The following is a 61,341-nucleotide window of genomic DNA, read 5'->3' on the forward strand; positions in this document are numbered from 1 at the left end:
TCGGTATTTCATATGCATTCATACATCCGTATTGTTGCACTTCATTTAGGTACGCTAGCTGTACAACGTGGTGGCGTGCAGCACGCGGTGTTAGAGAAGAACTACAAGACGGTGTTCGGTGGACATCTCCAGAAGATGGAAGAACTGCTGAAGCAACCGAAGACCCGGCCCAATGGTCGGAAGGGCCCAAGGCCCGAAATAATATTAGCACTGACTTAGTGTTACCCCCAGGCAAGCCCCGGTGCACATCCTATTATTTTAAATTATGACACCTATATACGTAACTATTAATTGTGCATTAGGTTTAGGAATTGTTTGGAATCCTAGTTGCATGATCCATAGGATTCCCTGAGTTATACTAGTATGTATAGGACGGTAAAAGTGCTATGTTTAATGGTTTTTCGGTAGAAGACGAGTGATCTCTTGCACTCACGAGATATATGATGTTTAGAAGTCGAGTAATTTCTGGTTACTCACGAGATATAAGATATAGTTATATTCCAGTATATGAGATGTTGAGTTCGATATGGAATAAATGGAGAATTGAGACCGGATGGGAAATGATGAGGATACATAGGAATGACAGCAGGACAGGGTTCCTGGGTGTCTTAGTCCCGTCTGTGTCGATTAAGGACCGGTCGTTGTCGGCAGTGCTGATCGGGGATTGAATTGTACTAACCGCATGCCGGGAGTAGGAGGTAGTCGAAACCGGTAAGCCGAGTACTGCCTTGTTTCGAAAGTACAGGAACCCGCACCCAACTCCTGGGGTAGTCGAGTAGTCACGGAGAAATGGGGATGCATATGTTTACTTTTGGTGGTCTCATGTTGAGCTCGGCTGACCATATGTCGTTGAGCTTGTTCCTGTAGTTCAAGGCGGGGAGGAGAAAGGTCGGTGCGTGGGGTCCGACGGGGCTTTTGCGTGCCGTGTTGGTTAAGTCCACCTTGCAAGGTTAAATCGAATTGATTCGCTGTGTCTCGCGGATATGAGGACCTTGATCTCTTTGCTGCATCGTAGCAAAATGTTAGATGGTGAATTATATATATATATATAATGTTGAAAACCTTGAATTATTATGATTGCTTCACCTTGTGTGCAATAGTTGAATTGTGCAAATATTAGATTGAGGTTAATCTATATAGAACCTGGAGCTAAAATATTGAAAATAAGCATACACTTTTAGATGCTTTTCTGCAAAATAAACCACCAGCCAAATGCCTTGCATGTTTAGATATGTGGGCTAAGTTATACCCACTGGTCGGGTAAGTCTTGCTGAGTATTAGTTGCTCAGGATTTGTTGTTTACCCTATTTTAGGTTTAGGAGCTAACTAGGTTTCACATCGGTGGGCTCGATGTGGCGCCTTGTCTTCACGTCTCGGTAGTCCTCGACTTATTTCATTTGTTTTATTTATTCTCTAGTAAAAATACTCTGTAAGTTAGTTTCTTTCCCGCTGCTATCTTTTCTTTTGTATATTTTAAATTTACAGCTGTTTTGTAAAAGTCTTAATTTTATTTACTATTTTTGTAAGATTGTATCATGTTGGTACCTTCTGCGCTCGCCTTCGTGCGAGACTTTTTGTGTGTTTCGATCGGCCTGTGGGTTGGAAACAGTCTGTCAAGTTACAATTAATTAAGCTAATACGCCTGATGTGTTCAAATGATGGCGGTTACGTTTAATTAAGCGTTTTAACTCGGCAGGTCTGTTACAGTTTTCTTCAAAATTTTGATTGATTTTGGATGCAAAAGTTTTTTATACAAATTCTTTTAGTTTTTCTTAAAACTTTCACTTCTAAATTTTTTTCATTAAATTTTTTCCCTTTTCTCTCCAAAATATTTGTCTTGAAATATTTCCCTAAAATTTTTATCACAAAATGACAAAAAGAATACTAAAACGGAAAAAAGACGGTCGGAAATCGACCTTACGGTCGCCTGTAAATTTGAATCCTCCAACAGGGTGTCCAATGCTCAGTAAATAGTAACAGCTAAATATTACAACCTGATCACATTCATACAGCATTGATACTCTCCTAGCAACAGAGAAATCTGGATTAGTTGTGTGTGTGTGTGTGTGTTCATTTTGATACTCAGCTTGTCGATTGTTAATTTTCTGTCCATCCAAAACTTGATAGCTCAAAATTTGACTAGTATTTGTTGAGTAGAAAATAACTCATCAGAGGTGACTTAGGCTCTTTTTGACTAAGATACAAATCATGGACAATAATGATACCACGCTAGTATTTACGAGTCAATGCCAATATTAAAAGTTAAGCTACAATTTCAACCCGATCACATTCACATAGTATACAAAATAACATCCTATAAATATATGCTATATATCTTTTAGTCGAGAAATCTATGCTCACCATGAGGTTTGTCCCTTTCATTTTGGCTTCAAATATGCTGGTGGTTATTAATTTAGTCTCCATGCATATTTGTCAGATCTAAATTTGATTACTATCTATTGAGTAGAAACTAGAAAATAACTTGTTGGATGAAACTAAGGCTCTCTTTTGACTGGATGTATATCTTGGGCAGCAGTGATACAGCACTACCATTTACTTTCGAAGTCTATAGAGCACCAACATTTAGTATAAATTAAATTGTTGCAGCTAAAGTTTCGACCTGATCACATTCATATAACATACAAAATGTAATCCTATAAATATATATGTGACATTACATCTCAAGAAAATATTCGGTGCAAACCACATTCTCGGTAGAAATGTGAAAACCCCTTAAAAATATACTTGCAAGTATTAAAAAAATTGAAACAATGCACAGTCACAGTACATCATTATGTGTACTTTGTGATAAAAGTTGGGATGCAAAATTATTTTGCAAAAAATTCATATAAAAATGTGAAATTCCACGTGCATGTACACATTAAATTTGTTGTTTTCGTTTAATTTTTTTTATATTGAGTTTGCATCCTAACTTTTGTTACAAAGTGCATCAATGCATTCACTATGGATGTGCATCATTTTAATTTTTGTGAATACTTGTAGATACAATTTTTAATGGGTTTTTATATTTCCACCAAGAAGATGGTTTGCACCAAATGTTTTCTCATCTCTCTCTCTCTCTCTCTTGGTCGAGAAATCAATGACCACTATGAGCTGTGTTATGTGTTCAATGATAACACTTGAGATATGCAGGTGACATTCAATTTTGTCACCATGTATATTTAGTACCTCTAAAGTTGACTACTATTTATTGAGTAGAAAACCAAGAAAACTGGCATGGACTCTCTTTTGACTCTGAATGCAAATCATGAAGTTCAACTCATCCGCAAAATAGGGGGATAAAGTACTTAAACTTGGAGGTGCACGTGCATGTATGTACATATGCAGTACAATTATTCCCGCTCCTACCATTTCTTTTAGAAAAATAATTTTACAAGTTTACCTACACAGGTGGCGATTGAGGAACAAGACAATAGTAAAAATCATGATACCGGAGAACTTGTGTCAAGAATTTTAGTGTGCTCTAGTATATAGTTGGAGCTGATATACGTACGTAATACATTCTTATGGGTCCAATTGTTTTCGACTGTTTAAAAGTGTCTTTTTTTAAAAAAAAATCATTCCAGGATAAAAATGCGGTTCATCATGGTTCATCACAATTGAAAAAAAAAAATCATTCCAGCATACAGATAGATGTAAATCTATAAAATTTACTATTACACCTTCTTCAGCAGAACTTGAAGGCGTGTTGTTTTCATCTCATTCTTCATGTGTCCATTTTACATTATTGCCTTGCTGGGCTGCTGGTCCAAACAGTGTTGATAGGTTCTCATGCAGCATGGGATGGGGTCATGGGGAGCCTTGCAAGTTGCAACGCAGAGCTGTGCTGGAGACTGAGGCTCTGTTTGGGAGGGCTTCACCGGCGGCTTCACGAGCGGCTTCAGGTGAAGCCCTCCCAAACGTTTGTTTCAGGACCGGCTTCACGTGTGAAGTCGGTTCTGAAGCCGTCGGCGGCTTACACAGGCAAGGTGAAGCCATGAAATCGTGGCTTCACGCGGCTTACACATCAATCTAACAAGTGAAGCTGTTTTGCCAAACATTTTCTAAAATGGCTCCAACTCCACCAGAAAAGCCGCTCCATCTGAGGAGTCAGAGCCGGAGCTGTTTTTGGAAGAGCCGAAGCCCTACCAAACGGGGCCTGAGTCCCCCCTGCAGCATTCAGCTCTGGTCAGCAGAGCCATTTCAGCATCAATACTAGGGCTGGAAAAAAAAGCTCGTTAAGCTGGCTCGGTGGCTCGTTTCAAAATTGCTCCGATTACGTTCGTTCTTTTTTAAAAATAAAGATTAGTTGATTTGGAACAAAAGTCAATTTTGGCAGACTCGGCTCGGCTCGGCTCGTTATGCTCGATTTGAAGTTGCATATCAAACAACGCGGGAGACTATAATAAATACAAATATATTGATTTCGAAAAAAGCTCAAAAAAAGTGGAGGCTCGGTTTGATTCCACCCCTAGTCAATACTCCATCTGTATACAGGAAAGGTCAAACCATGCTTCACACTCGGAACTCTCTGATTTTGCACGACCTCTAGTCCTATGTTCCAACTTCCAACCTTTGTTGTGACAGAGTTGCCCCTTTTTTTGGGTCTGGAGCCGGGCCTATTCTCTGGAACTAGGTGCGGCCTAGCCCAAAGAAAAAGAAAACTGAAATGTACAATTGTGTCCATATAATGCCTAATACTTCCACCTTCTCTTTTTGTAAGGCGTGTATGCGTATCAAAGATTCAAGCTTTTAAATCTGTAGCCAACAGTAAGCTAAATATTTGTAGGTGTTATACATATAAATTTGATATGAATTTTGAAATGGAGGTAGCAATAATTTTACGAGTCATTCTGGAGATACTTTAAAATAAAATACCCAATAAACCGCTGTCACAAGAAAAACGTGCTGTGTTAAAAAAAAGTGTGCTGCCAAAAGTGAAATGGATGTATCATGAAAAATATGTATAATTACTTCCTTGTGTTGGAAATATGAGTCCGTCACAAGTTGAACTTTTTTACCTTTCACCATGAGAATATTTTCTTTTATAAATTGACAATGTGAACAATATTTTCATAATATATAATCCTTCCTAGTTTTATACTAATTTTTGCCAACCATATACTACATTTTTATATACTCCCTCCATTCTCTTTTGATAACTATATTTTAAAAACTCAAATGTTCATAAATGATATATATATATATATATATATATATATATATATATATATATATATATATATTTGCTACTGTCATAGGCTGTGACAATAAATAACACTAGTAACGAGGAGTCCCCAATTAAAATATTGAAGAACCAACAAAAAAAGTCTATGTTACATTTATTATATAATAAATAATGTTATTTTCTTTAGTCATTGTGTCAAGGTGAAATATAGCTATCAAAATAGAATGGAGGGAGTACATAATACTCACTCCATCCCAAACTATGCATCTAGAAAAGCGAAGATGACTAATAATTTGAAATGGAGGGAGTACTCAACAAAGTAAAAACAATGTCGATGTCCTAATTAACTTATTCATTCAATAATCCGTATGAATTTGTTAAAAACACACAAAGTGGAAACAACATGTGTAATTAAGTTGCCACACAAACTAAGCAATCCTCAATGAATGATTGATTTGTCACAGGACTAATCCAATTGATACACGCATGGCTGCCTCTTCTTGTACTCACGCACGTGCGATGTGATGTGACGCAGCAGGTGCAGAGGCGGAAGCCCGGCGCGCGCGTGTGATCTGATCACCGCGGGACGCCGGCGCTCGAGTCATCTCCAGGACTGTTGGAGGAAGCTGCCGTCGTGCGTCGTTCTCAGACGCCAATGGCCATCCCTTCTTGTCTCCAGGTCGATTCAGCTCACAAATTTGAAGGCCCAAGGCGTCTCTCCTTTGCTTGCCTGTCTAGGGCAGACATGGCACGTCTAGCTATGGTAGCGACCTGCGTGTACCTTTCTGATGGCACGTATTTTATTCGTTCTCTGAATTTCTAGCTATAGACTAGTAGTAGTATGTAGTGGGTGCATTGCATTGCACACCGTCTAATTGATTGGTTTTCTGGTAACGTTGTGACCTGGCAACTAATTTGCTTACCTGATATGGTTGTTAGGTTATCTTATTCTGATTGTCAATTTATTAAAAATGTGATCGTAGGAGGAGAGAGAGAGACGTCCACTCCTCCAAGTCTTTAAGCAGAAGCTTGTCATTTCGATGTTAAGGGAGGAGTTGAACCTGTTTATTAGTTTTTGATTTACCTATTACAATTTTAGAATTTGAGGTTCGTTTTCTAGCCGCTGGGTAATTCAAATCATTATAATAAGGTCTATTTACTACCCCGAGCAATCCATTATTTTGTCCACTTAGACTCTGTTTGGATCCAAGTGCCAATAATGGGTAAAAGTGCTAAACTTTAGCACTACTTCTCCAAACAGGAGTGCTAATGGGGTGGGCTAAATGCTCAAAAATTTTAGCATGTGTATGAGTGCTAATACATGCTAAAGTTTAGCACTCAACTTTAGCTCCTCCAAATAGCCCCTTAGTGATATTAACAAAGCATGGCTCAAATTGTAGTCCCCTGAATTTTTTAGGGTTACAGAGGACACAATAACTGGAGTTAGAAAAAATAAATTAGTATTTTTCATGATCATTATTGCTAGGTTAGGTGCATATAAGTCTAAGTTAATCCTAGATACACAAAAGTGCATGAAAAATGATAAAGTATCCTGAAGTACCTTTTCTAAACATATATAGTATATCATGCATGTCCTAGGTTGTCGGTACCTCTAGACTAGGGTACCCCCTCTTGCTATGTCAAGACTCGCGTAGTTATCTGTAACTACGCCCAAAGGAGCTAAACAACCGGACCCCTGGGGTCCGCCTCCACCACACCGGACCAACAGTCCCGGACCCGCTTCTCGCTGGGGGACGGGTCCGGTGTCACCACGTGTCCCGGAGAGGGGGGTGCTGAGCCAAAACAGCCGGAGGCCCCGGACCTCCCACGGGGTCCCGGACCCCCACATACTATCCGGAACCCTCAGCGGGGAGGGAACGGACACTCCGCCTAAGGGGGTCCGGAGCCGCCTCATGTCCGCAGGCGCAGGCACGCGCGCGGCCACCTAGCTTCCTCGGGAAGACTCGCCCACCTACCGCATTCAATGCGGGAGACGTTAAGTGCGCTCTGCCACAGCAGAGCCCGAGGAGACTTTTGCCAGGCTGTACTGCTGATCGCGCCTTACCAAGGCGCACAGTACAGTCGCTGGCACCACCTACGCCACGCGCGTCAGTCTACTACGCCAGTTAGACACGACAGCTCGGCAACGGAGTATCATAACGCCTACGCGGTAGACCCAACAGTCTACGCCGCAACCTACACTGCCTCAGCGGGCGCCTGGCCGATGGGACAAGTGAAGACTCCCTTCGGTCAGAGAGTCTACAGTGCAGTGAAGCGTATCCGGGAAGAGATTCTCAACCACTGTAGCATCAATAGTGTCTTTTTGATAGTAAAATATACATCCTTGTTGGGCCCACCTGTCGGGGTCCAACGGCTATGTACGCGTCCTCCTCGCGCTATAAAAGTGGGACGCCCGCTAGAGAATGACTCAAGGCTCATAAGGGGCTTAGAGGCAGAGGATAGACTCATCCGCGAATTCTAGAGCAATAGAACTCTCAGTGGACGTAGGGTATTACGCTCCAGCGGCCCAAACCACTCTAAATCCTCGTGTGTTCTTGTGTTCTTGCTTCATGGATAGATCTGAGGAATAACTTGCACTTTCTCGAGTAACCACCCTCTGGGATTAGGCGGGTGCACTACGCCACCCGGCTGTGGCCCTCCTCTTAGAGCCACGACATAGGTTATATCACAAAATTTAAACTTAAACACAAGTGGTATACGATGAGAAAGTCAATTGGGTTACATTTTGTTCATAGGCCGCGAAAGTGCATGTAGTCTAAGTGGTTACAGGAGCATCAGTAGCACCTCAGATCTTGGGTTAGGATTTAACGGCGTTGTGCTTCTGTCGACAGTGAGGCACATGTGTGGTTCGGTAACTTCGTCAATTTTGAGGATTTGCCGGCTTAGTCTTCGAAGATGCTCATAGGGACTTCATCAATTTTGAGAATTTACTGGCTCAGTCTTCGAAGATGCTGATAGAGGTAGGGTTTGCGTACGTATGTTTATAGGGGTGAGTGTGCATATGTTGTGAGTGTCTGGGTTGTACTTTGCAATCTTAAAAAAAATGTTCATGGGTCAAATAGACAAAGATGGTTGCTCGTGTGATAAAGTAGACTTTATCCTATTAACCGTTGTACAAGCACGTCATGAGAAAGGATTACTGTGACTTTTTTTAAACACATCATGATAATTTACATTATTTTGACAGCTCCAATTTACACGTCACAAAATTCGTGGCTGCCAGGGCCATTCTAGCTAGCTAGTTTCTCGTAGTGAGTTGCTTGGTCATCAAGACTAATAAGGGTAAAGTCTATTTTTCAACCCTGAACTATCACGATAGTCCGATTTTGGCCCTTAAACTACGAAACCGGACATCCTATACCTCCAACTAACGAAACCGTCTGAAAAACAACCCTGGCTCAGCCAAAGGCGGTTTTGCTACAGTAAAATTTCCGAATTTCTGGAATTTCACATCCCTCTCAATTAAATAATAAAAAAGCATAGTTAATATTGTCTAAAAATTATGATATTTTTTTGGGAGGTAGATCAAAAGACAAGGAATTTATTTTGGCTAGATGTCATACATTAAACATAATGAAATTTGAATTATAAATTTTTTAAAATTGGTAGAATTCAAAATTTCTTGAATTTTTGGGTTAGTTAAGCCTTTGACAAAAATGAAATAAAAATATGATAATTCATAATTTTTTATTTAGTTTAATAAGGTATTTTTTATTGGCCCATGTTTTTATGAAAGTTTTTGAATTCCTTCACAATGCTCAAATTTGAATCAAATTTGATTCCTCAAATTTTAATTTATGAATTTTCTATAGAACTTGGGCCAATAAAAAATACCTAACTAAACTAAATAAAAAATTATGAATTATCATATTTTTAATGCATTTTTATCATAGGTTTAGCTGACCTAAAAATTCAAGGAATTTTGAATTCTACCTATTTTTAAAATTTTATAATTCAAATTCCTTTATGTCTATTGTAGCACATCTGACCAAAATAGATTCCTTGTCTTTTGATCTACCTCCCAAAAAATATCATGAGTTTTAGACAATATTAACTATGCTTTCTTTATTATTTAATTGAGAGAGGTGTGAAATTCTAGAAATTCAGAAATTTTATTGTAGCAAAACCGCCTTTGGTTGAGCCAGGGTTATTTTTCAAACGGTTTCGTTAGTTGGAGGTGTAGGATGTCCGGTTTCGTAGTTTGAAGGGCCAAAATCGGACTATTATGATAGTTCAGGGTTGAAAAACAGACTTTTCCCGAATAATAATCTAGGCCATTCAGATGCAAGTTCCTTTATTTTTACTTGAAATGATTGCAGGCTGGAAAGAATAAACCATGGTTATACATAACTGTTTGATGCAGCCCAGTCAAGCAGTCACCGTAACATCAATCATTCTCTCTGTAACCAGAGTTCATTTATGAATTATGATCAATCGCAGCCTGCAGGTTACAAGGGACAAGGGTTATATATGTGTATGAATCATTCATCTTGAATTTGCTGACAGTGAGTTGCGAGTCTTAGATGACCATGCCATGCAATTTATTTTCCAGAAAAACAAATGCCATCCATTGCGAAAAATTAAATGAACAATGCAAGTTGGTACTAAAGTTCTTGAGACAAATATGAAACACTGGGGATTGCTCGTAGCAGTCCAGAAAAGATTGCCAAACTTTTTTTTCATTATGCTCTGAACTCTTCAAAAACCAATTTCATAAAGTCCTTGAAAAAAATATGTTCTATACTTGTACTGATTATTAGAAGAGGTTCGTTCAGCCAATTCTCTCCAACACAAATTACTATAAACCCCTTCTCCTGTCCTCCGATGCACAAGTCACACGGCCATTCAATACCGCTGGCTTTATATTCAAAAAAAAAAAAAATCCCCGCTGGCTTTGTGTATATAAAGAGACAGCAACACTTGACCCCTCAAGGCCTCACAGCCTACCTGCACCTTCTTCCCAATGGAGAACTCAGGCCAAGACCTCTCTTCCACGGCCAACCACTTCTTCTCCTCCGGTGATGGCAGCGCCGCCGCCTCCGTGGAGAGCGGCTGGAAGTCGTACATCGACTACTTCATGGAGATGCAGCAGCGACAGAAAGGGGAGGCGAGCCTTGCTACTGGTGGTCTCTCAACTGATGATGTTGGACGATGCCGTTCCACATCGGAGTACAGTGGTGATTGTGGATTAGGAGCCTCCACACGGCTGCCAGCGCTTGTGGAGCCGTCGGTGGTATCGAGAAGGTTGAGCCTCAAGGAGGGTTGGAGGAGGAAGAAGAAGGTTCTGTATGATGAGTCCTTGGAGGATACTGCCACATCTCCTATCAGTAGCCCTAAGGTTAGAACTTAATTATATTACAGGGTTATGCTACTGTAGAGTTTTTGTTTATTTTACATGGCACCTCTTAAAATTAGATTTTTGTTTTGATTTGGGAGTTTTGATTTAATTGGCTCGTGTAAGTAAATTTTATTTCTATTTGTGATTCAGTTGAGGGACTCAGATGCCAATCACCAGAGGAAAGGGAGTTCTTGTGATGAGATTTCACATTCTAAGGTGATTGTCCTTTATATCTGAACCTAGTGATCAACTATGTACCTCATTAATAATTCAATTGCACCATGTTTAAAATCCTTTGGAGAAATCAAAATGCAACTTCCACAAATGAGCTGTTAAAGATTGATCGTCATTTACATTTTTTTTCTTAACGAGATTGATCATTTGCTTTGATACAGTTTAACCTTCAAGTCACATAAAAGAGCATTTAAGAAAAAAACTAAATCTCACCTTGGTGTACTTTATCCGAAATTTACAGAAGAATACAAGTGATGTAAATGGAGCAAACACAACAACAGACACGACAATCAAAGAAGATGGTGCATGGTTGATACCTGCTTGTGTACATATGGTAATAAACCAGCATCAACCCTATCACAAATGTACATGTACACACACTTGCACATATGAAAAGAAGGTATAGATAGTCTTGTGAACCAAGGTGTGGGGCAGTAGCTAGGTACAATCACTACTACAGAAAGGCACATTTGTCCCGGGTGCAAACTACTTTTAGTCCCGGTTTTCCAACCGGGATTGCTCATCCGGGACAAATGTGCCTATGGCTTTTGTCCCGGCCTCTTTTCAACCGGGATAAATGTAATTTTTCGAAACAAAAAAAATTCAGCTCGCCAGCTCCCGAGGAGCCAGCTTCTACAAATCCAAAAATTGGACCAAAACTACAATATTGAAATCCAGATCTAATCCACAATACATTACACATCACATATCAAGATCTAATTCACACAAGAAAGCACAAGATCTAATCCACAATACATGAGATTAATTCACAACATATGAGACTGATTTGATTCACATCACATATAGATTCAACATCAAAATCACAAACGAAAAAAATAAAAAAGAAGCACGCGGCGGCGGCGGTTCGCTGTGTCCCCCGCCGGCGCCTGGGACGTGCTTGCCCGCCTCCTGCCCGCCAAGTGCCCCCGCCGGGACCTTGAAGCAGTTGCGCCGAGTGCCCCCGGCGGTTCGCTTCTGACCTTGAAGTGGTTGCGCCGAGTGCCCCCGCCGGGATAGACCGCGCCGCCGGGGCTAGCCGGCCGCGCCGCTCGCCGGAGCCGGCCAGATCCGGGCCGTGCCTCCCGGCGGAGCCGGCCAGAGCCGGCCGCGCCAGGGCCGCTGGGCCTGGCCGCTTCTCCTGCGGCTCGCCGGGCACCCGCCCGCGCCGCTGGCCCCGCCCGCTCCGGTGCCTGGTGGCGGCGCACCGGTCCGCGCCCGCGCGGCGACGCACTGGCCCGCGCTGCGACGTAGTGGCCCGCGCCCGAGCGGCGGCTCGCCGGCCGGCAGTGCCTGCAAAAGCTAACGGAGGGAGGGAGGGAGAGGGAGGGAGGAAGGGGATGAGGGAGAGGGAGAGGGAGGAAGGGGCCGGATGGATCTCGGAGAGGCGGAGATATCTGGAGGGAGAAGAGAAAGAGACTGATGAGAGAGAGGAGGTGAGCAGTGGATCGGAGATAATAAGTGCTGGACGTACTTTTTGTCCCGGGTGGAGACTTCACCCGGGATAAAAAGTCCCCTTTAGTCTCGGGTGGAGTCATCAACCGGGACAAAAGGCCCGCGCAACCTTTTATCCCGGTTGGAGTCACCAACCGGGACAAAAGGCCCCCCTTTTGTCCCGGTTGGTGCCTTCAACCGGGATAAAATGGCCCCTGTCCCCCGCTGGCCCGGCTAGCCGTTGGACCCGGGACAAAAGCCACATATTATCCCGGGCCCAAAGGCAGCCGGGACAAATGGCCTGGAACAAAGGCCTATTCTGTAGTAGTGAATTCTTCTGAACGTTATTAGTCTGTTCCTGTTAATGAAAGGGTACAAAGTTCACATGTGAAAAGGCACAAACTAAGGATTTAGTGTTAGGTGAGGCATCACAATGGTGTGTTAGATATGGGGTCTATTCCATCTTGTGAAGATTAGTTATTCTGTTCATGTATGAGCTAGTTGTTGATCTATCTGTTCCTTCCTCATTTTAGTTCCATCATGAATCCATGACCAAGATATACAATAGAAATAAAGTGCATATCATGAAAACGACACTCTATCAGGATTTGTTTAAAATGGCAACTGCTAAGCTTGATTGAGTGAAAACGAAAGGGGTCCAAAATCGATCTAAAGAAGCTGTGCACGCATGGGTGCACGCGCATTTGTCGGTTGAAAATTTCCCCATCATTTTCAGAAGAAGGCCGTTCTCGGTGTCAAAATTGAGTACATTAATTCAAGACATAGAAAGCTGAAATTTAATTGTAAATATACAAGCTAAGTGGAGAAAATAAATAAAAAAGTTTAGGAGACCAGAGGCAATTTACTCTGTTGTGGATGTTTTTTGTTAGCAAATTGTACTCTCCGCACATGATTGGCTACCTAAAGGTGATCCTTATAAACAAGAGAGAAATTTAATTAATTGAGTGGGAGTTGGACAGGGCACTGTAAATAATTCTTTAGAATTTTTTGAAATTCAAACTACATATAGGATCAGTTTCAAATAAATCATCAAATCTTTAGTAGTTTAACCCAAAATTTTCACTTCCCTGAAAAACTCATAAGTTTTTTATCCCTGAGGTTTACAGAAATTTGAACTGAGATATCATTATGCGTTGAGAAGAACATTTAGTTATATATTTGTTGACAGTTGATACCTTGAACTATAATCCAGAGCTAGTAGCTAGCTAAATACCTTTTGTTACACGAATTGAAAATTTTTGAGTTAACTGAAGAGAACGAATTTATTTTTGTTCAGTTTCTTAACTGGGGGAGATTAATAATTGGAAGGGATGCGTGCTATAACTTGGATTTTTCTCTAATCGATAAATGAAAAAAAAGGAAGCCCACAAGTAGAGGTTCAAGTTAATTGACTTGAAGAACTTATGTTTTAATTTGGCCATGATGGATTATTGATTAGGACATCTCCATTATTAGCCATTAGGCTCATCATATATAAGAAAGATACTGAAACTACAGGATTTATCTTGCACAAAGAGTTAAGAAATGTACTTTCTAAATGAAAGTGTTCAAATTCAAATCTACTTGCAGGTTTGTGAAATCCTATACCCATATCTGGCACCATTAAAGCTCAAAATGTATCCCTGACGACATGAAAGTGATTTCAGGATGCCTTTGCATTAACAAGATGCATGCTTGGGCTAGCTAGGTAGTACTGCTAGTAGCTAGTACCAGGACTAGAATGGGTAGAGCCATGTGCCGCAACAGATAGGCAGTTGAGAAGAAGAAGGTCAGTACTGTTGCAGTTGGTCCTTTTCAGACTCATTTTTCTATAGAAAAAAGGCGCATTTTCTATTGGGCTATTGAATTGCATTCTTTGACTCTTACTGGCAAACAGCCACAAACATTTCAGACTGTGTACACATTTCCCCCCCAACTCTGCCAAACTTCATTGTCGGATTTGACTAGGCGCACCTGTATAAACAAAATCTGATTTGAAAATAAATAAAGGTACATTCTACCTTAAAAATACGTAAAGGTAGATGCATTTTATTCTCTTTTCAATATGGCAGTAAGAGTCACCTTGCCTCGCTTGCCGCTGTCATCTAGCCACTGCCGTCCGCCATCACGAAGTTGTTCCGGTGGGGTTTCGTGGTGCTGTGCTTCTGGCGCTTCTGGATTAAGCTCAAGAATATCACGTACGCCCATAATTTCTCTCGTGTGGCATGATGTTATGGTACGGTGTCATGGAGGAATTGGAGGCGACATGCATGACAAGGTACAACGCCCATGACCTACACCGCAGCAACAAGACAGACACTGCGAATGCAGCTGGCCCATGGATCAACATGTGTATATGTTATTAAGATGAGAGGTCTTTTACAGTGCACAATACTACCATTTGGTAGTATGTAGTATAAATGAGATCTGATCATTCATTAAAAAGGAGATCTTCAATCACATCAGAGCTATATTAACCCTTAGGATGTGTTTGGTTGCTCGCATGAGTTTTCGCAGTCTGTCTTCTCAAGCAGGCAACCAAACACTCGTGAAGTATACAGATATGCACTAGTGCAACCGGAGCTCTCATGCGAGCAACCAACACACATTTGCTAGTTTTCACCCTGTTCGGCTGTGCTAGTTTGGCTGGGCTGGAGCCAGCCATGGCTGATTCCGTTGTTGCCTTGAAACGGGAGACGTCGTCCGCCGGCATCGGCATCACCTCCGCTTAAAATAATTGGAGACGGAGATGCGTACGATCTCGGGCGTCCTCATGTGGTTGCCCACGCTCCCGGCAGGTGGGTCCATCCGCATGTGTGGCGAGCTGGCAGTGGATCCGCGTCGCGCGGTCTCGGGTCGGTGTCCTGCTCGGGGTTTTTTTCGGAGCGCTCGCTTTGCCTACCCACTGCCCCGGTCGCTAGCGACGTCAGCTCGTGCCGTTTGGAGCCGAGGACGGAATCAGCGCTGGCTGGCTCCAGCCCAACCAAACTAGCGTAGCCGAACAAGCTGTTTGTATGTGGAAGACCGTGGGTGTCTTTGGCATGGCTCCTTGAGCAGCTTCCCCACCGGCTTCAATAGAAGTTGTGCCGAATAGTCATTCTCAAAGCAGCTTCACTACCGAAACCGAAAATGAACTGATTGAAGGAGGGGCCGGTGGAGCTACGAACTGTAGCTCCTCCGGCTCCTGCCTGCTACAGTGCGGAAGCCGGAGTCATACCAAACGGGCTCTATATATATACTTTCCTTCTCTCTTCTATCAATTGTGCGCTACAGTATAATTTTCTTTTGAGATAGAAGAGAGAAGAATGCTTTCCATCTCTACCGTGTTCAAGCATAAATACTAACCTTTTTTCATTGGTTTTTGAGAGGCCAAACCAACCAATAATTACAAATTTGAAACATAGTAACGAGGGGGCACTTGTGGCATTTGCTGGATAGTAAGAACCTGTCATTAAAGCTACACATAATTACCCACCTCTTGTTAATTGGTATAAAAAGATGGACCCTTCTCCTGAAATCCTACTACCACATTCCCCTGTCTTCTCCCGGAAGTTCCACCATCAAGTCCAATGGAGTCCGGTGGCAAGAAACAAGAGTCTCGTGGCAACAAACAGGTGACCGGTGGCAAGAAGAATCAAGTTTCAGGTGGTAACGAAGAGCACGAGAAACATGAGTCACATAGAAAGAGGTAAGGGGCAGAAAAATCTTGGCTGCAAAATTTTAATAAAATCAATGAACGTGTGTGGTAATTTGACTTTTTAGTATTTTTATTACGCTCGATGCCTTCACGTGCATGATTTTTTTTGGACAGCTTTTGTGATAATAAAATAGATAAAACAAAAAACTGTCAAGACTGAGACAACTTCACGTAAGCCCAAAAGATGAATTCGGCCCATAATCACCGGCAGGTCCAATTAGCCTTTTTGCCTCGCTCTCAGTGATCGATCCAAACGGATGGCCGAGATCGATCGCACAACAGCCTAAACCGCTGATATTAGTCGTCTACCTTAAACCCTTGCTCATTTCCTCCTCCCCTCTACCTTTTCGGTGTGCGTGAAAGAGTTGGTGATGGCGGCGGCGATGTGGGAATAGCTTCGCATTTCCTCCTTCCCCTCTATAGTGTCGTGCAAAGTTGCAGCCAACACAGATCTAATGAAGAAAATGTCAAGAGTTAAGGTGATGAACTTGTCACAAAACAATCTAGGGTTTGGGAGTTGATGTCGATTTGGCAAAATATTCTTAGTGTATTGAATTTGGGGAAATTTTCTTTAATTACATTGGGAAAGAAAGAGTTTGGATCTGCATTTTAAGAGAGTGCTAAGCTAGGCCCACCTATTGGCGAGTAAGATGCGGCGATGGATGGTGAAGGGCAAATTCACTTCACTAGTTCATTACCAAACATCCCTCCTCCGCTACCACTGGTTCATTACCAAACCTCCCTCCTCCGCTACCACGATGTGTGGTCTCCGTCATTCCTAACAGATTTCCACCTTAGTGGCAAGCCATATCAATGCGGATTAGGTGAGCGCAGCGGCACATGCCTCCCCTCAGCCGCCGCCGGCCACCACCCACCGGCTATCCAACCCTGCTCGGCGGGGACGCTGTCGCGCCCCCTCGCCCACGCCGCTAGACGAACCACCGCCGTCGCTGGGCCTGCCGCCGCCGCCGCCATCTCCTCTAAGCCCGATGGGCATGGCACCCCCGGAAACCCGAACTCCCTAAGCTCCACCGCCTCCCGCCGCCAGCGACCTCGCCGGCGACCGCCCCGCCCACCAACCACCCCTGGACGGCGGCGGCACGAATCTTAAAACACATCGAACGGGAGCTGACAGGGAGGACAGAAAGCCGCTGTGCTCATCAGAATATTAGCGCAAGCCATATCTTTCGTCAACTTGGTAACTTGTACACCACTTATACGGTTATACCGGCTGATGAACTTCACTAGTGCTCTAACTGCCGCCGGAACAGGTAAGTCCAATCTCCATCGTAGTCTCATTCTGGCAAGATTTGAATCTTAATTTTTCCTCTAATTTTTTATGGCGATAAACAGGATTTCAATCTCAATTCGTAGCGTAAAATTTTGTGACGATTTCAATCAAAGCAAAGGGGCGCAAATTCTTCACCCGGAAACCTGTTTGCTCTCCTCGCCCAAACCCCCAAAGGCCAAAAGCCCAAAACCCTCGCCGTCGGGTGGCGCGGTTGCCTCTCCCGCCGCCGCGACATCAGTAACGCATTACAACTGTATACACCATAATAAAAGGCTGCAGATTTTGTCCCAATTCCAGCTTTTTCTTTCGATGTTTTAGCTAAAATTGACTCAATTTGAAGTTGGCAGGCCCCTTCCAATTTCTTTCCCAATCTGCTAATCCTCGATATAATCTGTGCTGTGCTGCGTTAAATCCCCAAATTCGCAGTGCGGCGCCGCCCCAGCCACGCCGGAAGAGGTCACCGCGTGAGTTCACTGTCCCCGTCGCCGTCGCCTCCGCCTCTAACCCGAACCCCAGGCGGCCGTCGGTGAAGAAGAGGGAGCAGCAACCGCAGGAGGAGGAGGAGGAAGCGGCGGAGGAGGGGGAGAAGCGCCCAGCGAAACCAGACTTCCTGCCGCTGCCGCCGTTCATGGCGAAGCTGGGCCCGGGGCAGGGGCTGGGGTGCGAGGCGGCGGAGGGGTCGCTCGTGCCCAGCCGGAAGCGGGAGTACAAGCCCTGCGGCAAGCACACTGAGGGGAAGCGCCCGCTCTACGCCATCGGGTTCAACTTCATGGACGCGCGCTACTACGACGTCTTCGCCACCGTCGGCGGCAACCGCGTAAGCCACCGACTGTTCTCTCTCCTTGTCCTTTTTTTTTCTTCTTGATTGAGGTTCGGGGAGTTCTTGATGACGAATGGCAAGGGAAAGCTACGATTTTTGGTGAGGGTGCTGATCGATTTTAGGAGGTGGGGCGCGCTTTTGTTTTAAAATTCGATCGAAAGCTGGGACAATGAATTGTTTTTTTATTGGGGATTTCAGGTCTGTAATCTGTGATGGATTGTGATCTGTTTTGCCCAAACATTGTGTAGTTTGCTATATGTTTTGATTCATTTGATTGATGAAAACCTCAGCCTTTTGCCAGAAAGTTGGACCATTGGGGAAAAGGGTGGATGGGAGCAAGACAGAAGCAATAGTACCTTGATTATAAGATAATCTTTTAATGTCCCTTGTGATGAAACAATGCGACTTTCACCTGCTTGTGTTGATGAGTCACCTATCTTGTCGCTTTATCTTGCAGGTGACAACTTACCGTTGCCTTGAGAATGGTAGTTTTGCTGTTCTACAAGCTTACGTTGATGAGGATGTAAGAGAGACAATGCCTGATGTCTGTGGTTGCTAATCTAAGTTTGATAATGTGCTTTCTCTAATGCTTGTGCTGCCTATTTTACCTCAGAAGGATGAGTCATTCTACACTCTAAGTTGGGCTCGTGATCATGTTGATGGCTCACCACTTCTGGTGGCAGCAGGAAGCAATGGGATCATTCGGGTCATCAACTGTGCTACTGAGAAGTTAGCTAAGGTATATTACCCCTAGAGTTGTCTTTCTTCCTAAGGCAAACTTGAATGAAGCTTCATTTGCATAAATCGATATATCAGTTGCTTACCTAACAGACTCCACTTTATGTATGAAATCCCATCCAGAAGTTCATTTGAATTTGCTTTGATTAAGGCATGGTCTGTTTGCTACTTATTAATTCCATTAGCAAACTGTACCTTTTACCCACAGAAGATTCTGGTTTGGATACTTCAGTACATCTGTTATAGTCAAGACACGTACAACCTAGCGTATCTGTTATAGTTAATACTATCCTATCCTACAAACTAGGCCGCACACTGTGCGCTTATTTGTTATTTCTGTTTATGCAATTCTGCAGAGCTTTGTTGGCCATGGTGACTCAATAAATGAGATAAGAACTCAAGCATTGAAGCCTTCGCTCATCATTTCTGCAAGCAAGGTTACCGAATAACCTGTTCTTAGGTTGAATGTACTTTTCTTGTAATTGTTCTGACACCATTTCATATGAAATTATTGATAGGATGAATCTGTTAGGCTATGGAATGTCCATACAGGGATCTGCATCTTGGTATTTGCTGGAGCTGGAGGTCATCGCAATGAAGTGTTGAGTGTTGTAAGTAGCTCCTGCCTCCTACTATGGTATTGTTTTAGAATCTTTCTTGCTCGAAGTGCCCTGAAGCTACCACTCTTTCAGCTTGTGATGTTACTCTTTGTTATTGAGCATTAAAATTATCAGGGATAAGATAAGAGTTCTGGTGACTGCTATGGCTTTTGTACTTCCATTACGTTAGGCATAAATGTACTGATCAAAATAAATTATTTTGGCTGAAGGACTTCCACCCCAGTGATATTGAGCGTTTTGCAAGTTGTGGCATGGATAACACTGTGAAAATCTGGTCAATGAAAGGTTGGACAACTAAGTCAAAGTAGCATCATGTTTACATTTGCATGCTGCGTATTATTGATAGAGTTTGCCAATGTCGTCACAGAATTTTGGCTATATGTTGACAAATCATATTCTTGGACTGATCTTCCATCAAAGTTTCCAACAAAATATGTCCAATTCCCGGTATGTTAAGCATCTATAATAATCTTAGATCCATTCTTTTGCAAACTACTGTTGGTTTTTAGTCTTCATGCCATCAAACCGGTCTGTTTCTTTCCTTGCAGGTCTTGATTGCTGCAGTACACTCTAACTATGTTGATTGTACAAGATGGCTTGGTGACTTCATCCTGTCGAAGGTGAATTTCCTCATTTGTTAAATGGATACAAATTGCTGCTATAGTACACTTATCGTTCTTTTAATGTTTCAATGTACCACTGTATCTGGATCCTATATTGTTGTATGGTGCAGTGTGCACACATTGAATCTTTCAACCTTTTATTTTCCAAGTGCCAAATTTGGTTCCTGTGTAATGAGAGATCTGATCCGTGCTAACTTGGATTTGCAGAGTGTTGACAATGAAATTGTGCTTTGGGAACCAAAAACAAAAGAACAGAGTCCTGGCGAGGTGACACAGTGTAACATTTCTTGAATTGTATTACCTATTATAATGTCATGCTCATCTAAGTTGTAGATTACTTCCAGTGGTTTCTTCAATTTCTAGGAACTGACTGCTCATTCCTATGAAGTAATATGATTTTCTCTTTCGTCATATAGGGAAGCATCGATATTCTTCAGAAGTACCCTGTGCCAGAGTGCGACATCTGGTTTATCAAATTTTCGTGCGATTTTCACTTTAATCAGTTGGCAATAGGTAATATCTATCACATGGGCTGTTTTCTGACATAGAGGTTGTATGTTGTTCCTGCTTCATAAATTTCATGCCCCTCAAGTTATGAAGAGGTTTTTGCATGAAAAGATATTCACACTTATATATGACTGGCTTTTTTATAGAATGTTTGCTGATTGCATATCTGAAAAGTTAGTATACTCTAGTAACCATCCACCGCTTCAAACAGGAAATCGTGAAGGCAAAATCTATGTGTGGGAAGTGCAGTCAAGCCCTCCTGTCCTAACCGCCCGGTAATCTTTACTGCAAGAATTTCAGTTATCATTCTCCTCAACTTGTATTGGTGGTTCTGGATGCAAACACTTTATCATTTTCAGGCTATATAATCAACAATGCAAATCTCCAATAAGGCAGACTGCAGTGTCCTTTGATGGAAGGTATTTCACTCTAATGCTCTTGGTGTATCGCCTATTCTAGATTCTGTTTTCCTTTTGTTCTGATGGAGTTACATGTAATGTGCTTGCTTATTTTCTTTTTCTGTTTTTGCATTGGATTGATTACAAATGTGATGTCTTCGCCCTTTTTCCAGCACGATCCTTGGAGCTGGTGAGGATGGCACCATTTGGAGATGGGATGAAGTGGATCATGCGAGCGCCAAAAACTGAAGCAAGTGCAGCTGCTCTGCCGCCATTGGCATCTTGTTCCGTAGTGGTTAGCATTATGGTCGTTCAAAACTGCAACCTGGTTGTTCTGAAGTCAGGAGAATGGTTGTTAACTGAATGTTCAATGTTTGGATGTTGGCTGTTATGCTTCGAATGTTGTAACTTGGAATGATTGCGCTGTTATATTGCGCCATGGACAAGTTACATTTAAACGTTGTTGCAACTTTGGAAACCATTGTCATCCAACTATATGTACTGGTGGATGATACTAACGGCAATTAATGGAAGTCTTGCCTTCTGCGAGAAGATTTCGGTGTGGATGGTACTGAAGCTACTTGATTGCTTTCAGTGTGAATGTACAAATCCATTGCTAGCTTCTCAGTAATCAACAAAGTTATACCTAATCGCGTCCCTAGTAACCAGCTTCGCAGCTCGTGTTCAGTCAAAGCATGAGGCCCAACCCAACCGTCCAACTGCTGTGCTACCGGCATCCCAGCGAATTTTTTTAATTTTAATCCTTTTTAATCTAAAATTTTAATAATAATCTACGTTGATCTAAATTTTCAAGAACTAGCCCTTTAGTCACGCCAAAACATGTGGCGTGACTCACTGAAGGGTCACGACACATGTTTTGGCGCGACCAACCTACCACGCTGGCAACTCAGCTGACCTAGTAAGGTTGAGTCGTGCCACATGCTTTGGCGTGACTCTTCAGCCAGTCGTGCCGTGCGGCATGACGCGACTCTTAAAGGAGTCGTGCCATCCGGCGTGGCGCGACTCTTCAGGGAGTCGCGCCGTGTGGCGTGGCGCGACTCAACTTAATAAACAATCACCTCTTCTTTCTCCTCCGTTTCTTCCCTCGGCCTTCCCACCCAACTTCTCCATGGCACCGCCCCTCCCCCCTCTAAATCCACTCTATCCTCCACCTCCATGGCACGAATATTGGCATCATAAATTTTTCAACATAAAGAAGAATTATGTGCCATGTTTGGTTTGAGGTGAAAAAAATTTCGCAAAAACTTTTTGCACATTTGACCACCAATTTAGAGTATTTAATAAAGTCTAATTACAAAACCACCTTCAGGACTCTTGGTAAATTCGCGAGACCAATCTAATAAGACCTTTGACCGCACAATTAGAATATGACTACTGTAGCATCACTGTAGCAAATCATGAATTAATTACCGTCATTAGATTCATCACGAATAGTTACACCCTGTCAGACCCGGGATAGCGGGACTGCCCACGGGCACAGAATATTCTAGAGTAGAGAGTAGCACATGGATATGTCCTACCTTTTTTGTATCTACTCGAATAGGAGTAGAACTAGTCGACGTACTCGGAAACTAGCCAAACCCCTCGGACTAGGATCCTAACAGAACTCGACTAGGACTTTCCATGTAACCCTGTTCTCCCGAATTATATAAGGGCAAACATGGACTCCCTCAAAAGGAACGAGACACATCGAACAACACCTAAGGAAATACAAACCATCACACATGACGTAGCGTATTACGCTCCGACGGACTGAACATGTCTAAATTTTTGTGTTCCTTGCACCATCGCGTTCTGATCTCGGCGAGTCCCTATTCATAATCACTCTCCTCGGGATATCTCTCGGAGAACCCGACGGTAAAACATCGACAGCTGGGCACCAAGGCAGTGTTCGTCGCTGCCAAATGATCAAAGATATTGGAGAATTAGTGTCGGGTGGTAAACCCAGCCGGGTGGCAGAATGCACCCGCCTAAGCCCTGAGGGAGAATGAACTCGGGGGTAGCTAGGATTAGTCCGATCTAGATGTAAGAACACGATGAACACAGAAGGTTTAGAGTGGTTCGGGCCGCCGGAGCGTAATACCCTACATCCACTGTGTGTTGTATTACCTGTCGTCTCTGTGTTGTAGCGAGTGCCTCCCTTTTATATCTCAAGGGAGGCGTGTACATGGCCGTTGAGTCCCCGACAGTTGGGCCCTACGATGTTGTATTTAATACAAATGGCCTAGCGCTATTATGGTGCTACGCCTAGGAAGATCTTATTCCGGGATTTTGCTGCCTCGTCCGCATGGATGTACTGACCGGCGCAGATCCTCCGACCGGCGTGGTCTTGCCCAGTCATGTTGGTGCGGCGCTTGCAACTAGCCGGGTAGGCTGCGCCACGCATGCTATTAATGTCGCGTAGGCGGCATGATGGAAAGGGCCGTGCCGTCATATCCATTTAATGCAGCAGACTAACGTGCACCGAGCGCGCGGCGCCTGCGGCTGCATTGTGCACATTGGTAATATGCGACCAATAGCGGAGTTTGGCAAAGACTGTCCCGTGCTCTGCGGCGGCAGAGCATGCCTCAGCCTCCCGCATTAAATGCGGTGGGTGGGCGAGTCTTCCGGCGGAAGACTCGTGCCTGCGCCCGCGGACACGTGGCGGCTCCGGACCCCTGCTGGGTGAAATGCTGGTTCCCCGCGCGTCGGGGTGTCCGGATGGCATGGGGTCCGGGGACCCCCAGCTATCTGCGCCGGGCGCTGCCTTCTCTGGGACACGTGGCGTCACCAGACCCTCCCCCGAGCAGAGAGCAGGTCCGGGGTCGTTGGCCCGGCGAGGTGGACTCCGGACCGCAGGGGTCCGGCTGCTCTGCTCTTCAGCGCGTAGTTTAGGATAACTACGCGAGTCATTGCCCAGACGCAGTAGGAGGGGGTACCCCGATCCCGGGGTACCGACAATTAGAGACTCAAACTTGGAGCCGCAGCAATCACAGGATCTAAGAACTACTGACATATACCAAGCAAGCTCATGATAACCTGATGCGATGCGCAGTGGAGGTCCTGGTCAGGTTTACGTTGAAATCGCATGTGTAGCGGTGCGTAGACCGTAGGCCGTGACCTCTTTTTCTTTCCCTTTCTGCAAACTTCATGTTCATTATCAAATCATAAGTTTCTCTGGTAACCAATAGAATCGCCAAAACAAAATTTTATGACCAAAACACACTTGACATGTTAAAGATAATCCTGATGCCCAAATTCATTTGGCTAATCACATTGAAGAAAAACTGCTAGTGGCTCTCAGCCTACATGCTGGAAGGGGAAACTAAGAAAAATGATAACTGGCTCTAGTTTTCTATCTATAGCGGACATTTTTGCAAGCATATTAAAACATCACTTAACATAATTTATGGTGAAAAATCTAATTCAGCCTGCTCATGAACACCACTTTTTAGAAGAGAAATTTTCTATGAAAAAAATCATTCAATTATGTCGAAGTACCACTTGAATTTCTGCATTTCTTAAGAACAATTACCTTCATTGTACAGATGGCAAAATATCTTGAAAAATATTGAATGCGTAATATGCTTTTCGCTTATTGGAGATATCGTAATGTTACATTACCGACTGAGTTAGCAGGCCATCGTGGTCATTTGAACCTTCGCCTCCATTGGTAACTGAGACATGGAGAAAGCGTTTGTTGTTAGACGGATTTAAAGATAATTAAAAATTTAAGTCCACATATTTTGCCCACTCGTACTTGCTTCTGTAGAGCAGTTTGCTAACCTTCTTACCACTAAATCTATACATGTAATCTGTGCAGATCAAACCATGGACAAAAATTGAATGTACAAAGCAGTTCTCGATGTCAAGGAAATCTACCCTGCGTATGAGAAATGAACTAAAATGCACACTAAGCAATACACAGAAATGAAGACGAAGTTTGAGAAATATTGGAAAATCTCATACTCAAATTGCATACTAGTTATACTTGATCCTCGATTCAAGTTTGGATTTATTGAGTTTCGATTAAACAAGGTTTTTGGAGACATAGCTAGTTTTCATATTGATTAAGTAGGTACAACTATAAGAAGTTTGTATAACGGATACTCATCTCATTTGAAATGGGAGAGTCTTTTAATTCTTCTGCTCAAGAAGGTGAGATTGCAAGTTGAGGAAAAGTTCACTCGTATGGCAATTTATTCCTGTGTGATAATAATAGCTTTGACATGTTACACTGGTAGAAGATGCATGCACCAAAATATCCAATTCTGGCTGGTATGACCCGTGATGTATTGTCTGTAACAGCATCTACTGTTGCAGCCGAGTCTGCATTCAGTACGGGTGGGCGAATCGTCACTGACCATTTGTTGAGTCGCGCCACGCCGCACGACGCGACTCCCTGAAGAGTCGCGCCACGTCAGACGGCACGACTCCTTCAAGAGTCGCGCCACACCGCATGGCACGACTCGCTGAAGAGTCACGCCAAAACATGTGGCACGACTCAGCCTTGCCAAGTCAATTGAGCTGCCAGCGTGGCAGGTTGGTCGCGCCAATACATGTGGCGCGACCTTTCAGTGAATCGCGCCACGAGTTTTGGCGTGACCAAAAGGGTTAGTTTTTGAAAATTTAGATTAAGACAGATTATTATATTTAGATTAAGACAGATTATTATTAAAATTTTAGATTAAAAAGAGTTAAAATTAAAAAAAATCCATCCCAGCATCCTTCCCCGTGCAACTGTGGCCGTGTGGCGGTGGTAGATGAAGGTGGGCGGCAGCGGCGGGGTCGTCCGCGGCCTCGTCATGGAGGCGGAGGCTGTGACACTCCATGTTTGGCTGCTCGTCTCGCTGATCCCCAAAGCACTACTGCCAATTATACTTTGTAATTTGTATGAAATAAAATAAGGATAGTCTTTTACGCAGCATGTATAGGTCAGTCCCGGTGTGTACTTTCAGAGCATCTCTAGTAGTCGCCCTTTTCCCAATAAACTAGCAAGGTGGCACGCGCTAATAGCATGGGTAGCTAGTTTTTTATTTAATTCTTTAAAAATATTTACATTGACAGAAGAGATGTATTTTATAATTTATTTACCTCTCATTTGCTCTTGTTGAATATTATACTACTTGCAGCTTTCTATGCATAGGAGTTCATATCAATCATCACTTTTTATGTTGCTTTATTCTATATTATAGTTGCATATTTTAGTACTTAAACCAGCAAAATCTAAATTTGAGGATTGAATTCAATTTTGGATCACCTTGAATGGAGCAAATTGTACATAATTTTATTCATATAAAGTTTTTTATAATTATGAAATATATTTATATGTATTTGATAGTTATGATTGCCAACAATCTGTAACTTAGATGTTGGAGTTCGGTTTGTATCTTGCAATATTTTGATTAATATTTAGCGAAAATATATCTAGTGTAGTTGTTAGAGCACTTAAGTAGCATCTAGCAGATCTAGACCTGACTCATCATCGGAGCGAAATAAAAATGATCATGGATTAGACAAAAAAAAAAGTTATGTTAAAAAATAAGTTGAGGCCTCCTGCTGGCTTTGGTAAATAAATGTTATGCAAAACTTATATATATGCGTGCTATGTTAATGCATATATGTTTTAAATTTTTTATTTAACCGAACCTATTATTATTTTTCCCACTTTGGTTACTGCACAATTTATTTGTTTTTAGCCCATATGACTGCATATATTGGTCTACTTTATAGTTTTGTCATCTCGGTGATAGATAGTTCCATATATATCTTTGTTGTTGTTTCTAACTCTTTTCTTTATTTTTCATTTTCTCTAGCAATTTTTATTGATTTCTCTGTCTTCTATTTTGTTCCTCGTTATATTTGAAATCGATTAGTGTGTATCGCATCCGATGCATCTAATGGAGAAGTTTCCTGTTTAGTATTGTGCCTCAGGGTTTTTTTTCTGGGCGAAGAGGAGCATCGACAACGTACATTTGTTTGAATCATTTGATTTTGTACTGTAGGCAATCGACTTTGAGATAGATTAGCAGGGCTTCAGGCCTGTATCTGTGGCTAAAATAATTTCAGTTGTGGCTTCTTTGATGGAGCAGCTTTTTTATGGATATAGAGCTGTTTTAAAAATCGTTCGGTAGAACCGCTTCTTCTATTTTTTCATGAATATATGAAAGATGTCAAATGTCCAACATGACATGGCTATAATTTAATATTTTTCTCATTCTAATGATATTATTTATAGACTAAACCAATAAATTCACTTTTGTCCTTTTCTTTTGCCCTCATTTTTTCATTTTTCCTGCCTTCTTTTTCTATTCTCCTTTTTCTACTTTCCTTACCTGTTCAATCTTGGTGCTTCTTTATCTTTTTCTCTTCTCTTTCTCTATACTTCTTTAGAGGTATCGATCACATTTGTGTTCCATGCCTAGTGTGTACTTAAAGAAGATTAGATGGGGATAATAATGTTAATAATTATCTATGCTATTTGATTCCTCACATGACTAACTCCCTGATTTTCCCATGCATCTATTTAGATTGAGCTAATAATAGTCACATTTATTTGTAGGTTTCGGTGCTTTACCCTTTATCCCAGTGATTATTACTTGTATGGAACTATTTATATGCCCATAGAATCATAATTCTTTATTGACCACCATCAGATTAGTTTGTATAACTAAAGTTGTTCAAGAATATGCAATATTTATGATGATAATTCTTGTTTGGAGAAAGCATTGGTTTTTTAGCGGATATTTCTCTCACATTAATTCGTCTGTGTATTCATTGGCCCACACTTACAATTATAAGGTGCCAATGGTCTTGCAATAGATTGAAATATGTGAAACTCTGTGCATCATCATTATTTTTTCGTCCCTATCTTGACGTTTGGTTGCTCCAGAAGAAATGGATTGATTGAGTTCGACAATGATTTTGAGTAGAATCCAATGTGCTTCATGCAACTGCATGTACTATAGGACGTTCTTGAGACTCAAAAAGTTGTGATTCGGAATCTCGGGCAAAGACTAGGGTCGCGTCGTAGTGCAGGGCATTCCAAAGATTTTTCAAAGCAATTATCTCTTTCAATAGTACCAATACAATACAACTATGGTCGTGTTGTCACGCTTATGCTGCTGACATAGATGGTAACATGAGTTGTTATGTCATGCGGACCCTGTATTTAACTTTAATTGGATACAGACACTTTTTGGTAGTTTAAAATATTGCATCTCATTAAATTGGACATGAACTCTTTTGTCCAATTTAGATCGTTAGATCTTCATTAAATTAAATCGAATGGTGTAAATCCTATACACAAATACTATTTAGATCTTCGTTAATTTAGAGTATTTATTAACTTTATTTGCCATGAAACTCAAACTTGGATTTTTATTATTGCATTTGATACTATTTATTTAGCTATTTTTCTTCTTAATATGATTCATAATCACTACACATATCAACAATAATTTTTTTATTCTAGTTCTTGCATTTATCTATTTATTAATCATATTTGATGCCAATTTTTTTATACTTTTAATTTTTAATTTAGCTATTTGGCTAATAATAAATTTTTTGTCGTGTGCCAATGCTAATTTTTTTAATTTTATAATTTTGAATTTGCCTATTTAGTAATTGTATTCAACATGGACTCTTTGGTTAAGTCCTAATTTCCTTTTTTTAATTCCAAATTAAGCTATATTTACTAATCGTATTTGGTATGGACTCTTTGTCATGTCCTTTTTTTAATTTTTTAAATTCGAAATTAGTTTTTTATTAATCGTATTTGACATCTCATCGCGTTTCTTTACTCCATCATCATCACGAAATCGTCTGTCCATCCATCTTCGACATCCCTTCACGTCGGGGCAGTGCCACGACACTGGGGGCACATCGCGTCGGAGGCTCCCTCTGCCACCCTGTTGCCTGCGACCACCGTGCTGCTAGCTACCAGTAGTTGCTAGGAATTCAAGTCAACATTATCTCTTTGCAAAGAGGTATTAACAGTCCAGATTAATTCTAAAACATATGTTTTTCCATCAAGCTCACGTATTACCCATGCCCCCCTCTTCTTCAATCGTACAGAACGCATAATCCATATGTAAAACTTTTAACAGGTACTAACAATATGACATGCTAAAAAATTAGTCAACTGACAATAGTTGGACAGTCATAGAATAACGTAGGAATTTCTAGACCCTCTCGACGAACGTGGTGGCTTGTTTTGACACTCCCTTAATAATATAATAGAATTTATACTTTTCATTTTAAATTTAGCTATTCAGCTAATATTAATTTTTATCTAGTGGTAATGCTATTTTTTTAAATTTGATAATTCAGAATTTTCCTATTTAGTAATTGTATTCAACATGGACTCTTTGATTAAGCCCTAATTTCCTTATTTTTTTAATTACTAATAGTATTCAGCATAGACTCTTTGCCATGTCTTAATTTTCCTTAATTTTTTAAATCCGAAATTAGCTATTTATTAATCGTATTTGATATGAATTCTTGAGTTAGTTTGAACCGTTAGATCTTCATAAAATCCAACTGTGCAAATTCTTCTCTTTTTTAGATTAATGTGGGAATTTCTAGACCCTCTCGGCGAACGTGGTGGCTTCTTTTAACACTCCTTTAATAATATAATAGATTATTGATATTGGGAAGAAATATGGTCCAACAGTTTCCCAATACCCATCAAATAAGAGGAGAATTTTGGCTCCCCCGATACATTAGTTGTATTGGAATGATATTATTGGGGAACTGCAAAAGCATGTCCCTCCATAATCTATGAAAGTTGTATTAGGACATTCCAATAATATATTGTTGGGAGGTGTTTGTTGGGAGACTGCCGGAGATGCTCTCATTCTCATCAGGAAATGAGGGGTCACATGGAGCAGTTGAAAACTTTCATATATAGAGCAGTTGAACCCCCCAATAAATGGTAGTTTTTTTAGGATTGCTGGACATTTAGGAGATTGCTGAAATGTGTTTTGCACAGTTATAATCATTAAACAATAAACACATACAACATACTATGCATGCAGTAACAACTTAAAACTCCTCTCAACACATGTGTCAATCATTCATTACATGTGAAGTAGACAGATACATATATTAACTTGGTCTCAGAAATACACTCAATTTATGGATTAATTGGCATCAACCACTCCTGACATAGTTTTTTTTTTTCACTTTCTTCTGCTGATCTTTTTTCTAATACATGCTTGTTTTCTGAATTGCTCATCGATCCCTTTTTTTTTCTTTGTATCTTGTTGTACCATAACTGTGGCAGAACCGCCTAAATTATCCCGGCTCAAGTGCGTAAACCATCACCATAAAGGCAACATTAGCTTAAACGCACTTCAAACGGAACAATTTTTGGTCTGTCGGGTAACGTCCCGATACAACCACCGATTCTTGGATCGAACAAGCATACCCCACACGAAGGCGAGTTCAGAGATATTACAACCACAATTTTACAACTCAGGCATAATAACGATTACAAACCAGTTAAAAACATTATTACAAAGCCAACTTAAATAAAACAGTTATACAAGTTATGATTATAAGTTCAGAGTCTAAACAGCGGAAGATGAAACACGATGACTACAACACGTCGCAAAAGTATACCAAGCTAGCCCAAGCATGGTATCACTCGTCATAGTCATTGCCGGCCGAAGACGTATCCCACTCTACGGACCAGCCAGGAGGCAACGCGCAAGGATAGGTCAAGCTAGCGATCTGATCCTCAAAACTCATACCTGAAAAAGGGTTTCAACAGCAAGGCTGAGTATTCTAATACTCAGCAAGACTTAACCGTCAACGGGTATAAGTAGCCCACTTTAACTAGACTATGCAAGGTTTTATGAGGCTCTGGTTTTCCTTTTGCTGAAAAGCAATAAGAGTATGTCCTTACTTTCAAGTTTTAGCTTCAAGGTTATAGTTGATTAATCATTCTATGTAAGCAGCTACTATCCAATCATGGTGGAACTTCTAAGCAAACATCAAGATTAATAAGAATATTATTGCTCTTATTACTCTGTGTGGCAGATCAATTAAGCAGTCTCATTTCATCGTGAGAGGCGGACGATTCTGAATCGAAATTCAACCTTGCAAGGACAACCTAACACACACGTCTGGAACACCGTCGGGTCATTCCCAAACAACCGTTGACCTTTCTTTCCGGCTTGTGGATAGTGTCACTCTCCCCGACTACAGGGCTCCAAGGCCGAACCTTGTCCCTTGAAGTCGTAGTGTTGCGCAACATAAAATAAAACCTATCCCTACTGAGAGAGTGAAAGGTATATCCACTCCCCGGTCCAATCGGCTACTAGGCTTGCCGCGTACCATATTTACGGCATGTGGCTAGTACTTTCAAAAACTTAACCGGCACTACCACACACCGCGACCTTAGCAAGTTCATCAACACAGACGGGGTATCACATAAGGTCATGATATCGAACACAACCCCGTCCGTCGTCCTTATATTGATAACAGAAAGTAAACAATCAATCCCTATAAAGCTCGCGAGTGACAGGCAATCACTCGACTTTTACCGGTCCTATAAGCTTAGCAAGTAGTCGAACTCAGGTCTAGTGTTCAGTACATAGGTTCCTAAGATCATGCATCTAGGGTTTCAATTCAAATCCTATGAACTGTAAATGCACAAATAAGTAATACAGTAGTGATAATAATTTGAAGTATAGGTTATGTCCGGGGCTTGCCTTCTCGGTAATTACTAACTATTTCAGCGCTAGGCTCTTCCGAACTTTGGTTCGGGGCTTCAGTTAGTTCCGCAGTGTTTACTTGAGCTTCGAGATCACCTCCGTCAGATTCCGGGATCAGCTCGTACGTCCCGTCCGATAAGGCAGTCGTATCTATATGTAATGCAAGAACAACATTATAAACAAACATGGGCAATCGTTTATAGAGTAGTTAAATAACAAATTTAACTACACAAGGCATCATGATCAACAACACAAAAGAAGTTAACTAACTTCATAAAATGAGTGATGGTGATTTCCTATACGATTAAATCATGGTTTGTAAATAAATCAACAACTCAGAGTACAAATAATAATAAAATCTACCAAAATTACTCTAAACAGAACATGAACAAAGTAATCTACCCTACAAAAAAAATGTCAAGATATGTAACCATTTAATCACAATAAATCATTTATGCAGGCAACACCTAGTACAAGCTTGAATTATACAGATCAAAATAAAGACAAACAGAAGCTTAAAATTTAACAGGAGATCTACACAGTGATGATTTACCTACTGTGAATTTTTCATGATTTTATCTACACGGAATTAATTCTGAGAAAATAAACAATACAGACATCAGTTTAGCAAGATTCAATTTTAACTCCTGTTCTAGACATGAACTGAATCTCAAACTTCCTGGACAAGCTAAACTACTCAAAAAGAACATGCCGAAATAAAATCATGATTTATTACGAACATAAACTATTTACCCTAAATAAAGTGTACTAAACAAAGTTTAAATCAAAGAAAAAGCTACACAAGAGAACTGATCATGAAATTTTTATAGCAAAGCTAGGGTAACATGAGTAAACTACCACAAAAATTTCAGAGCAAGATCAGGTTTCAAGCATTAGATAAGAAAAAGACTAAACATCTAGTATTTATTTACCTAGTGACACAAAACCATTTACACAGCAAAAACTTGCAACTAAAGCCTAACATATTATGGTTCTACTGCATAGAGCTATTCAAGAGGATTCCAAAACATCAAAATTTTCTATTTTATGAATTTTCTACGAATTGATCTAGAATTTCAAAGTTCACAGCAAACTAATACAAACAAGTCCTTATAGCACTATTTCCCTGAGTCAATGACATCGCAGACAACCCCCTGGGGTTTATCAAATTCAAACCCGAGGTCCTCGGGTCGGGTCAGAGGGGGAGCGCGGGTTTGACCGGCGATTTCCCGGCGAGGGGCTCACCGGCGGGGAGGGTGGAGGGGTGCGTGAGCCTCACGGGTTCAAGGCGCACCTCTGGGTGCTTGGAATCGAGGCTAGGGCGGCCGGAGGTGGGGTGTCGATGGCGAGCGGCGGCTTGCGGGCTCGGAGCACGGCGGCGGGGTAGCTCCGGTGAGGTTTGGGCGAGGGAAAGTGGCCTGGGAGCTGCGCTAGGACGAGGCGGCGCTAATGGTGGGGGCTGTAGGGGTGGAGCTGGCCTGTAGTGGCGGCTCCGCGGCGGGGTGGAGCTCGCCGGGGTTCAAGCGGGGCGGCGGCGGTGTTCTGCGGTGTGGGAGCGATGAGAGAGCGAAGGGACACGCGAAATCGAGTTCTGGGACTCTTGTAGTGCGCGGGCACTCGCTAGAAGAGGGTGGCGTGCTCTGCAGCGGCCGTTCCACGGCGGCGTTGCGGTGGCGGCCGACGGGGTGGTTCTGGAAGCGGCGGGGCGCGTGGCAAGGGAAGAAGAGGGCCAGCGCGAGGCAACAGGAGGGGGAGGTGGTCGTCCGCGACGCGTGGGCGCCAGCGCACGGCGGAGTAATGGCCGGAATGGCCGGGAAGGCGTCGGCAGCGGCGCCGTCGGCGGCGAGAAGCAGAGCAGGGAGGTGGGAGATGGTCATAAGAGTCGATTTGTAATTACCAAAAATTCCAGGGACCTCTCTATAAACAAGTAATAACTTTTAAACTAAAGCTCAAATGAAAAAGTGCCCAACATGAAAGTTGTTCAACTTTTCAAGATCTACAACTTTGATGTTGTGCAAAAATTTATTTGACCAAAGATCTAAGAACTAAAATTAAAATCATTGAAGAAATTTTGAATTCTAGGAAATTTGTCTTTTTCAAAGCAAATTCAGTTCAACACTAGACTCAAAAGCAAAAAAGGCTGCCATGCATTAAATGCACTGAAATTTTGCAAAAACACCCTCCACTAAAGCTATAAATACACAACCTATTCAACACAACTGCAGAAAGGACCTTACATAAAATCATAATTACACATATAACCTTTCATAATTACAAAAAGATCCTTTTTACTTAAATCAAGCACATAAAGTATAGCAAACCTACACAATTACTGTGCAGACACCTAATTAAATTACTGTGTAAACACCCGGGGTGTTACAATAACTAAGGTCTTGCTTAATTGATTGTAGCCATATTTTTTGGGATTATTGATCTAATTGAAACAAGTCATATCAACCTAGATCATTTTTTCTAGTTTAGAATACTTTTCTCATAAATCTAGAATAATTTTTGTTGAGCCCAATATTATTTTTGTTATAAAATAAACAAGTACATCCTTTCGGATCCGTACCTGCTAATTTTAATTGTACTAATTAACAATTAGCACTGGTGGATGTAGACAGATCTTTATTGGAATGTGCTTTTTAAAAGTGAAACATTAACAAATTTGATTGATGGATATAAGATAAATTTGATCTCAACTACAGTTGGACAACAAAATACAACGTATACAACAGCTACCACGAATTTTTTATGAACAATGTTCGACCTAACACTAACACGACATGGAAATGGTGACCCTGGCTGTGCTCAACAACTGTGTCACTCACGATATTTCTCAGCAGCTTCGTCGTGACATGATTTTTCGATATACTAATAATAATCTAAAACAGGCATAATTGAAAGGTTGAGGGACGACCTCTTTTTCTTTTTCTCTTTCTTTATGTCTTGAGGGAGCTTGTAAAGACTCTCTTTCTCTTTCTCTTTTTATTTAATTTACTAGAAAAATGTCGCGCCGTTGACGCCCTCGAGAGGCCCGTCACGGACATATATATTAGTGCTCATAAAGTTTTGTTGTAGGCTCAGTCAAATTTGATTTGGGTTGTTGAATGTATGTGTGTGAGGTGTGGAGCATTGAAATATGTCTATTGATCGTCCATGTGTCCGTAGCGAGAAATTATGTATGTGGTAGTCATCATAGGTGTCGATACTGTGTGTATGTGTGGGAGGCGATTTAACCCGTCACTGATACACATTAAGGGGGTTGGTTTTGCAAAAATCTTGGGGGTTTTTCTGTGAAATTGATGCTCGTGGAGTGCATCACCAAAGTTCAAGGGGTTTCATGTGAAAGCGACGTAGGCATAGTACCCGTTGATTTTACCCAAATTCAGGAGTTTTTCATAAAATTACCGTCAATAGAGTGCATATCAATTTTGTCAAAGTTCAGAGGGTCTTTTGTAAAATTCACATTCACAAAAGTCCAAGGTTCTTTTGCAAAATTGCCATCCATGAACTGTGGGTTGATTTCACCAACGTTCGAGTTTTTTTTTCAAAATTTACATCCTCAACTGTTCGCTGTTGGATCAGCTGATCCGACGGCCGAGGTGATTTGGGGTGATGTGGCCACCATCTAGTGCAAGAAAATGCACCAGAATTAGTAGGAAAGATTTCTCAGCAGCTTCGTCGTGACATAATTTTTTGATATACTAATTTAAAAGGAGGTATAATTGAAAGGTTGAGGGATGACCTTTTTTTTCTTTTGTCTTTCTTTGTGTTTTGAGTGAGCTTGTAAAGACTCTCTTTCTCTTTACCTTTTTATTTAATTTATATATAATCAGTACTTCAGTAGGCGATGCTGATTCCCTCATGTTGCCTAAAAAAAGGTTGAGGGACGACTTAGCGTTGACGGAGCTGAGCGTGGGGCAGGTGTCCGGAAATTTCACGCAAACCGTGTCAGAGTGCTAGGCCAACTGGCTATAGTAGGGATGGTAATGGCCATAAGTCTAGTGATCACTGCACAATCCAACTAGATTTTTTAATTTTTTAGTTTAAAATTTTATAAAATTAGAATCCCGCCCATTTAAATTCCAGCTCTTATATTATTTAGGTCAAATTTGAGGGCTCTCTACCACCCTGACACTAGCCTCCATGTAGATAAGTACGTTGGATTCGTCTAACAGGTGATCTTATGCAATGACACATTATCTTAATCACACGACTTAACACACAACCTGTACAATAAATTATTTTTTTAGTTGTATCATAATAGTATCATATCCCTTAATTTATATATAATGGAAAAAGGTAAAATAGTCTATTCCATCCTTGAACTATCACGCACAATTCGCAGGTCGCCCGCTAAAGAATGCGCATGGCCGTGTGTGTCTAGCATGCGGCATACCAAACTTGCATCGAAAATGACCTAAATCCATCACATCAAATTTTTGAACATATATATGTAGCATTAAATGCAGTTGAAAGAATAACTAATTACATAATATAACTGTTTCATATGATATGAATTTTTTAAGCCTAATTAGTCTATAATTGGACATTAATCTATTATCTTATTATTTGGCCAACAAACGGATCCTCCACATTCGCTCTCAAAGCATAGAAATTTTCATGTTAATCGGAAAAAAATAGAAAAATAAAAATTATCCACCACTGACATTATGATAAAAATTAGCCTAAAAACTCATGTGCGTAATTAAAAATCACCCACCAATACTATTATAAAAAATTAAATTTAAAATACTATTTAGTTATGTATCAGTTACAACTTACAAATATATACTATTAATAAAAACTAAATCTAACAATAATCAATTAAAATAAAATGAAAATAAGAATAATTATCTGCATAATATTATTAAAGCTCAACAAATCAAATTGTTATTATAGATAGATCATAGTTAAATTATTTTAGTCAACAATAAGACATAATTTACGATAATGAACAGGACCATGTATGGTAAAAAAATAGAATAATCTTTAACTAAGGATACAACGATATGCAAATTTTTGAATTTTCAATACTACCTGTGCAAATGCGCGGGCTATATGCCTAGTTATCAAATAAAAACAAAATATGCTACATTACCAAAACTCAAATTTTTTCGCGAACTAAACACAGCCTCAAAAGCTTGCTAGCAAGGCCCTGTTTAGTTGCAAAAAAATTTCTACAGTATCCGTCACATCGAATCTTTGGACACATACATGGAGCATTAAATGCAGTTGAAAAAATAACAAATTACACAGCGTAACTATTTTTTAAACCTAATTAGTCCATAATCGAACATTAACTGTCAAATAATAACAAATATACTACAGTATCCAACCTCAAACTTTTTCGCCAACTAAATGCAGCCTTACATCCAAAAATTTTTGCAGCGGGAGGCAGGCTCGACGCGGGCAGTCGCCGTAATTGTTTCATAATAATGAGACGGCGAAACTCCTGATCTGATGGCATTTCTCCAAAACCCACCTCCGGTGAGAATTCAAAAAGCTCACACGTTAGAGCCGTGTTTAGTTCCAAAAATCAAAATTCCAAATTTTTTTCCGGAACCTGCATGGAGACTTAAATCTAGACGAAATAAAAAACACATTGCGACTGCTGCCTATAAATCGCGAGACGAATCTAATGAACCTAATTAGGCCGTAATCAGACGCTAAATTGCTACAGTAATGCTACAGTAAATAACCTATAATGACAAATTAATTTGGCTCATTACATTCGTCTCGCGATTTACAGACGAGTTCTGTAATTTATTTTGTGATTAATTTATATTTAGTACTTCAAACATAAAAAATGTCTTTTTAAAAAATTTATGGAGCGCACCTAAACACAGCCTAGGTGCCCGAGGGGTGGTAGAAAGGCCTAGATTTTAGTAAAAAAAATCTAAACACTAGACTCTCATTGAGCTGCGCTCTAATCTAATCACGTATAATTTATTACCGCCACACGCCACTCGATAGTCAGACACTCCCCTCCCGGCCTCATCTCTCTCCATCCACTCCACTCCACACTCCAGTGAGATCCATCACCCGGCCGGCCGGCGGCGAGGCGAAGGCTAAGCTAACCGACGGCCACCACCACGGGCTAAACACACATGCGTGTATAGTCCACGTGAGGTTTCTGGAGCAGCTCCCCTCGCGGTTCATCGACTCCTCAAGCTGCCGGAGGGCCGCCACGTCCATAGGTCGGATCCCTCCAGATCCGGTCAACGCCGACGTGAAGCTGCTTCTGCCGCCGCCGCCGCCCTCGACTGAGTTCTGAGGGGAGGAGGACCACCATAATTCAGAAGAAGCTCCACCAAAGCTAGGAGCGGGGAGGAACCGGCAGCCGCGGCGACCATGGAAGCCGTGCAAAGCGCCCTTTCCCTCCTATCGGGCGTGGTCCGAGCGCCGGCGGATCTGGAGAAAGCGCTGCAGCAACTCGAGACGATGCAATTGCCCTCCGCTCGCTTGCTCATCCACCAAAGCGAGTGGGGCATGTTCAAGAATACGGAGCTAGACAAACTTATCTGGCAGCTCAAGTACGCCACCGACGATGCCGAGGACCTTCTCCGTGATTTCAGAGACCAGGCGCAGCGGCGAAAGATTGAGGACGCAGGCCGGAGCAGGACAGGTCAACTCTGTTCTTCCTCTGTCAGTAATGTAGCACATATATTCCATGGTAGCAGTGGAAGGGTAAGGGAGGCCCAAGATAAGCTAGAAAAGGCTCGGGCTGAGGTTGAGAACGGGCTCACTAAGAGGGGTCTCCATGTTGTGCCACTGAAGTTGATGCCTACAACAACTGAAATCATCACCGCTCCTCAAGTGTTTGGCCGTGAAACAGAACGGGATCAAGTGATGGAGGTGCTGGGTGTGACTGCGACCATTGACCGCATCCAAGAATTTGATCAGGTGATCACTCAAATGGGCATGCCACTCACTATGGGCAGTACATCTGCAGGTTCATCTAAAAGAAAGAGCGCAGGGCATCAAAAGAAAAGAAAGAGCGCAGCGGCATCTACAAGCAAAGCAGCCAAGCGGCTTGGCAACAGTAGCAGCAGCCCAAGATTTGCTGAGACTACCAACCTAGCTGGCAACGTTTCTGTCTTGCCGATTTTTGGCATTGGCGGGATTGGGAAGACCACCCTAGCTCAGCTCATCTACAATGACGACAGGGTGAGAGCCCACTTTACTGTGAGGATATGGGTCTGCGTTTCTGACCTCTTTGATGATGAACGGATGACAAAGGAGATCATCAAGACCATGTCTGAGCCAAACATTGACTTGCCGTCTGATATAGGTGATCTTCGAGTACAGCTGAAGAAGCAGCTGAAGAGCCAAAAGTTCCTTTTGGTCCTGGATGATATTTGGCAGATTTCCCAACAGCAATGGGAGTATTTTTATGCACCGTTGAGGTGTGGCCTTGAAGGTAGCATGATCTTAGTGACTACAAGACACCAAAACATCGCCCATCTTGTGGCCACCAGCAGTTGTGAGCCTGTCCAACTCAAAGGATTGCCTGATGATATATTTTGGGAATTCTTCAAGGAATGTGCATTTGGCAGAAAGCTCCCAGAGTCATATCCTCGCTTGCAAGAGATTGGTCGGAAAATTTGCTTTAAGTTGCGCGGTACTCCTTTGGCTGCCAAAACTCTCGGACGCTTGTTGAATAGTAAGCTGTCTGAGGACCATTGGAGCTATATCGAGGGCAGTGAATTATGGGAGCAACCCCAAAAGGATGGCGATATATTACCAGCCCTTCGACTAAGCTACCTGTATCTCCCAATTGAACTTAGGAGATGCTTTGCATTTTGCTCCATGTTTCCAAAAGATTATAGCTTTGGGCGACATGAGATCGTTGACATTTGGGTGGCAGAAGGCTTTGTTGCACCAGAGGGGAGCATGCGTCTTCAAGATGTGGGGATCAGGTACTTGGATGAATTGAGAGGAAGGTGTATTTTCCAAACCGATCCAAAGTTCCATGATCAGGATAGGTATGTAATGCATGACTTGATCCATGATACTGTGCAACAAGCTTCAATGCATGAATGCTTATTGATGACAGATTTGCACAACGAAGTGATACATGAGTGGCGCCATATGTCACTTGAGGTGGATGGTGAATCCTTGAGCACACTTGAAAACACTCTACATTTGAATAAATTGCGTTCACTTAGGTTTGGTACCAAATTGAAGGTTGAGATGACTTGGTTCAGTCTGCTCTCTAACATCCTGTTTTTGAGCCTAAGAGGTTGCAATCTAGAGGGGCTACCTGAAAGCATATGTGAGTTGAGTAGCCTCCGTTATCTTGATATATCCCATAGCCATATAAAAGAATTGCCAGCGAAAATCAGGTGCCTTTACAACCTACAAGTTGTTGATGCAAGCCATTCACTTCTGGTAACAATTCATCAGGATGTAACCAAGCTAACCAACTTGCGTCAACTAGCACTGCCCGTGGGAGCTTCTCTGGCTCTATCAAGGATACCTGGGCTGGGAAATCTGTCTTGCCTTAGGAACTTGAGCTATTTTACAGTTGTAAGAAAGAATGGGGTATTTCAAGAGCTGAATGGCATGAATCAGCTCAGAGGAACGCTATGTATCAAATCTATTCGTGCTGTGAACAGCATGAAGGAGGCTGCTGAGGCGAGACTTGTTGACAAGAAACATCTCAAGGAATTAGATCTACACTGGGGGGATGGTACCAGAACTTGGAACCCAAGACCCTGTGAGAATGAAGTGATCGATGGCTTGTGCCTCATGAGACAATTCAACACCTTAAGGTCTATAGCTTTGGGGGTGATAGGTTACCAAACTGGTTAAATCCAGAAGACGTACAAAATTTAAGAAGCCTGAGGTTTTCCTGTTGTCATCACTTGGAAACACTATCAAATCCCTACTTTACAGGTGTTACACAAGGTGGTTCAACGGGTCAGCATGCAAGCAGTAGTACCAATTGCAGCAACGGTATTGCATTTGTTGCCTTTACACGTCTCACTTCTGTAAGTCTTGTCAGTTGCAAGGGACTGAAGAATCTTGATCAGTTCTTGTCCCCGAAGAACCTCCCATCTCTTGAGTCGATATTGCTTTCTGATTGTACCAGTCTAGAATCAATACCTGCCCAAGAGTTTGTGAGATTTGTTCACCTCCGGTTCCTGAAAATCAGCTTTTGTTGAAGTTTGGTGTGCTCGCGGCCATCAGAGGAAATAATGGTTTTACCCCCCTCACTCCGGCGGCTCTGTGTTTGGTGTTGTGGTGAGCTCGACAGATCATTTCCATCCTGCCTACAGAAGCTCACCTCTCTCACTGTATTGTGCTTGGTTGAATGTGGCAACGTCGAGTCGATCCCGTTGGACTCGATCCCCTGCAGAAATAAACTCAGATACCTGATTCTCAGAGACTGCAAGGAGTTGTCGTCAATTGGTGGATCGGGCATTCCTTCATCCATAGCCTTTAAATATGTAGGAAACTGTCCTAAGCTAACCAGCGTATATCAGCAGAGCGGCTGGCCGTCTGAACGAAACGAAGAGGAGAAGGAAATCAGAGAATGGCTCCCGATGTGATTTCTGTCGCGGAGATGTGATCTACAGACATCCCCTTAACTACCAAGACCTGATGACAGATAAACATAGCGTGCTTGTTATAGTTTCTGTAATTTCTGGATTCCATCCTCTGTGGTCTGTAGTCTGAATATGCATGTGCATATTTGCTGGTGTCTTGCTAGCTGATCTTAAATGAATTTGTGTATATGGATGAGTATAAGTATATTGTATTTTTAAAGGATAGACCTGATTTTTTGTTTTTACTATCCATCAAAAGCCCATGCACTTGCGCAGTCTAGTTTCATTTGGAACGATCGAACTGCACTCTGGTTTCATTTGTTAATACTGTTTGTCATTATTTTTAAAGGCTAGACCTGATTTTATTGGAACTTTTTTGGTTAACTTCTGAGTCTGTTTTTTTTTTCTCAACATGGTTACAGCCCCATATCAAAATTTTAAAATACTAAATGCATCATTTTGCAAAACATGCACAGATGATCAACATTATGAAATGGAGTACTAGACTAGACATATTTAAACCTAGATCAACATTTTGAATTTATGATACTCATCACCTTTCGAAACCTATGACGACATTGTTTAAAGATTACATCTCACAGTTGTCAAAAACTAGATCAACAATTTGAAACGGCCACGATAAGTGTGAGCATTTTGGAAAGGCAAATCATTTTGTTTACGTGAAATGTTGACGCATTATATGTAAAATGTTAACCTGAGATTTGCTAGCTGTGTCCCTTCCTGCCAGCGATGCGGACCTGGCCAAAAGATGGCGCCGCTCGCTCTGAAAGGGAAGGCCGCCGGCGTGTTCCTCGCAGCCAAAAACGACCTGAGCACGACGCCATGGATCCGGTCGCGGAAGGAAGCTCAAGGGGGAGGAATTGAATTGAGGAAAGGAATAAAAGCGCCGTTACATCACATGGCGTCCGTGGTGTGGATGTGGCGGTGACGGGCGAGTAGTGCGAGCTTTCGAGAGCACGAGCAGCAAAGCAAGTAGCTGGAGCTGGCTGGCGTGCAGTGAGAGCAGAGGAGGTTGTCTACTTGTGTTGTGAGTTGTGACTTGTCCAGCGCAGCAGCAGCCCAGACAGCAGAACCGTAGCCGCGAGAGGCGACTCGTTGCATTCCAAGACGTCTCCTTTTTCCATCCGTGCCGGCGTGGCACCTCCCGTGGACGCCCGAGGTTTTTCCTGTTCCCGTTCCAACCGGGGGTTGGGTTCCTTTCTTTCTTGCTCCTGTCGTCCTCAACCAACGGGCATGGGCATCGTCCTGGCCGTGACCTCTGGGTTTTGTGAGATGTCCATATGCGCACTGCGGGATGACCATGACTCCATCTACCTTTTCGTTTCTTTTCTTCTTTTTCCTTCTCCTCCACTCATCCGATCCTCTCTCTCTCTCTCTCTCTTTTTCCTCCTGATGCCTTTCTTTTTTTGCTCAACTTTATTTGACTCGCATCATAACTCACAAATTCTTCTGTACTTGAAAAGTTAAACCACATTGACAGACAAAATCAAGATCGGGATGGACAAGTCAAAAACTTGTCTATAATCGTGTATCTTTCTTTGTGTAGCAAGTTTAATTTCACAACGAATTCCACTGATACTAGTCTTATGATGAGTTGTACGGAAAAATATCAGATCATTTATTTGAGATTCATTATTATCTTTATCTTTATGTGTGTGTAACAAGATAATATTGGAGCCGAGAAGATGTAGACCTATTGTTATCCTCCAGTAGGGAAAATACACAGTCATATTCTTTTTTTCCCAAGTCAAACCACTTCCAAGTTCTAAGTTCCTACAGAATTGACTATTTGACCGTGGTTTGAATTTCAGTCGCCAACCGACTCCCTTCCGTTCCGGACGGTTCGTTCCGTCCTCCCTTCCACTTCGCCGCTTCCCACCAAAACCACGCCGCCGCCCACCATGCCCATGGCGACCCCATCCCACGCCGTCCCGCTCCGCGCGCTCCTCGTCGGGCTCCCCCTCCTCTCCCTCCTCATCGTCTTCCACCTCCTCCACCGCCCGGCGCCCCTGCCCCTGCCGCTCCGCGCGCGCGCGGAGGCGCTGGTGGATCCCCCTCCCTCCACGACGCCGCCCCCGGCGTCACGGCACCGGCCGGAGCCGGAGACGGAGCCGACGTCCCTGCGCCACGTGGTGTTCGGCATCGCCTCCTCCCGCCGCACGCTGCCGCTCCGGATCCCGCTCCTCCGCCTCTGGCTGCGCGCCCCCGCGCGAGCCTTCCTCTTCCTCGACGCGCCCGCGCCGGCGCCCGTCGTCGCCGGGGGCCTCCCGCGCGGCCTCGCGCTCCGCGTCTCCGCCGACGCGTCCCGCTTCCCCTACACGCACCCGCGGGGCCTCCCCTCGGCCGTCCGAGTCGCGCGCATCGCCGGGGAGCTCGTCGCCGCGCTCGAAAAGGAGGAGGGGGAGGGCCGCCGCCCGCCGCCGCGGTGGCTCGTGCTCGCCGACGACGACACCGCCTTCGTGCTCCCGAACTTGCTCCGCGCCCTCCGCGGGTACGACCACCGCGAGCCGTGGTACCTCGGCTCGCGCTCCGAGTCCGCGGCGCAGAACGCCTGGCACGGCTTCGCCATGGCCTACGGCGGCGCCGGCATCGCCGTCAGCTGGCCGCTCGCGCGCCGCCTCGCCCGCGCGCTCGACTCGTGCGTCCTCAGGTACCCGCACCTCTACGGCAGCGACGCCAGGATCTACGCCTGCCTCGCCGAGCTCGGCGTCGAGCTCACCCACGAGCCAGGATTCCACCAGGTGCGCCCCTGCTTCTTCTTGCTCCTCCTCATGCCGCGGCTTCAATGTGCCGTTGTGCTGTGCTCTTGGCATGTTCCATTACATGAATAGAATTATTTAACAAGAAAAAAAAATTATTTTTAGTACTTTTACAGCAGAACTGGGTTAGGAGTCAGTGGATTGTCTCAAAACTAGGAGCAGACAATCAACCTCGTAACTACAATCATTCTTCCTCTGTTTCCCCCACATAGTTCATTGTGGCAGAGACGTCAGATGCCTCTAGCTGATGGAGGAGCCAATAAAGTATCATTTCGCTCTTCTCTGATGTCTTATGTAGTAGTATTGATTATTGTCCTACTGGTGTACGGTGTTTAGATTGTTTCGGCAAGGTATCCAGTTTTTTGTGCTAACATTTAATGTTCTGAAAAACTATTTTCAGTACGTTTAGAACAGAACTTGGTTAGGAGTCCGGGGATTGTCTCAAAACTAGGAAAAACAATCAACCTCGTAACTACAATCATTCCTCCTCTGTTTCCCCACATAGGAGTAGTTCATTGTGGCAGAGACGTCAGATGCCTCTAGCTGATGGAGGAGCCAATAAAGTATCTGTTCGTTCTTCTCTGATGTCTTATGTAGTATTGTTTAGGCAAGGTATCTAGTTTTTTGTGCTAATATTTAATGTTTCGATGAGGATTTGTTGATGACATATTATAAGTGAGCATGGATTTAGATATGGCTACTATCTGGTTGTGTGGCCAGTACAAGTAGGAAGCATGCTGCCAACAAGCAAACTTTAAAAGTCACTGGTCTTCGAAAAATGCCAATATAAGATTGGTTGGACTTTTCTGCATTTTTTGTTGAGCCTCGGATAAAATTAAATCTTATCCTTTGGAACTCTCAAGAAATGAAGAGCCACACAGGGTGATGGGCACTGGTTAACCTCTGCCACTTTGTAGTGCTGAATCTGTACAAAAGTGATCGATATTGGTAGTCTTGTACATCAATGGACGTTAACGTGAGGTCACTTAAAATAGTGGCTATTATGGTCCACATTGGGGTTTAGGAGCACAATGGCACACATCCCTTTCAGACAACTTAATAACGCTTTGGTCAGTTCTATCTGAATGTTTGATAAATGCAAATAGTACTTTTGCTGAAGCTTATGGTTGTGCAATTTGTATACAGAAGTTAACATGGCTGCAGTAGTCATTTCATCTTTTCGTTGTGCTGCTTCATACTTTGCACTTTGAAATTGGTAAAATCTAGAGACTGCTTCTACTTCAGTTTCTTCAATGTCGTGGAGAAAGCATTTAGCTGTTTAGTGTGCTTTTATTCAGACATAGTTTAACTCCGAACTTACATCTTTTTTTTGCATTTGTTATTACCAGATCGACCTTCATGGTGATATTTCTGGCCTGCTAAGAGCGCATCCACTTTCTGCTTTAGTTTCACTGCACCATCTTGATCATGTGTATCCTCTTTACCCTGGAATGGACCGGACAAGAGCAATGAAACATTTCTTCCAAGCTGCTAATGCTGATCCAGCCAGGATCCTGCAACAAACAGTGTGCTATGACCGTAAAAGATCGCTTACAGTATCAATCGCATGGGGCTATTCAGTTCAGGTGTTCAAAGGCAACGTCCTGCTCCCTGACCTCCTTGCTGTGCAGAAAACATTTGTGCCATGGAAAAGGGGCCGCAATGTTACAGATGTCTATATGTTTAACACCAAACATGTTCCCAGAGATGAGTGCAAAAGAGGAGCTCTTTTCTTCCTGAAAAGCATTTCTTCGGGGGACGGCAAGACAGAAACCACTTACAATAGACAGCCACCGAGAAAATGCTCGCATGACTTGATACCATTGAGGAATCTAAGTCTGATAAAAGTGACAGCAGAACAACTGCAATTGGTTCCTGGGAAGGTATGAGTAGGGGTAACTTTTGGCATCAATGGTTGCTTAAATTGGATTTACGCTAACATTTATAATTCTTTGTTACTTGTCTGTAATTTCAGGCCTTAAGACGACATTGTTGTGACATCGTACCTTCTTCATCTGATACCACCATGGATATTAACATCAGAAAATGCAAAGATGATGAGTTAATTGCGATGCATTCATAGTCATTCTTCAGTCAAATGGGATGCTGATATATTGTAGTAAGTTCCCACCCCCACCCGAAAAAGAACATTTGCATTATCATCTTCCACGATTGCCAACCCACATACATGGCCCACATAACTTCATTTAATTTTGGTTCATTTTAGTAGGCCTATTTAGAGATATAGAAATGTATTGTACGCATGAGAATTTTGGATTTATTTATCAATATAATTGTATATGTGTAGCACTCTAAGTCTGCATTTGACCTGGCAATATTCAATATGCAGTGAACAATGACACTTTGCATTGCCACACCTGTCCATTGCTTATTGTGCCTATTTCATCACTGTTATCAAATTTGAAAAAAGGTGTCTGCACAATGTCAATGCCGTGTTGAAACTCAAACATCACACAAGGAGGGAACCTGTTTTACTTATCTCAATACACTTTGCATTTGTTTTTTGTTGAAATTGTCTGATGTTAAATGGTCTTTACAAACCTGAAATGATATCACTATACTTTTCAAACGGCTGCTCTATATTTTTCATTTATATCACTTATTATGAAGTTAATTTTCATAAATCACCTCCTTCCCTTGCAGGTTATCATCCACCCCAACTTGTGTCCTGACACTGAGGAATGCTCTGTGAAGAATCGTCATGGATGAACACTAGACCCATACATAGAGACAGTCAGAAACAGTGAAGAAATACAGATAGATCTTTTTTTGAGAAACCAATAGATACAGTCTAGACAGAGGTAGGATCAATTAGCATCTTTATTCCTTCAAATAGCAGAGTGGGGCATCATCATCCGATCGTTCCATAGCCTGACTTGTAACATTAAATAGTCATATTTTTTGCCAGACAACGCTGCAATTAATACAGCTTATGAGTCTTTTTGTTGGAAAGTTGAGATAGATCCAGGGGCGGGCCCAGGATTTGAAATTTGGGTATTCAACATTTTCAAAGGTCGAAAAATTTTTTGACCGCCGCTGGGCGCTGCGCAGTCTCCAGTGCCGCGGGCCGCTCACGTCTCGACGCAAGCAGACATCGCCCACCGCCGCTAGGGTTCACTGCCGCCGGCCCAAAGAGGAAAGGACGCGGCCACGGGGAGGGGGGAAGTGTAATCTGGATGGATGGTGCTGGGGACCTAAGGTCCGTGCCGGTTGGGGTCATGACTGGGCCGTCGCAGGTTTACCTAGAGGAGGGGAAGTGTGCTATTTGAGCACAAGAGGCAATATGAGATTGGGAAGCCTGTTTTGTGATGTTAGATCATCTCCAAGAGACACCCTTAAGCTATTCTAGTGACGAATTTAGAATTTTTAGTGAAAAACCTCACTCCAACAGTTCTCTAAAACCAATCCCTCAAGGTAGCAACATTCTAAATCATCTCTATCCCTTTCCAGATCTAAGAACAAAAATCCATCCCAATTTCAAATACTTGCCATTTTAGAACCAGATCTTAGACCTTCATCCTTCAAGTTCATGAATCATGTTTCCTAATATGTCAATGTTCAAACAATATGATATCCAGTTTAAGAGAAATGTCGTGGGGACACGAGAATACAGAAAGAAGTAATAATTAGGATGACCCTTTACATCAGGATACAAAAAGTTAGAGACTAGGATTTAAGAATTCATCAAGAGATATTTTTATTTTCTATTTTCTAATACATACATATGTTATATACTATGTGTATAAATTTGTTTGCTGAAAATTTTGGGTATTCAAGTGAATACCCATGAATACATGGGAGGCCCGCCCCTGGATAGATCTTGGAAATGTGAAAAACAATTGAACTTCTTTCTCACCATTTGGGATACCCATAGAGTATCTCTTGAAATGTTCATGCTCTCAAGTAACAAATAAATAAAACCTGCCACATAAAAGTTTTCAAGATAAAGTAAACAAGCACTCCGAGCCTTCGCTTATACTCAATTTGCTCGGATACACAAAAAACACGGTAAAAAGAACTCCTTTGCTTATACTCGATCTGAAATCAGTTTTACAACTACCAGCACCACCGCTGAGGGCGTTTTACAACAGTGATCGCTTTACCGAACCGTTCTGAGGTATGGTGTGCCCATTCAAAAATCTTGTCCTCAGGTATGTCTAAATTCACAAAAGCATGGCAAAATGGTACTCTAACTATTGGTTCAATTGTCACATGCTCGAGAGCAGCACCCATTTCCAAAATGCCACACAGCAGCTCGACCTGAGCCCGGTAGCAACGGAACCCACTCATGTAGATCGTCTTGAGGTGATCAAGGTGGCACATAGGGTAGGAAACTGCATCAGTGCATCACCATGCCAACAGCTTCCATCAATCATATTATACATTTGTTTCTCTAAGACAAATTTGTAATTATTCCATAGCCAAATAGTTCCTTTTCTAGTTCCATCCATGTAATTCTTTTTTTTTTTGAAGGACCATCCATGTAATTCTTGCTAAATCAAAAGGAGGCTAGTGTTTGTCAACAAAGAAACAAAAACAAAAACAAGATAGCAGACAACTCACATGTAATTCCAGTGTCTCCAAATGAGGTGCCAAAGCCAAATACTGGGCCAGCTGAAGAATTCCGCTGTGACTATTTGGATCCTTAGTGACAATAGTTATTTCATAAGCCAGATGCCTCAAATTCATAAACATGCATGTTGCCCTTGTTGTCAATATATGCACCTGAAACATGACCAAAACAAATAATAAAAGATTAACACGCCCATTAGAGCAGGTAAGAAGTGAGCAAAGATAATAATTAAGATGCCCTAAAAAGAAGATAATAATTAAGAACAGCTACCTGTAAGGACCACACCGGTTTATTGATGTGCATATTAGCATGCACATTGAGCACCTTCATTGCTGAAATACTGGGAATTCCATTGAATACATGGCCCAGTACTTTGATGTGGTCTTCTTCAACCCACCTCCGGTGAAAAGTCAGGATTGCCTTCTGTAATTTTGAGCAACCATCAAGCACTATAGGAATCACAGCACCTTGGTACCAAAAATAAGAAAGATCAGGAACACAAAACCCAACCATCTGGACACGCATATTGGAAATTAGCAAATGCCGAAGTTTATCAAGTTGGTGGGGTATATTCAGATCAGCCACACCAGAGCAGGTGATGAGTGCCAAGTCCTCAAGAATAGAACAATTTAATAGCAACCCTGGAAGATTTCCAACTACTTGAACACGGTGCAAATGAAGCTTCCTGAGTTTTGCAAAGCCGCATATATATGAAGGTGTCTCTATAGAAACATTGGTGAGAAACAACGACTGAATAAAAGGGCAATCTTGAGCACCTAAAGCCTCAAGAGGGAAGTGATAAACCTGTCCGGTTGGTCCTACATTGTTCCTTTGTGGCCACAGGTTTATATCTAGAATCCTAGCCTTCGATGCAAGGGCAAAGCTAATCCACCTATCAAGATGATCTGAGTGATCCTTCCAAAGGCTGCATTTGATGCTGAATTTATTGAACCCTATTCCACTGTGCTGTTGAATAATAGAGTTTACTGTCTCAATGAACATTGCGCTTTCTATTTTGCTACTATCATCATCAGTGCACCGGTCTCTGCTGTAATCAAAGCAAAGATTAGGGTAACGTGTCCAGAGCTTTCTCCAGCTTCTAGACAGGATGCTTGTCCTTGCAGCCTCTTTGAGTGGCAGAAGCGACAATACAAGAAGTTGAATTTCCTGCTTTTTTTTTCTCGAACACGCAGGAGAGCTGCGTATCTTTGTATTAAGAGAGAAAAGAGTGGTCCAATACAGAAAAAACACCCCACACCTTGGACCAGAGTGAGGAGCATGCAGATCTTAGGAAAACTATTACATAAGACCCTAATCAGGACCAGACCCTAACCATGACCAACTAATGGGCTTGCACCACCCCCAACTCGAGGTTTAGGGCAGTGAGCCTCTTAGCCCCTGAAATTTGCCAAAGGTGGGATTCCTCATTAAAGGATTGCACCGCCACCTGTAGGTTTGGAGCCGCCTTGTTGAACACACAAGCATTCCTATGTTTCCAAATGGTCCATGCTCCGAGGATGCACAAAGAATTGAAGCCCTTCCTATGTTGTTTCTGAAGTTTCCTCACAGCTTTTTTCCACCAATCAATGAAGATAATACTCCTCGTGGGTGTCAATCGATGCAGGTTTAAGGGCTGTAAAATGGCAAACCAAAATTGCCTCGCAAAAACACAGGAAGTAAAGATGTGCTGAATGTTTTCCTCTTCGTGGTCGCAGAGAGGGCAGCGCTCAGGATGTGGGAGGCCTCTTTTTTTGTAAACGGTCTGCAGTCCAACAACGATTCCGAATGGTCAACCACAAAAATGTTTTGCATTTCCCGGGCGCCCACGACTTCCACACTTTCTTCCACGGTTCGAAGGAGATGGAGCCAGCGAAGAAATTTTTATAGGCTGATCTTGTTGAATTTCCTGTGGCAAGAAAGGCAAATAAGAAAGGGATCAGAGACAAAGCACTCAGAGTGAGGACACAATGATTGAAGCGCACATCAGATTTCATTTTCTTTTATAATGAAAAACGAGCAAGTGCTAGCAAATTATAAAACTGAAACAGATATGAAAGCTAGCACAGAAAACTTAAACACACTAGGGGAGCAACCTAAACAGATTGAAACCGTTAGTTCCCAAAAAAAAACGATTGAAACCGTTCAAAACATGCATGGCAAGCAATCTAATTTCCCACAAACCAGCAACTGTGCCAGGAATTGAGCTACTCCCTTTGTTCTAAATTATAGACATTTTGACTTTTCTACATACATAGTTTTTTCTTATGTAACTAGACATAAGGTATATCTAGACACATAGTATCTACAAAAGGCAAAACGAGCATGCCTTTGTATCTACAAAAGGCAAAACGTATTTCAGATTTTCATACGAAGAACTAGATCGCCTGACACTGTGCAACAAATATAATTCGAACATTAGATTGTGTGGGAGCACTGCGAGGAGCTCCAAAAATATTCCCGGATTACCCGACCCAACGAAGCGGAAGGCTTTACCTCGGGGAGGTCCTCCATGCGGAAGGAGAACGACGGCGACAGCCGCGGCGGTGCCGTACGCGCGTCGTTGACGCCGCCGCGGTGCTCCACCAATCTCCTCAGCTCGGCTGCCGAGAAATTTGGGATTCCGCCATTGTCAAAATTGGGCTTCGCCGGTTTGCTATCCATTTTGTGGGTTTCGCTCTTTTGCCATTATGAAACAAGAGCACAACTCCAATGCCTTTCCACCCATTTCCATTTCATTTTCCATTTTCTTTTCGTTTTAGCAACATGAACTGACCTATTCGCCCTTCAGTCAAACCGTCTCCTCTCTGTTGCTCGTGCACCTTCCCTCTGCTGCTCGCCTGCTCCAATGGCCGCCGCCGCCGTCTGAACGGCATGGCCCTCAGGCAGGCGCCCCCTCCTAATCCTCTCTCGATGGCCCTAGGGCCGCCGCTTGCTCGTTCCTCCGCAGATGGTGCGGAGGTTTCCCCCGTACTCGTCGACGGGCAGCTGCGACGCGCTGGCGCTAAAGATGGCGGCGACGAGTCGACGACACCGGCGATGGCAGCCACGGCGCGGCCTGCCATCCGCGCCGCCCAGCGCGTGTTGCAGCCGCGCGCCCTCACTCGTCCTCCCCGCGGCAGGCGTCGACGGCAGTACCCCAACCTCCTCCCCGCCCTCCTGCCCTGCCGCGCGCCCTCGTCCTCCACGCGGCTAGCGCCGACGGCCGTGGCCCGACCTGCTCCCCGCACCTCGCACCGGTGATGGGCTGCCTCCTCCCCCGGCGGGGACAGTCAGCCGCGCCCCCGTCCTCTTCCTGGAGGCAGGCGAGCAGCCAGGCACTCGAGTCTCGGGTTGGAGGTAGTGTTGAAAACGGTCGGAAACGGTAATTATTCGGTAATCAGTTTTTTTGTTATTTTTCTTTGATTGCGAATAAATAGGATATAGAATCTTGTATACAAATTTGTATTCTTGTTTTGAATATTGAGCTTGTAAAGATTCATAAAAGATAAACCTCGAATTCATCCTATATTTTCTCAAATGATAGATATAAAATTCGGTATGGATTCGGAAACAAATTCGGTATTTTTTTCACTTTTTTTGTTGTAGGGAGCAAATAATGCATAAAATAATTTATGCAAAATTTTATTCTTATTTGTAATAATGTGCTTGATAATATAAGAAATGATCACCATCTAATTTTATACATATCTATTTTAAAATATTAAATTTGTTCTAACAGTTCAGATTACCACTTTCATCCCTAGTTGGAGGGGGCGTGGGCCTAGGGCCATGGCGTGCAGGGGGTTGAGGCGGCCATGGGAGTAGGAGAAACGGAGAGAAGAACGACGGAGACCGTGCTCGAGAGGATAAGAAAATATAAAATAAATTGGAAAATGATGAAAAGACATTGTAGTGGGATGTGCTCGTTTTATAATGACAAAAAAGCGAAGTCCAAAAAAAATAACAAACCGCCGCTTCCGGTCATCGCTGGGCTGGCGGTGGCTGCGACTGCGGGCCGCGGCTCTCGTGGCGCTGGGCTGGGCTGGCATGTTTGGGCCTACATGTTCACTAGGAATGGGTCCAGTCCAGAGAGCAGCAGTCCGGAATTTGCTGGCTCTCCTGTTTGGAGCTTTGGGCCCCAGGCCCTCTACTATAGCAGAATTCTTAGAGCTGGAGCTGCTGCAGTCTTCTCCAAATCTCCCGAAGCATGCCATAAAGATTGTTGCTGGGATCTTTATCATCTTTGCATGAAGAAGAATGTTTCTTTGCATAAAATTTTGATAGATCTTGTAAGTTTGAAAAGTCACTTGGTTTCTCATCAACATAGAATCTCTTCAAAAGTTCCAAGTGCTCAAGTAAATAAGTGAAACTTGCCTCAGAAAGCTCTCAAGATAAGATGAAAACAACAGATCCTTTTACTGTCGTACTCTTAATAACACGGAGACAACACTACATAGCACTCCTTGGCTTATACTCAACCTGGAACCAGTAAAAGTGGTATGCAGGGGGCTACCGATACTCCAGTGGTGGGAGTTCTGCGACAGTGATCACTTTCCCAAACCGCTCTGAGGTACGGTGCGCCCATTCACAAATCTCATTCCGAGGTATGCCTAGATTCATCAAGTCAAGACCATATGGTATTCTCACCATTGGTTCAATGGTGACTTGCTCGAGCACAGCACACATTTCCAGAATGCCACAAAGCAGCTCCACCTGAGCCCGGTAGCACCGGAACCCACTCATGTAGACCGTCTTGAGGTGATCATGGCGGCGCATACTGTAGGAGACTCCCTCACCACGCCAGCAGAGACCAACATACACATGATACACCATCTGTTTCATAAAGACAACTCTGTCAGTATTGCAATCTGCATAGCCAAATAATTGTATTTTTTAGGTCCATCCATGATTAAACCCACAGATGTTGCCTTCTGTTCAGCAGAAAAGAAAGGAAAAAAGAAAGGCAAACAAAAGTAAGATAGGAAGTCACTCACATCCAATTCCAGCGCCTCTAGCTGTGGCACAAAAGCCAAATACTGAGACAGCTGAAGAAGTCCACTGTGGCTATTTGGACCTTTTTTTAAAATAATTATTTCATAAGTCAGATGCCTCAAGTTCAGAAACATGCATGCTGGTCTTGTTGGCAACGTATGCACCTGAGACATCACCAAAACAAATACAGAACATTAACACCTCCAGATGAACAGCTAGTAAGCAAGCAAAGATAATGATAAACATCAGGTACCTGTGAGGACCAGACCGGGAAATTTGTGTACATATTAGCATGCACGTGGAGCACCTTGACTGACGAAACACTGGGAATTCCATGGAATACATGGCCCAGTACTTTATTATTGTCTTCTTCAAGCCATGTCTGGTGAAAGTTCAGGGTTGCCTTCTGCAATCTTGAGCAACCATGAAGCATAATAGGAATTGCAGTACCTTTGTACTCAAAATGAGAAAGATTAGGAACATGAAACTCAACCATCTGGATACGCATATTGGAAATTAGCAAATTTCTAAGTTTATGGAGTTGGTGTGGAATATTCAGAACAGTCACCCCCAAGCACGCAATGACCTCCAAGTCCTCAAGACTGGAACAATTTAATAGCAAGCCTGAAAGATCTCCAATAATTTGAATGCAGTGCAAATGAAGGCTTCTGAGTGTTGTAAAGCCACATATATCGGAATGTGGCTTTATAGAAACATTGGTGAGAAACAAGCACTGGATAAAGGGCGATCTTGAGCACCTAAAGCTTCAAGAGGAAAGTGGTGAACTTGCTTGGTTGGTCCTACATAATTTCCTTTTGGCCACAGGTTCACATCTATAACCTTAGCCTTTGATGCAGTGGCAAAGCAAATCCACTTGTTAAGAATATCTGAATCCATCTGAAGGCTGCACCTGACACTGAACTTATTGAGCCCTATTCCACTGTGCTGCTGAATAATAGAATTTACTGTCTCAATGAACTTTGCTCTTTCTATTTTGACACCATCAATACCAATGGACCCATCTTTGCTGCCATCAAAGCATAGATTAGGATACCGTGTCCAGAGCTTTCTCCAGTTTCGCGACACAAGACTTGTCCTTGCAGCCTCTTTCAGTGACAGCAGCGACAACACAAGAGATTGAATTTCCTGCATGAAGAAAGGACGACAAGGGTTGAGTTTTGATCAAACCACCTGATAGGCGCAATAATCACTAGTACTCACTAGAAACACAGTGTGGCTTTGCCGCACTCTTGTCAGAGCCAACCAGCCAACGGATCATTCGTTATGCAGATTGTCTGCTATCGTGTTTTTTTCAGCCAGTAGACCATTTCCCCTTCAACAAAATATTTTTTTTAATGTTCAACAAAAGATATTGCAGCTGTAAGTTGTAACAAAAGATTGAACTTGTAGTGTTAGGCCTATTTTTCCTTAAATGTGCAATGTCACATGATTTCTAGGTAAGCAGCAGTGACAATCCAGAGCACCCAAAAACAAGTGGAGTGATTAAACACCAATTCAGGTTGTGGTCAGAATGGTTAGTAAAGACTAAGGAACTGAGGATATCTTGAGCAGATGAATAGTATCCCTCTCAGCTGGAGTCAGGAGTATGATCTGAAATTCCGAATGCACATAGCACGAAAAAGTAAGGAAAATTATAGCTTAACCCTATACTCAGTGTCACTAATATAAATATCCTGTTCTGATTTCTAATACATGAGTATTTATGATCTGTTCTACAAAAAAAATGAAGTTATTCCTGTTCCTGAATTGTAAGGGACTGAGTTTTAAATCTGTTGCTACAAAACGAGTGGGAAGTTAGATGAAACGACCAAGCATTTTCAAACTGCCCATTTAGCTGTTTGTTGGCTCCAACTCTTGGAATCCTGATATATCGACATAAATCAGAACATGAATAGAAGTAATATTGCAGGTGCTAAATTTCTGTGAAGTGGGATGTATGCTGAGGTATTTGTTTTGGGTACTAAAATTGTCATGATAGTTCAGTTTTCTTTTCATTTGCTTGATTGCTTCACATTACTGCTACATGGAGAAGTTGCAAATTAGATTCCACATTTCGTTGGCACAGAAACAGATTGAAATTAGGACAAAGCAACAACAAAAGAGTTATCAGTTGTTATTGTGCTTGATGTTTTGATAAAAATTATTGAGCTTGCTGATACATAGCTATAGTTACTAGATCTTCTGGTTTGGGTTTCTTCTTTTCACTTGGAAAAAGTATATAAATATATTAATATACCAGAGAGTGTCAGTTTGTCACTATATTAAATTTTCTGGGAAATGGAATAATTCAGGACAATTGCAACTTAGTCATGCATGTCTAGTTCAAACGAACCTATATTACCGAATACTGACAACTAGCATGGGGGAAATTGAAGCCTAACTTCAAGCGCATGCAAATCTATTGGCACTCTAGGTCGCGCAATCGACATGGACGTCTTGCAAGACACAATGAAGAAGCACCAGGAATGCAAGGTCGGATACGATTTGCCGGATTGGTTGCTACTTGCTAGACCAGGAACTTTGATGGACTCGTCTCCGTCCCTCCAAACCGACCCAACGAAGCCGAAGCGAGGAGTAAGGGTTTGCCTCGGGGAGGTCCTCCATGCTGAAGGAGTCGTCCAGAGACGGTGGCGGCGGCGGCGGCTCGAGTGCTTCGCTGACGCCGCCGTGGAGCTCCAGCCTCCTCCGCTTGGTCGCCGTCGCCGTCGCCGTCGCTTCACCGCTTCCTCCGGCTCCGCTCATTGCTGGCGGCCTTGGTCTGCGGGCCGGGTCTGTATCTAGCTCGCACTGGGCCGGCCCACGGCCGTGGCGAGCTGTGTCCTTCGGTCTTCCACAGCAGTAGCAGCAGCCTAGCAAGCAGGCAGGTTTCGTTTGAGAAGCACATTTTTCAAATTTCCTCCATCTGGATATCTTGATCTGAACTGCGCGCTTTTGGCCGTATGAACACTGAAATAATAATTGCACTTTTGGTCTTCTTTTGAACGAAAGCAAAGCACGAGAGCGTGCCTATTCCATTACCTCTGTTCAGCCTGTCTGCTTTCGGTTTATTCCGATTTATTCTCTATCTTACATAATACTATTGAATCAGCCGAAGTTAGCCAGCTTTTTACCAGCCTCCTCCGCTTGGTGGATCGAGAAGAGGTTAAATCCAGGCACTGACAACCCTTGTACCAGTAAACAAAAAGATACAGTTTTTGTATAGATTGTTGGAACCGACCACATATCGACCACCACCTGACCTTCTGAATCCATCGAATCGGCATCTATCGATATGGTAGGCGCCGGCAACGGCAATGCTGCTGATCCCCGGCCTCCTCCAGGTCGACACCATGCTGGGCTGCAGCGCTCGTTTCTCCCGGCATCTGCTCGCTCGATCGTCCCTGAACCAAACCCTTGCTGCTGGTGCTGGATGGATATGGGATAGCTAGCTAAGGTGCTAGCTGCAACGAACTGCAGGTCTGCACCCATCGTTGTCAACCTTTTCCCGTGTCCCTGATCCCATTCTTACGCAAGGTAGTATCCTTGTCATGGCCATCTCTCTCTCTCTCTCTCTCTCTCTCTCTCTCTCTCTCTCTCTAAATTAATAGTGCAATAATCCATCTGTCGACGACGGATCAGCGACAAAATCCGTCATTAAACTCACGCCAAACGATCATTGATCCATCTGGTGTTATGGAGTATGAACGATGGACTAACAGGTGGCTTGCCTCAGTATATATGCAGATGCAGATGCCAGTCCTCCAGCTCTCTCCCGTCTGCCTCCGGCATATATAATATCCGGCCTCCCATCCTGTGTCCCGGCCGGCTGTTTCTTTCATTGATCCTTCATCATCAGATCAGATCAGTGTGTGCGTAGGCTTGAGTAGAAGAACTGACAAGCAGCAACCTCCTCCATCCATCGATCTCTCCACTCTACTGGTACGCGTCATCGTTCCTAGCCATCGTGTGTATATGGTGATGACGGGGGCTCTTGTTCCTGTGGCGGCGATGGCGGCAGTGCTTGTGGTGGTGGCTGCCGTGATGGAGGCGGCCGCGGCGGCGACGTACGCGGTGGGCGCGCCGGACGGGCTGTGGGACATGCAGACCGACTACGCCCAGTGGGTCAAGACCAAGACCTTCCACCCCGGCGACAAGATCAGTGAGCACTGACCTCTTCTCTTCCTTTTCTTTTTGCTTTTTGCTCTACTACTAGTAGTGTAATACTCCCTCCGTATATAGAAAAGTCAAAACGACTAATAATAATTTAAGACGGAGGGAGTAATAGATAGATCCTTCTCCGTGCGTGTCCGTACGCATGCGGAAGAGGGAAGAGATAAAAAAAATTAAAAGGTCCCTTCCCTGGTTTATTTTGCAGCGTTCACGTACTCGCCGGAGCTGCACGACGTGGTGGAGGTGACCGAGGCGGGGTACTGTGACACCCCGGCCCAGGACTTAACAGGATTAATAGGATACTCATACCAACAAGTCGCAACTTTTTTTCCGGAAGCCGGTCTCCAAAGAACTCCGAGGTTAAGCGTGCTTGGCACGGAGAAATTTGGGGATGGGTGACCGACCGGAAAGTTCTTCCCGGGTGCGCACGAGTGAGGACAAAGTGTGCAGAAAAGACTGGTGTTGGTCTGTGAGGACAGTCTATGTCCTAGAAAGCAGCCAGATGTAAGCGGGCCCGGCCTCGGGGAGGCGAGACATTACAGCTGGTATCAGAGCCGATTCTCGCGGTTTCACGGGCACGTACGGGCATAAGTGCGGAGGCATGAGCACGGGCGCGTGGGGCCGCAGATGCCACCGGCATGTGCACGAGCGCGTGGTGTTGGTCTGTGAGGACAGTCTATGTCCTAGAAAGCGGCCAGATGTAAGCGGGCCCGGCCTCGGGGAGGCGGGACGTTACAGCTGGTATCAGAGCCGACTCTCGCGGTTTCACGGGCACGTACGGGCGTAAGTGCGGAGACATGAGCACGGGCGCGTATAAGTGTGCTTGGCCCAGAGAAATTTGAGGATGAGTGACCAGCCAGATGTAAGCGGGCCCGGCCTCGGGGAGGCGGGACGTTACAGGTACGGCACCTGCTCCAGCGCGTATCAGAGCCGACTCTCGCGGTTTCACGGGCACGTACGGGCGTAAGTGCGGAGGCATGAGCACGGGCGCGTGGGGCCGCAGATGCCACCGGCATGTGCACGAGCGCGTGGTGTTGGTCTATGAGGACAGTCTATATCCTAGAAAGCAGCCAGATGTAAGCGGGCCCGGCCTCGGGGAGGCGGGACGTTACAGCTGGTATCAGAGCCGACTCTCGCGGTTTCACGGGCACGTACGGGCGTAAGTGCGGAGGCATGAGCACGGGCGCGTGGGGGCGCAGATGCCACCGGCATGTGCACGGGCGCGTGTAAGCGTGCTTGGCCCGGAGAAATTTGAGGATGAGTGACCAGCCAGATATAAACGGGCCCGGCCTCGAAGAGGCGGATTACAGGTATGGCACCTGCAGACCTGCTCCAGCGCCAACAACTTCTCCGCCTTCCGCATCGGCAACGACGTCGTGGCGCTCGCCGCCGTCGGCACGCGCTACTTCCTCTGCGGCCTCACGGGCCACTGCGACAACGGCATGAAGATCCGCGTCGACGTGGTCGCCTCCGCGCCTGGCCCCGCCGCCGCGGGGCCGGCGTCCTCTGCTGCCGCGCCGCCCTCGGCCAACCGGTGGGCGGCGGCTTCCGCCGGGATCGCCGCCGCCGCCGCGTTGCTGCTGCCACCCGCAGCTGTCGTCGCGCGGCCGCTTTGGTAGCTACGAGTGGTTTGATTGTTGGACGCGTCGTCTTAATTAATCTCGTACGACTACTTTGTTGTTGTGTAATGTAGTTTTGTTTCAGCTGCTACGTGTCTGTACATCTTTGTTATTACGATTTCAGTTTAGATATTTTATGGATTATATTACATTTATTTACCTGTATTTTGCGTGTGAGTCTTTAAAAAAGGTGTTTTGTGTGAGAGTTTTAAGTTCTTAGTAATAACCTCTGCAAGTTTTTCTCTTTTCAGTAGTTTGGCACTAACCTAACCTAAGCGGAGTACACCGTACACGTAGGATCAGCGAATTAAGGCAAAGATCGGAAGTGCATTATTACTCGTTTATTTGCACGACAGCCATAGCTACTGATGAGCGCTTGACTTTGTGTGGATCGAGATCGAGCATGCGACAGTGACTAGAAATGAATTGCATCAATATCGTCATCAAATGGATCACATGTTTGAACTGACCTGCCAACAACGGCCTGTTCCTTTTCTACCATGCTCCTCGATTTTTATTACTAGCCACAGTAACGGCTTCATTTGAAGCTGCACCCTCCTCGATCAGTCCTAGTCATCAATCATCTTTGATTTATAGGTCGACGATTCAAGGTTCAACGCCTGTGCTTGCTTGCTTGTCTGACTTGTTCCAAGTTTCGGGAATGATGAATGATGATGTGCCCTAAAACACATCTCACCTTAGATTTTTTTTTGAAAAGCTACCTTATAATTTTTTTTTTGAAAAGGAGCTACCTGCTTAGAAATTTAAATTGCCAGGATTTTATGATCGCGGCTTTCTAGGTTTAGATGACGGCGTCATCGATTCACTGTGGCACACGGCAAAGTATCGGGCACACGGCAAATGATTTATTTTAAAAATAAGAAACAAAAAAGATTTAATTCGCTCCATCAAAGTCGAAAGTCATAACATTTTTTTGTGCGCTACGCGGCCGGCAAGATTCAAACTCGCTACCTCCCCCTTTCACGTGTAATTTTCTCTATCACTGCACCACATACTCACTTATGTTTATACTCTTATTTTCTTTCCCCACATATTATACTAAACCGAGTGTAAACTACTTGTTTGAGGCTTTAAACAAATTCAAATTAAAAAGTTATTAGCCACAAAGTTTCATAACTTTTTGACATCTACAACTTTTATTTTTGCCGTTTCCCATTAGAGGTCATTTACAAAATTTGAAATTTATTTTGCCGTGTGCCAGATCTAGAGCACACGGCACAGCCTGGTCATTTGCCGTGTGCCAGATCTAGAGCACACGGCAAAACATCTTTGTCGTGTGCCAAATAAAGCACACGGCAAAATATGATTTTACCGTGTGTCACAATAAAGCACACCGCAAAGCATGTGTCCAACATTTGCCGTGCGTTTTTTGGGTGACACACGACAAAAAAGTTGTTTGTCGTGTGACCGAGAAGTTGCCCACGATAAATTTTGGACACATGGCAAATACGCCGTTCCCCACAGTGATTTACTGTCGTGACTATATATATTAACATCAACGATGTACATGCTTCTATAATACATGAATCTACTCCCTTTAACCAAAAATAAGTGCTGTTTAGCATTACAGACGGTACATCATCATTTTCATACATGTCTAGTAGACAAGGAGGATACGGACGCACACTCCTATCAAAGTCCGAAATCACCGGGGACCTAGCCTTAGCTCGGTTGGTGCGCTTTCCGAGTGCGGAAGCCACCGGTCGCGGGTTCGAGCGCTGCTCGTCCCGGATTTCCTACCGAGAACAGTAGATTCCCTATTAAATTCTGCTGCCTCTCACGCGTGGAGCTATAAAGGAATTGCGACGCACCCGTCGCCTACGGAGTCTTGGATGGATCCGGTGATCTCACGAAGGACACGATTTGATTTGAGTGTAGTTGTAGGTTTGTTTGTGTACATATGGTGTGAGTGTGTATGAGTTGGTGTGAGTTGTACATGAACAGATACTACAGCTGTACCCAGATGAGAGGCTAAAAAAAAGTCCGAAATCACCAACATGCT

General features: G+C 43.3%; 6 protein-coding genes and 1 pseudogene across 6 annotated transcripts; 5 read left to right on the plus strand and 2 right to left on the minus strand.

Annotated features, from left to right (window-relative positions):
* Positions 1 to 10,128: 10,128 nt before the first annotated feature.
* Positions 10,129 to 12,748, plus strand: LOC120711336. The gene is made up of 4 exons (XM_039996828.1): positions 10,129 to 10,547; positions 10,689 to 10,763; positions 11,023 to 11,227; positions 12,543 to 12,748. Exons 1-3 carry the CDS (start codon positions 10,173 to 10,175, stop codon positions 11,185 to 11,187), a joined length of 615 nt encoding a protein of 204 aa, XP_039852762.1. The 5' UTR covers positions 10,129 to 10,172; the 3' UTR covers positions 11,188 to 11,227; positions 12,543 to 12,748.
* A 4,579-nt stretch (positions 12,749 to 17,327) lies between these two features.
* On the plus strand, positions 17,328 to 21,458 carry LOC120711337 (polycomb group protein FIE2). The gene is made up of 13 exons (XM_039996830.1): positions 17,328 to 18,017; positions 18,478 to 18,543; positions 18,634 to 18,759; positions 19,115 to 19,195; positions 19,277 to 19,369; positions 19,588 to 19,663; positions 19,746 to 19,825; positions 19,927 to 19,998; positions 20,209 to 20,268; positions 20,418 to 20,514; positions 20,720 to 20,783; positions 20,868 to 20,927; positions 21,080 to 21,458. The coding sequence occupies exons 1-13, from the start codon at positions 17,829 to 17,831 to the stop codon at positions 21,153 to 21,155; spliced, it is 1,140 nt and encodes a 379-aa protein (XP_039852764.1). The 5' UTR covers positions 17,328 to 17,828; the 3' UTR covers positions 21,156 to 21,458.
* A 16,526-nt stretch (positions 21,459 to 37,984) lies between these two features.
* On the plus strand, positions 37,985 to 42,133 carry LOC120639323 (probable disease resistance protein At1g59620). The gene is made up of 2 exons (XM_039915291.1): positions 37,985 to 38,977; positions 41,933 to 42,133. The coding sequence occupies exons 1-2, from the start codon at positions 37,985 to 37,987 to the stop codon at positions 42,131 to 42,133; spliced, it is 1,194 nt and encodes a 397-aa protein (XP_039771225.1).
* Positions 42,134 to 43,022: 889 nt separating this feature from the next.
* LOC120711338 lies at positions 43,023 to 46,937 on the plus strand. Its single transcript, XM_039996831.1, has 4 exons — positions 43,023 to 43,946; positions 45,314 to 45,847; positions 45,940 to 46,083; positions 46,629 to 46,937. The coding sequence occupies exons 1-3, from the start codon at positions 43,107 to 43,109 to the stop codon at positions 46,045 to 46,047; spliced, it is 1,482 nt and encodes a 493-aa protein (XP_039852765.1). The 5' UTR covers positions 43,023 to 43,106; the 3' UTR covers positions 46,048 to 46,083; positions 46,629 to 46,937.
* Positions 46,938 to 47,994: 1,057 nt separating this feature from the next.
* On the minus strand, positions 47,995 to 49,845 carry LOC120711339 (F-box protein At5g03100-like; the record flags this gene model as incomplete). The annotated part of the gene is made up of 3 exons (XM_039996832.1): positions 47,995 to 48,319; positions 48,549 to 48,710; positions 48,829 to 49,845. Coding segments are annotated over 3 exons (1,227 nt in total), but the record flags the coding sequence as incomplete, so codon positions are not given.
* Positions 49,846 to 52,801: 2,956 nt separating this feature from the next.
* Positions 52,802 to 57,063, minus strand: LOC120711340 (annotated as a pseudogene).
* Positions 57,064 to 57,146: 83 nt separating this feature from the next.
* Positions 57,147 to 59,537, plus strand: LOC120711341 (basic blue protein-like). Its single transcript, XM_039996833.1, has 3 exons — positions 57,147 to 57,688; positions 57,905 to 57,961; positions 58,999 to 59,537. Exons 1-3 carry the CDS (start codon positions 57,502 to 57,504, stop codon positions 59,316 to 59,318), a joined length of 564 nt encoding a protein of 187 aa, XP_039852767.1. The 5' UTR covers positions 57,147 to 57,501; the 3' UTR covers positions 59,319 to 59,537.
* Positions 59,538 to 61,341: the final 1,804 nt, after the last annotated feature.

Source organism: Panicum virgatum, chromosome 6K, assembly GCF_016808335.1.
Source record: "Panicum virgatum strain AP13 chromosome 6K, P.virgatum_v5, whole genome shotgun sequence".
NCBI classification, from domain to species: Eukaryota; Viridiplantae; Streptophyta; class Magnoliopsida; order Poales; family Poaceae; genus Panicum; species Panicum virgatum.

Coding starts and splice junctions, on each gene's coding strand:
- LOC120711336 (XM_039996828.1), top strand. CDS start 10,173: ATGGAGAACTCAGGCCAAGACCTCTCTTCCACGGCCAACCACTTCTTC. Junction 10,548..10,688: donor CTCCTATCAGTAGCCCTAAG/GTTAGAACTTAA, acceptor TTATTTCTATTT/GTGATTCAGTTGAGGGACTC. Junction 10,764..11,022: donor ATGAGATTTCACATTCTAAG/GTGATTGTCCTT, acceptor CGAAATTTACAG/AAGAATACAAGTGATGTAAA.
- LOC120711337 (XM_039996830.1), top strand. CDS start 17,829: ATGGCGAAGCTGGGCCCGGGGCAGGGGCTGGGGTGCGAGGCGGCGGAG. Junction 18,018..18,477: donor CCACCGTCGGCGGCAACCGC/GTAAGCCACCGA, acceptor TTTATCTTGCAG/GTGACAACTTACCGTTGCCT. Junction 20,515..20,719: donor CTTTAATCAGTTGGCAATAG/GTAATATCTATC, acceptor CGCTTCAAACAG/GAAATCGTGAAGGCAAAATC.
- LOC120639323 (XM_039915291.1), top strand. CDS start 37,985: ATGGAAGCCGTGCAAAGCGCCCTTTCCCTCCTATCGGGCGTGGTCCGA. Junction 38,978..41,932: donor AGAGCCAAAAGTTCCTTTTG/GTCCTGGATGAT, acceptor CCTTCCTGCCAG/CGATGCGGACCTGGCCAAAA.
- LOC120711338 (XM_039996831.1), top strand. CDS start 43,107: ATGCCCATGGCGACCCCATCCCACGCCGTCCCGCTCCGCGCGCTCCTC. Junction 43,947..45,313: donor ACGAGCCAGGATTCCACCAG/GTGCGCCCCTGC, acceptor TGTTATTACCAG/ATCGACCTTCATGGTGATAT. Junction 45,848..45,939: donor TGCAATTGGTTCCTGGGAAG/GTATGAGTAGGG, acceptor CTGTAATTTCAG/GCCTTAAGACGACATTGTTG.
- LOC120711341 (XM_039996833.1), top strand. CDS start 57,502: ATGGTGATGACGGGGGCTCTTGTTCCTGTGGCGGCGATGGCGGCAGTG. Junction 57,689..57,904: donor CCACCCCGGCGACAAGATCA/GTGAGCACTGAC, acceptor TTTATTTTGCAG/CGTTCACGTACTCGCCGGAG. Junction 57,962..58,998: donor GGTGACCGAGGCGGGGTACT/GTGACACCCCGG, acceptor GGCCTCGAAGAG/GCGGATTACAGGTATGGCAC.